Source organism: Alexandromys fortis, unplaced genomic scaffold, assembly GCF_014885135.2.
Source record: "Alexandromys fortis isolate MF-2015 unplaced genomic scaffold, M_Fortis_MF-2015_v1.1 scaffold_77, whole genome shotgun sequence".
NCBI lineage: Eukaryota > Metazoa > Chordata > Mammalia > Rodentia > Cricetidae > Alexandromys > Alexandromys fortis.
In genome coordinates this window covers 6,993,108-7,062,910 of record NW_026067967.1, presented here as the reverse complement: position 1 = coordinate 7,062,910, position 69,803 = coordinate 6,993,108, and the positions used below count along the sequence as shown (strand labels likewise).

At 53.3% G+C, this 69,803-nt stretch overlaps 2 protein-coding genes across 6 annotated transcripts; both read right to left on the bottom strand.

Annotated features, from left to right (window-relative positions):
* Positions 1–14,513: 14,513 nt before the first annotated feature.
* Positions 14,514–32,289, bottom strand: Lrrc32 (leucine rich repeat containing 32). Of its 5 annotated transcripts, none has more exons than XM_050154547.1 (3): positions 32,094–32,289; positions 22,339–22,433; positions 14,514–18,195 (listed from the first exon to the last, which is right to left on the bottom strand). In XM_050154547.1, exons 2-3 carry the CDS (start codon positions 22,423–22,425, stop codon positions 16,291–16,293), a joined length of 1,992 nt encoding a protein of 663 aa, XP_050010504.1. In that variant the 5' UTR covers positions 22,426–22,433; positions 32,094–32,289; the 3' UTR covers positions 14,514–16,290. The 5 variants fall into 5 exon arrangements, with proteins under 5 accessions (XP_050010504.1, XP_050010502.1, XP_050010503.1 ...); XM_050154545.1 differs by lacking the exon at positions 32,094–32,289 and adding an exon at positions 26,398–26,531; XM_050154546.1 differs by lacking the exon at positions 32,094–32,289 and adding an exon at positions 25,815–26,363.
* A 4,819-nt stretch (positions 32,290–37,108) lies between these two features.
* On the bottom strand, positions 37,109–68,198 carry LOC126508948 (guanylate cyclase D-like). The gene is made up of 19 exons (XM_050154466.1): positions 68,192–68,198; positions 65,928–66,683; positions 63,067–63,362; positions 61,679–62,033; positions 59,699–59,783; positions 59,041–59,137; positions 58,825–58,953; positions 57,038–57,118; positions 54,756–54,932; positions 54,073–54,229; positions 53,699–53,848; positions 50,590–50,738; positions 48,550–48,713; positions 47,295–47,487; positions 42,518–42,692; positions 42,235–42,333; positions 41,389–41,483; positions 39,681–39,766; positions 37,109–37,378 (listed from the first exon to the last, which is right to left on the bottom strand). The coding sequence occupies exons 1-19, from the start codon at positions 68,196–68,198 to the stop codon at positions 37,270–37,272; spliced, it is 3,360 nt and encodes a 1,119-aa protein (XP_050010423.1). The 3' UTR covers positions 37,109–37,269.
* Positions 68,199–69,803: the final 1,605 nt, after the last annotated feature.

Sequence of the window (69,803 nt, the reverse complement as noted above, 5' to 3'; positions counted from 1 at the left end):
GCTGGAGCTACCCAGAGAAATCCTGGTGTTATAGTTCAGTGGGCAGAGTGCATGACCAGCATTCACTAAGCTCTGGGTTCAATCCCTGGGACCACATACGTTGGGTGCAGTGCACCACGCCCGTCTGTGCTCTATGTGCTACCATACAGTCCGTGAACCGCGCAAGGGGCTGGAGATTGAATCACACAGAGACACACAGAGACAGGGGTCATCCTTGAAACAATCCTTTATTGTGTCCCAGGGACACAATTAGCTTACATAGGGATCCTTAACTGATAGCCACGCCCCAGCCAAACCCACCAGAAACCACTCTCCTGCCAACAGGAACTCCTGAGGCTCTCGTGCTCAGAGCAGCTGCAAGCATTACAAGTTGTTTACCAGAAATTCAGGATCTAGGGGTTCACAGCTCCCAACGATTAGGAATGGTGATATGTGCCTGCAAACCAAGCATTTGGAAGGTAGAGGCAGGAGGGTCACACGTTAAAGATCAGCCTTGGCTCTATAGTGAGTTAGAGGGTAACCTAAGCTATATGAGACTCTGAAAAACAAGCAAATTTTGCGTCTATATTCAGACGCCTATACCTAATGCTGGGAATGTTACTTGCGAATGATATTGACATGATTACTGACAGATCGAAGGAGTTGGCTCTCTCCTGCCCCCATTTGGGTTCCTGGGATGGCAGGCTCGGCACCAGCTGCGTTCTACCCCCTGAGACATTCCATCAGCCCTAATTTTCTTTTATTCTTATGAAATATATTTTCTTGTTTCTAAATATTCTACTAGTTAGGTTTTTTTAGCGAAGATTTTTTTTTTTTTTTGGTTTTTCGAGACAGGGTTTCTCTGTGGTTTTGGAGCCTGTCCTGGAACTAGCTCTTGTAGACCAGGCTGGTCTCGAACTCACAGAGATCCGCCTGCCTCTGCCTCCTGAGTGCTGGGATTAAAGGCGTGCGCCACCACCGCCTGTCCAGCGAAGATATTTTTACATTTACTCTTTGAACCCATTCCTTCCTTCTTCGACAGATAACAATTTCTTAATGTTTCCAAAATATTTTATCTATCTATCTATCTATCTATCTATCTATCTATCTATCTATCTATCTATCTATCTATCCATCCATCCATCTTACAACCTGATCACTCTTTCGTCTCCTTCCTCTCCTTCCAGTCCTCCCAAACTCCCTTCCACCCCCTTCATCCACTCCTCCTCTGGTTCTATTCAAAGGAGGGCAGGCCTCCCATGGATGTCAACCAAACCTGGCAGATCAACTTGAAGGCTAGATGTGGTGACCCGACATGAAGATATGGGTCCTAAAAGCCAGCAAAAGAGCCAGAGACAGCCCCTGCCCCCACTGTTAGGAGTCCCACTGGAAGACCAAGCCACACAACTGCCACAGCTATGCAGAAGGTCTAGAGTTTTTAATTAAAGAAAAAGTGCACGCGTGTGCATCCTCTTTCCCTTTCTGGTAAGTGATAATGCATCACGCGTATTTTATCCAACTTGATTCTCTCACTTGACGCCATGCCCTGGAGACCGTTCATCAGAACAGTCAGAGAGCCCCTCCTTCCCTCCTGGGCAAACCTCCCCTCTCCGTGGCCCTTCAAGTGTTCACAGTGCGGAGGGCCCAGCCGTGATGGCTTCGCACGCGCGTGCTTTGCTTTGGCCGGCGTATCTTTGGAACCAATTCCTAGAAGTGAGATTGCCAGGACAAAGGGTACACACATGTAATTCTCCTAGAAATCACCAAATTCCCCTCCATATATGGTTCCCGCCATCCCATATTCCCAGAAGACAGGGTGTGTGAGAAGGTCCGTTTTCCCACGGTACTGCCGAGGGGGTCTGCTCTCCGGCCTTTGGCCTGTCGCCAGTCCGATGGATGAAAAATAGCATCCTGGCCCAGCTTTAGTCTAATCACCCAGAAGCTTTAGAGCTTCCTGTATGCTTAGGGCCGGATTCACTTCTGGGTGCCCAGTGTCCAGCGTAGAGAGAGAGCGCAAAACAAAGGAATAAACACACACACACTCAAGTGGGCACGCACATACACATAGACACACAAACACACAAACACACACACAAATGGGTACGCATGCACACACATACACAAACACACACAAGTGTGCGCACGCGCACACACACACAAACACACACAAGTGCGCGCGTGCTCACACACACACACACACCATCCCCTCCCACATGGGCACACCCACGATCAGGTAGGTAAACAGATGAAGAAATGAAGTATTGGCGAGGGTGACTGATGTGACCCAGGTCATACGTCCAGTGGGCCTCAGGGCTGGGACTAGAGCTGCTTTCATTTGTTTCTCTTTGTATGATTTAAAGTATTATTTTTTCTGACTTAAAAATGAAGAGTGGCACCCAACAGAGTCTGGAGAGCACAAGAAACCGTAAACGGGAAAATTCCACCTGGTCACCCATTTTTTTTCCCCAGGCTTGATGTTTCTGCCCATGGCTTTACACAAAAATCCCTTAAAACATGTAATCAATTTATTTGTGTGTGTGCATGTGTGCGTGTGTCGGGGGTGGCTGTGCTAAGTGCTCGTGTGAGGTCGAAGGACACCTTGTGGGAGCTGGTTCTCTCCACCATGTGGGTTCCAAGCATTGAACTCAGGCCATCAGGCCTATTGGCAAGTGTCTGTCAAGCCACCTGCCAGCCCCCTTTGGTTTCTTCCCGAACATTCAGCATGTGTTTCAGTCAATAATGAATTGTCAGAGGCGAGCTACTTGTAAAGAAAAAAAAAAGCTTTATTTCCTCACAGTTTTGGATGCTGGAAGTCCAAGCAGTGAGGGCCTGACCCTGGGGAAAGGGTCTCACACGGAAGGCCAAGGATGGATGTGGTTTGGAAGGGTGAGATCTGGAACAGGAAGCTGGAGGGCTGGTGGGAGGGGCGTTTGATGTGGGAGGGCCCTGCTCATCTGCAATGGTGCTACCCCTGGGCAGGTGGCCCTGGGGGACATAAAAAGGCAGGCGAAGCAAGCCCAGTGGGGCAAGTCGGTGAACATCGTGCCCCCTTGGTTTCTGCCTGAGTTCCTGCCTTAATGACGAACTGCAGCTTGTGGGGGTGAACAAAACCCGCTCCTCCCTAAGTTGCTTTGACGTGGTCTTTATCACAGCCATAGGAACCTGACTAGGACAGATGGGTGGGCCGGCTCAGCCTCCTACATCAATTTCTTTGGAGGAGGCATTCTCAGCAACCTCAGGACATCATGTTAGACTTGGCCTCTTAAATATTCTATCTGCTCTCACCTCACCTAAAGAGCAAGCTTCCAAAGCACGACCTTTGGGAGGGACAGCCTACATCCAAACCACACGCCCCGTTCACGACGGCCCTGCCAACAAACGGCCGGCCGTATGCTGCCTACCCTATTTTGACACGCGTTGGTATATTTCTTCTCTGTTACCGCTAAACTTCCAGATCATTTCCAGATTTTTTGGTGTTATGAAAATACTCTACCACGTTGATCTTTGTTCACATTCTGGGTTTTTACTCCTTAGAATTGATTCCTGGAATCCCAGCCCCGTGATCCAAGTTCTTGGTTTTTCTTGGCCACACTCAGAGGGAGAGTCAGTTAAGCTTTGCCCGTGACTCTGTGGAGTCCCTGCCTTGGTCTGCATCTCAGAATCTTCAGCCTTTAGTCCAGATGCACATCCAAGACTACTCAGAAGATGGATGGACTGTGGCCCACCCTGAACAAGGAAGGGCTTCTGGTAGCATCCACTCGTAATCTCTGCCGTCCCAGGCTATAGACGGATGACCTGGAGCCCATGGGGAGAAGCCACACACAGGCAACGGGGAAACTGACAGAGGGGAGGGGCAGTTTCGGTGCCGAGCAGGTCTGATTTGTAAGCACTCACAGGGCAGAGGAGCAAACGCCGGGGTCAGATCCTCCCACTCTGTGAAGGATTGATTGCACAAGTCCAAGCTGGTAGGACCTGGGGGGGCTGTTGGAAGTAGCCACGAGTGAGCGTCATGGTAGGAACATAACTCTCCACAGATGAGGTGGGGCAGTGGGGCTCTCCAAGCCGCGTCCAGAGACGCGGAGTCTTATCCCACAGACGGTAAAGCAGGGCAGGGCGGTAATGTTCAAACTGAGATCAGTCCTGAGGCTGCTAGGGCTGGGGGCAAGATTGAGGGCGGGAACTGGGCAAATGTAGGGAGAGGCCACCCCATGCAGAGACAGTGTGGACACACCACGATGACAGAATCCACATGAGGGGATGGACATGAGTAATATCAGCGACACAGAATAGAAAAGTTGCACCAACTGTTACAGATGACTGTTGATAGACAAAATCTGCCCTGGAACCTAGGCTGCCTGAATTCCTGTCTGCTGAGTGTGACCTGGAACAGATTCTTGCTCCGTTTCCAATAGTCCAAGAAGGTGGCACGGGCTCATCTCCGAAGACCTTTATGCCATCAAAATCCTGAGCTCCACAGGCAGCCAGGGTTCCTGCAGGGAAGCCGGGGAGGAGCCTGAGCAAAGGGAATGCCAGGGTGGGCTCACGGTCGGTCCCAGCTCCGTTTCTCCACCTCATCCATCTTGCAGGGCTAATAGCAGCAGGGTGGCCTGGGCCCAGGCCAGAGACCAGATGCAGGAGAGAGGGATCAGTCGTCTCAGCTGGCAGGATAGAGAGGAAGAATGCAGAGCGTCCAAAAAGCTGTGAACAACTTGTGGGCTCTGGCTGGGCGCCATCTGCCTGGAGCGAGCCAGGGTGGGGGAGGCAAGCCCATTTCCCCTCTGTGCATCAGGGCTGCAAGCCCGGGATGACTGACAGCATTGGAAAGCAAACCCCGCCTCTCCTGGGCTCACTAGGTGTCACCTGGCTGCAGGGCTAGCCTCACCCCACCCCCACATAAACTACTGCTAGCAACAGCACAGATTGCTGTCTCTCCTGGCCTCAGCTGGTTCCCAGGACGGCTGTTACACTCCATGGCCTTAGAGAGAGATGGCTGCCAGTGGCCGTGGAGACCTGCACTGGAATTCCTTCTCTATGCTCTGAATGGGACAACCCGGGTCCTGTTTCCATCTAATTACAGTCTCTCTGGAAATGCCCCATGCCGACTAGCTTAGAGCAGCACATGGGATCTTGTCTGAGGGCCAGGAGTTGGGGGGGGCATTCAAACAGAGTTGGGGTTCTCTGAAGTAGTAAAGATGTGCCTGTGGCCCCCTCAGTCTCAGTGGGGTTGAATCAGGGGGGACATCCAGGTCACTGGGGCACAGAGGGGAAGAGTGAGGGCCACCCGGAGGGTAAGTGCCAGAGACAGAATTGCGAAGAATATGTATACTGCAAGTCCTGCGGGCTACAAGCTCCCCTCAAGCCCCTGCGTGGTTTCTCCAGGCTTAGTTGGTCTGCCCGGTAGGGCTAGCTCTGTTCCAGCCTGTGGGTGCATGTACTTACCTATCACCCAAGTTGCTTTAGAGCTGACCGATCTCAGCTGGGATACAAAGCTGGGGGTGTGGGTTTTTGATAACTGTGAAGTGCTGTAGAATCACCAGGTTTCCCTTCTGCCGGACACACTGAACACCAGCAAGCTGTGGGGAGCTGGCAGGCTTTGGATCTATTCGGCAACAGAAGAGAACATTAGTTCAGAGAAGGTTGGTAACCTGCCCATGGGTCACACGGGACTAGAACTCAGGCCCGGTTTCCCAGCCTTGTCTCTTGTCCTAGGCTTGAGAAAGGTCCAACCCTAGCCTGAGGTGCAGGGGAGGTACAGCTGCAACTTGCCTGTGTCTGCTTGCACGTCCTCCAGTTTTTCGGGGGCCGTTCTTCAGGGGTTCACTGAGGCGAGGCCACACTTCCCCTCAGGCAGCTTCCTGTTTTTGCCAAACAATGACCTTTTCGGGACCTGGTGCCAGCAGGCTGCAGCTGTTGCCAAGGCCTTGACTTCTTGCAAGAGGGGAAGAAAAGGTCCTGGTCCCCAGGGATGCAGCAGGTCTATGCTCATACACGGCTCTGAATTCCAACATCCTTTCTCTCCTGGGCATGTGCATGCGTGTTGGGCTTGTCTTGGTACCCAGAAGGCCCAACTAGATAAGGTTCATTCAGCAGTTCCACGGACATTTATCCCGGACCCCCGAGGAGCAGGACAAGGTGTGGCTGAAGGGTCAGAGACACGCAGGATGGCCCCCCTTAGACTGACTGGCTAAGTCCTCGGTTACCCTCCTCTCATGGCCTGGGAAGCTCAGAGTTGGTCCCTATCCTTTACTGTGGGCAGTTTTGTTCTGAAGTCTCAGGATGTGCGGGAAAGGGCCCCTGAGGGTGTGGAGAACCTGTAGAGGTGAGAGGGGACCAAGGTTTGGAAATGAAAAGCCTGGAGCTGGGACCTGACTTTGGACTTCACAGTTCCTCCATGATGCTTTTTAAAAAATTATAAATGAGGCCTGGTGTGGTTGCACATGTCTTGGGAGGCAGAGGCAAGCATATCTCTGAGTTGGAGGTTAGCCTGATCTACATAGTGAGTTTCGGGCCACCAGAGCTATGTAGTGAGACCCTGTCTCAAGAAAACAAACAAAAAACATTTTAAACATCTTATTTGTTTACTTATTTTATGGGAGGGCCCTCGGTAGCGTGAGTGTGTAGTTCAGAGGACCCTTTCCTTCTACTGTGTGTGTTCTGGGGATCAGACTGAAATCACTAGGCTAGGCGGTAAGTGCCTTTACCTCCTTAGCTATCGCCTGCACCCCTCCCCATCCTAGCACACTTTACAAAGCAGCTAGTCCAACTGCCAGCCTCCTGGGATTGGAGCTGCTGGGAGGGGTGTCTATGAGCCTATGGGATGGGGGGTCTGCTGTGAATAAAATACACAGAAGAATGGATGAGGGGATGATGGGAGGGAACTGATCGGTCCCTTGTGTGTTAGGCACATAGATATGCTCAATTCCACCCCACAGTGAGGGAGTGCTGTCCCAGAGAGGAGGCCCTTGGCTGAGAAGGCATAGCCAGCGGGGCCCTTATTCAGAATCCGCACTGCAGATGCTGTGCAAGGTGGCTTTTACTCCAGGCCTCCTCTCCAGAAGGACTGTGTCCTGCTGTGTCCTGACGTGACGTGCCTTGTCCTGTCGTGACCTGCCGTGACCTGCCGTGACCTGCTGTGTCCTGCTGTGTCCAGCCTAAGCACTAATCAAGACTCATGCTCACAGCCAGATCTCCCTGCCTGGTTTGCCGTCCCCAGCATCACATGGCCACATGCCTGAGGCGGGGGGGATGACTTGGCAAGACTAGCTTCCCCTAGGACCTCTGGGATTGTTTGGGGGCCTGTGCTGCTGCTGAGTCGATGAGGAGATTTCCAAAGACTGGCATGGGTCCTGCCTCACCCTCTTTCCCAGGACAGACTATTCCTCTGGGCCTGGAGGCCTGGGAGAATCATAGTATTCTTGCTGAGAATCTTGGGGAGCAGCGGCCTGGTCTCAGGTCTGTTTGCCCACCCCTGGGCCTAGACATATGCTGGAGACCGTGGAGATGCAATAGGCAGAGACGCCCTGCTGGGCTTTAGGGCTTCCAGCAGTCCCCCGGGGAGTCCCTCTTGATTCAGTAGCTGGAAGGGGTCAGGAGAGGGATTAGTCCAGTACTGCTAGAGTTTGCCTTCCCACAAAAGTAGGGTGTGGGTCTGGTACAGTGCAACGGGTAGACTGCTTGTCTAAATGTGTTCTCTCTCGAGCACCTTGTGAACTGGACAAGGCGGCTCGTGCCTGTAATCCTAGTATTGAGAAGGTGGAGAAAGGAGGATCAGTGGTTCAAGGTCATCCTTGGCTACATTCAAGACCTCCTGGGCTACATTTGATCCCATCTCAACATACAAACAAACAAACAAGGCCCCTATCCACCTCCAGAAACAGCAGAGTATGAAATAAGAGCTTGGTGTAACTAGTTTCCCATGTATCAGGAGTAACGGGGTGAAGAGAGAGGTCAGGGAATGGAGAAGCCAAAACCAGGGAGTATTTCATCCGTCTCTACTGTGGACAAGGGGGCTGTCTTCATCCATCACCTGAGAAAGCCCCAGAATAGTCCCAGAATCATCAATACACAATGGAAGCCGGGAAGGGACTTGTTGACTTACGTCCCTTCCCGATGAGGGATTATAGACACCTGAGCAGTGTTGCCTATGCAGCCTCATCCCCATGATATCAAAGAGCCCCAAGCAGCCTTGGAAACCTTCAGCACAGGGTGAGGGTAGAGCCTGGACCAGTAAGGAATTGTCCACCCTGGCTGTAATTTACATCCAGCCCAAGCTGAGGTAGCTGTGCAGAAGCATCCTTAGTCGTCAGGCTGAGAGGATGGCCGGAGCTCAGCTGACCGTGAATGCTGGGTATTGAAGACCCGTGCTCGGAGTGGGACGGGCATGAGCTTTGCTGTCAGGTTTCCCGACTTCCAACCTTGATCCACACGAAGCCCATGTCACCCTGGAGCCACAGTATCCTCAACTAAAAAGCTAGGTATGGTGGTGTGTGCTGCAAACCATAGAGCTGGGGAGGCAGAGACAGGCAGACCCCCGAGGCTTGCTGGCTAGCCAGCCTAGACTGATTGGGTGAGCTTCAGGTCCACAAGGGACCTTGTCTCAAAAGCAACAAGGTAGGCATCCTGAGGAATTCAAGTATGACTTCTGAACTCTCCGGGCCTATGGACCCACGGGTACAATATGAGGTTGCACATACATCCTAATTAAATGCTTATGAGAATCAAACGAATGTATCTGGCAGAGTCCGATGTTAAAAGTCATTGCTTTCTCCCACGTTAAAGGACAGACTGAATTCTTCCTCATTTCCTGTCTCAGCCAGGCCCACTCGCACCTCCTCCAAGGCTGGGACCTGTATCACCTGTACGACCCAAAGCCCTGGCTCCCTGCCTGTCATATAACTTCCCCCTGGTCTCAGCCTGGCCAATGCGTCAGCAGCTCAGCCCCTCACTGCCCTGCAGAGGGTGGAAGCCAAGCGTCCTTCCTTCACGGGCCTCCGTGTCCATTGGGTCTGGGACTGTCTGTTAGAAGGGGAGTCTCCGCTCATTCCCCCAAATTCATGTGCTGCAGTCCTAACCCCAGAACCCTGTGGGATTGGGGTCATTGGGGATGGAGCCTGGCTGGGGTGAAGTCATGCTGAATGACGTAGGGTAGGCATCCAATATAGTGCCTGGTGCATTTTTAGAATTTTGGGTAGAAAACATGTATATCAGTAGGCCGTGTGTAGAGTGGGGTTACTTCGCCACAGGTTAGAACATCAGAAATTAAAAGATAGGTCTGGAATTGGTCCTCTCTAATGCTTAGAGGCGCAAAGCCAGGCTAATGCTTCGATCTTGAACTTTCCAGCCTTCAGAACCATGAGCCTTGCAGTTTCTGCTATTTGGTTACAGCAGCCAGCACACCATCTGAGAAGCCAAGAGACAGTTTCTTTTCCTGTTGCAGATATAATGCTGTCTCCTCATTTGCATACGGCCTTCGCACATCTCTTCCGGTATTCAGCCAGCTTTAAGGTGAAGGGTTTGGCGTCAGAGCCGAGCCAGCCCCTGGTAGGCACTCAGGAAAAGGGCCTGAAGCCCTCCAGACACAGGCAGCCCATTCAGGCTGAGACGGGCAGTACTGAGAAAGGGAGGCATGGGAAAGACTGCAGGTAGTGTGAGCAGCCGCAGGCAGCCAGGGTATAGGCTCTATAGTAGCAAGAAGGGTGGCACCAGAAATGTTGAGGCACACTGTTGGGGGAACTTGAGGGTACATTCAGTTGGGCAATTATGTCGCAGTGGGAGCTGTGGATTTGGGGAACCATGCAGGGGAGTGGGGAAAGTATTCTACGGAAAACAGATGGATCATGGTGAGGCCATGCAGGGCGGTTCCAGCAAGCGAGGGCACAGGTTAGACCCCTTATGAGCATGAGTTGGGAGACAAGGATGAAATGTCAGCCAGGGTTAATAGAGTCTAGCACGCACAACACCCTGGGTTTGGTCCCCAGCGTTCCATAAATCTGGAATAGGGGTGCACATAGTAATCCCAGTACCTGGGGGATACCGAAAGGAGGGCCAGACATTCTGTGTCATCTTCAGGCACATAGCAAGTTCAAGGCCAACTTGGGTTACTCTAGACCCTGCCTCTGAGAGAGAGAGAGAGAGAGAGAGAGAGAGAGAGAGAGAGAGACAGACAGACAGACAGACAGACAGACAGACAGACAGACAAAGAGGAGGGAGGGGAGAAAAGGTCAGTTTGATTGTTGACTGGTTTGTAGTCATTTTACTTTTAATTAAACTTTTATTGAATTTATTAATTCATTATTTATTGCGGTGTGTATATGGGTCTGTGTGGCATAGCACACACATGGCGTTGGGAGCAGTGAGACCCCAGATCCTGAATTTCTTGTAATCCCCTGGTCTGAGTGCCTACAGCTGCTCTGAGCACGAGACCTTCAGGAGTTCCTGATGGCAGGAGAGTGGTTTCTGGTGGGTTTGGCTGGGGCGTGGCTATCTCTATATAATCTGCCCCTGAACACAATAAAGGGGGCATTCTTGGGGAATTCAAGGATGACCCGTGTCGCTGTCTCTCTGTCTGTCTGTGTCTGTGTATTTTAACCTCCAGCCCCCTTGCCCGGAGCTCGGTAACTGGGTGCCAGCACACAGAGCGCAGACACGGGGCTTGGTGCGCAGCACACATGAAGGTCAGTTCCTTCTCCTCTCCTTCCAAATGTGAGACACTGGGATTGACCTCAGGTTGCCAGGCTTGTGGCAAAGCACCTTTTCTCACTGAGCCGTGTAGGTTTTTTGTTTTGCTTATTTATTTTTACTGTTTTAACTGTATGTGGGTGGTATTTATAAGTGAGTGTGGGTCACTGGAGTGGCCCTGGCAGGTAGCTGTCCCGGCAACTGAGTTTTGATCATTTTTCTATGTCAACAAATAGAGTCTATGTTTAGATCATGTTGGGCAGATGGCAGATTTTCTCCCATCCACACGGATACTCAGTTCTCCCCTGAAGCACATGCTGCCAGTCATCATTAGGTTTTCACTATCCGAGCCCCCCACCTAGTAGGAGGTGTTGGGGGAGGAGGGATGGACTCACAACAGAACCCTGGGAAGGCATCCCCAGCTTGGAAAAGTGGTCCCGGGCAGGTTGGAAGGTCTCCTGCTGAGAAAAGAAGATTCCCAGATGCTGGAGGACCAGGGAGCCCAAGGATGAGAGCCCAAAGAGCTTTGGCTGTCCTGCAGCCAGGTCAAGCCAGAGCTTGGCTCTCCCTTCGACCTCTCCGCTTCATGCTGAACCCCTGCTGTCCCTGTAGGCAGCTCAGATGCCTTCCAAGCCCACTTAGTCCTCCAGCTGTGAGGCCTGTGATCAGCTGCAAACAAACTCTTGAGCACGGAACCTCCCTCACCCCTGACAGCTTCCTGAGTTGACGGCCCGCGTCTCCTCTCCTCCCACAGCAGAGGTTTTAACTAACTGTCCCCATGTTTCCCACGGACCCAGCACCCAGAACCTCGGGGATGCCCAAGCAGTCGGGCATGACAAATACGCATGCATATGAGCCCCGTTATACAGATGGACAACTGGAGACGCAATAGTGCAATTTGCCCTCACCTCCAGAGCAAAGGTGGCCCTCGGAGCAAGAGTGGCCCCGGTTCTGAGTTTGATTTCACAGGCAGAGCTTCCTCCAGGCCAGCCCAATGGGAGGGGTGGGGTGGGAGCTGGGTCCTGAGAACCAGCTGGCTAGAGAGACTTGAAGTTGGGAGGGCCAAGTTCAGGGAAAGCGCAGCTGTGGAGGGACCAATCTGTTTATTATGCTTGGTCTGTACTCCAAACAGAGCTGATGGATGGAGCCCCTCCAGCTCTATAAACAGCTCAGCCCTCCCTCCTTCCCTCCAGCCCTCTCTGTTCTCAGCACAGCTGTTTCTAGGGAGACAGAGGTGGCTGTGGGGTGGAGAAACGGGATGAGAAGACAGGGCGGACAAAGATAAGAGTATCCTCAAGGCGAGGGGAGCCGGAGGACAACAGAAGCCGGCCAGAGGGCACACTTATGGCGCTATTGCTGCCCCTGAATAGTCTGCGTCCCGCCACCCACTGCCTCTGTCCTCTCTGGATCCCCTGGGCCTGTCTGAAGGCTGGATTTAAATCCAAGAGTTCATAAGTACTGGAGGGCAGAGTCCATTAATTTGGGAAATCTTTTCTGAGCTCACATTCCCGGGGGACACACAGAGGACTCTGGGTAGGAATTTTTTCCCCAGGGCTCTTGATCTGATGATGGGTCAGACAGAAACCCAGTGCTAGAGCTGAGGGGTCCATGGAGATACAGACGGCAGGAGGAAGGAACCCAGGCCGTCTCCTCGGAGGAGGTGGTCCAGTCAGACAGAGGCAGCAGGAGTTTGTGGTTGGGTCAGGATGGGGGGGGAGACCTGCTGGGGGAGGGGAGAGCCTGGGGCTGTGAGGGTCAGATGCTAGGGTCACCAATAGCCAAGGTCATCAGCTCGTTGCTGGGCGTGGTAGTGCACACCTGCCATCCCTGTACGTGGGAGGAGGAGGCAGGATGATGATGGGGAGCTCACAGTCATTCTCAGTGACATAGTCAATCCAAGGTCCACCTGGACCACAGGATACCGTGACTCAAAAACCAAAGAACAAGACGCAGGAGAGATAGCTACAGTGGGTAAAAGCATTTGCTGCCAAGCCCGATGATCTGGGTCCGAGCCTCCACATCTACAGTGGTAGGAGAGAACTGATCTTCACAAGTTGTATTCTGACCGCCATGCACATGGGCTCAGACGCAAATAAACAAGACATAACAAAACCCAATAAGAAAAAACTCACTGGCTTCAGAGAGGGAAGAACCTGGTTTAAGTCTCACCTCTCGAACCTCAAGATACAATAGGAATCTCTTCAAGCCCTGTAGGAAGAAGGTCCATCGACTGCTCAGCCTGGGCTTAGCTGGATGGTCCACAGAGATGGTGACACCTGAGAGGAACTGTCACTACCTCCCAGGGGCGTGGAGGCTGTCTGGAAGACAAGGGGGTTTGCGTGGGCAGCTGACCAGGACCCTGGGTCTGGTGGAGTGAGATGGTGAGGCATCTGGAAGGGTGGGGTACAGGGTCCATGGAGGAGTGGGGCACCCTAAGAGCACACTGAACTGGGTGGGTTGAGCTTGACACCCCAGGTGCCTGTGACATAGCACACGAGGGGCCCCCCTCTCCTAGAACTGGCTGAAAGTTCAGTAAACCGGATGTTCTGATGACCTAGTTGGCAGCTGTGTTCACATTTCCCTGAAAACAGGAATCTCTGTCCCACTGGGGATCTCGGCCAGGTGAGCAGGCTCCCCTGTTTGCCAGGAAAGGGAGTCAGGGCCCTGGTGGGGTCCTGTTGGAGGCAAGGCCCACAGGTACCACAGAACCCAGCCAATACAATGGCCTGGTCCAACTATGCCTTCACGGATCCCATGCAGTGTGCCTTCCCGAGCCCAGGGCTGTCCTATGAAACAGCGGTGTCTTCTCAGGGGTGTGAGAGTGCGGACCGAGGTTGCGCGGGAGAGGCTGGAGGCAGAGAAGTTACTGAAGGAATCTTCAGGAGAAGGCAAGGCTGTCTATCCAGGTCCCAGTGGCCACTTTGGCTGTGGGATTGCTTCCAGATGCTTGGAGGGCGGGGGAAAAAGGCTGGGATGGAAGAGGGGCGGGCTGGGGAGGAAGACACAGAGGCCAGTGCCTGAGTGTTGCTGTACTGAATTGGGCCCGAGAGACCAGCTAATGTGCCACAAGCCAAGTAAAGAGACGGAGGCAGCCATTGTTGTTCACCCTCCAGATTCTGAACCCACTTCTCACTTGACCACCTCCCTACCGCTGCCCGTGGTGAAGCAGATCCTCCCTTCCTCAAAACTTTCTTGGTTCCAAGTTCAATCTGACTCTGCATCTTGATGGCTTGCTGACTAAACTCTCCCTGGGTTCCCCAGTCCCTAGGAGACTGTAACCCTCTAGACCTCAGTTGGGAGGGACAGATGGGACTTCATCTGGAGGTGGCTGGAGAAAGAGGACCTGAGGGAGGAGAGAACTTCATGGATGGGGTGAAGGAGGCCAAGGGTGAGGTGGACGGCTGTGGTGACCGGGGACAAAGACATGACTCTAAAAAGTATGCAGATCTTATATAAGGAGGCCTTGGGAGACCTCAGCTAAGACAGGGTGGGGTGGGCTGAGGAATGGATGGAGGGGATCTGCCATAGAGAGCTGGGAAAGGCGGGATGGGAGAGTGTACAAGGCTCTGCCACTGGCTTTAAGATGGTGAGGGAGAGCCTTTCTCTGTACCCATCCTCCTCCAAATCTTTAAACAAAGGCGGGAGGGGGGGCTGGGGACACAGGCACATGGCTGCAGAGTCATTACTTCCCGAGAGTTGGGGTGGGGCGAAGGTGACGTTGGATGTGGCAGGGTTATGAAGGAGGCTGAGGAGCAGGGTGGAGCCAGCTGAGAGAGTCAGTGTCCCCCGAGGTGCCTCACAAGGAAGTGCACGCCACGGCCTGGGGTATCCGAAGTAAGCAGACTGGCAGGCCACAGTTTCTCCAAAATTATACTTTAATACATTCATGTGAGTTATACAAAGAGCCGGTCCCAGGGCCTGGCAGCGGCCAGCCCTGGGAGGTGACAGCAGCAAGACAAAATGTCTTCAGAGCTCAGGCACCGGGGCCGTGCGTTGGCCTCCAGGCCGAGTGCTGTGTGCAGTAGCACCTAGACCCCACTGGCTGCGCCGGTGGGGATGCTAGCCCTAGACTGCCCATCCATTCTCTGAGCCTTTAACCCTCTCTGGGCCCAGTTTCCTCATCTGTAAAGGGGGGCAGAGAGAATGGTGTTTCTATCTTCCTGTACGTTACCGAGCATGCTTGCAGACTGCGGGCCAAGGCACAGCGAAACTGATGAAGCAGGTTCTAGGATTGGGTCCAAGGCTCCCTTTTCTCCCTGCAGCCCACGAGAATGAGTGGGGAGCCTGAGGGGGTCTTGCTCCTTATTTTCCATGCCTGGTGAGGACAGGCGTGACAGCTGGCACCGTGAGTCAGGAACCACACAGGTGACCCTGCTGGGCACCTAGCTCAGGGCCTTGGGCGTGCGAAGCCAACGCTCTACCACTACCAGCAAGAGTCCAGCTGGCCTTCTCCCGTTCCTCCCACAGTTCCTGCCGCTGGTTTGTGCGACCCTGAGCAAGCCCATAAACTTTGTTTTCCTTTTCTGTTTAGTGGTGGGGGTTACACTCGATAGTGTCAAACCCCAAGGCATGCAGGATGGAGGGAGAGTGGGATTGTGGGGGCAAGATGAGAAAGGGAGACTCATACTGGCGTGCAAATGAGGAGCCCTGAGGCAGAGAAGCAGAAGGTCTGTGGGTGCCTGTCTGAGAAGAAGGAGTCTGCAGCAAGGATGCTCGGATCCTGATTAGGGTAGGGCCACTTCCGGTCCACTTGACCGCCTGCAGGCACTGCGCTGGCAAGGAATAGGTCCTGGAGACGGGAGGACGAAGATTTGATTCGTTTTTTGGCTTTGGCATCTCTCTCAGCCACAGACTCTTAAAGGAACCTTGTTTTCTTCTTGCATATAAGGCAGATAACACAGAAACCTCCAAGAGTTGGCTTGGATTTGCCTCTGCAGCTGCTAAGCTGAGTGCAAAATAGAACCAGATAGCCAAGGCTCTCTCTCCCTCTTGGCTCAGAAGCCAGGGTGGAGCTCGGATGGAAGGAGGCCTGAGCAGGGGGCTGGGAATCCAGGCAGCACTGGGGTCAGTGTCTGTAACAGGAGAGCCCACTGGGGTGAAGGGCTTGTCCAGGGCAGGACACAGACCGACCTGGGTCTGGCTGGAAGTCCACGCTGGTTCAGCTGAAACATCAGAATCAGGCGCAGGAGTCCAGATTCAAGACCTTTGCGGGAGGTTCTGGCTCTCTCTTCCGGTCACAAGTTCTTCATTTGCAGAGACTGAAAGTCATTATCGGCAGACGCGACGGAGCTCTGTGTGGAAGTGGCTCAGACAAACCATCTCTCGGGTTGGGCTCTCCATGACCAGCTGGGGACTGCAGGTCTGGGGGCTCAGGCCCACCACATTGCGTGGTCACTGGCTCTGTGACAGTCTCTCTTGCCAGAGGACAGGGTCTGGCCTGAAGCAGATGCTCAGTGGAAAGCTGTTGGTACGCTCTGTTCTGTAAACTGCCACAGCTGGACCACATACACAGCCTAGGAAGCAACTACCTGTTTATGCGGTGGGATTCAGGATGCTGAGCCCCTGGTCACTGTGTAACCTGAGTCAGACCCCCAGCTTCTCTGCCCCTCTGGCTACCACACCGAGAAAGATCCCTCAGGCTTTGTATTGTTGACTGAACTTCTGCCTGCGGAGGAAGCAGCAGGTGGCCAGCGTGGTGAGGACGATGGCAGAGGCCAGTGTGAAGGTGAGGATGATGATGAGGTTGATGTTCTTGAACCCACCCTTCCCACAATCCTCGGGACTCACACGGCTCAGGGGCACCTCCTCCTGGGAGTCAAAGCGGCAGGTGAGGTCTCGAGTAGCGTCCACGTCTACCCGTCCCTGGTGTAGCTGAGCTGCCAGCCAGCCATTGCCGCAGCAGCTGAGCGGATTTCCCTGCAGGTACAGGCGCCGGAGGCTAGTCTCCAGGCCACCCATGGCATTGCCTGGCAAGAGGCTGAAGCTGTTGTTCCGCAGATCTAGCACCTCCAGGGACACAGCCTGTGTCCAGGCAGGCAGGTGACTGAGGCGGTTCTCGGAAAGGTTAAGGAGCTTGAGGTGGCGGAAACATGGCAGGTCCACCTTCAAGACGTTCAGCCCATTGCCCTGAAGTTCCAGTACCTCCAAGGATGCCTCTAGGCCCACCAAGGCTCCAGTGGCCACATCCAGGCCAGGGTTGTCAGAGAGGTCCAGCTCAGTAAGTGGGGTGTGGAGGAAGCTGCCGGCCCTGAGCATCTCCATTGAGTTCCCTGCCATGTTCAGAACACGGAGAGTGGGGATCCCAGAGAAATCCACACAGCCTGGGGGACCTGGTTCTGCTCGGCCCCCACAGGGACTGACCTGATTTCCCCCTAGGTTGAGTCTCTGCAGGCTGGCTAGGCTGGCAAAGGTATAGGGTGGCAGTTCGTGCAGGGCATTGTCCTGCAGGAGCAATGTCTTCAGGGACCCCAGGGCTTTGGTGCCCAGTTCCAATGCTTCCAGCACATTGTGGCTCAAGTCCAAAAGCACCAGGCAGGGCAGGGAGCCCACATGCCGGGCCTCAAAGGATTGCAGGCAGTTTCGGCTGAGGTTGAGGAAGCGCAGGGAGATCAGATGTTCAAGAAAGCTGGCAGGAACCAGATCGATCTCATTGTAACTCAGATCTAGGTTCAGGAGCTGGGAGAGGGGTTTGGTGCTGGTGTTCCGGCTGGGGTTGGACAGTAGAGAGGCTGACCAGCCCTCAGAGGGTGCATGGAGGTCCTCACTGTCCTGGGGCAACCCGGCAGGGAGCCGGATGAGGTTGTTGGATACATTTAGGTAGCTAAGTCTTGGGAATGAGGCCAGGTCAGGAAAGTGGAGCAGCTTGTTCTCCCGAAGGTCGAGCCAGGCCAGCTGGAACTGGGCCTGGGGTTCCGGGGCCGTCTGGAATGCCTCGATACTGTTGCAGCTCAGGTCAAGTACCTGTAGCTGTTGGAGGCTGAAGTCCGAGATGCAGGTGAGGGAATTCCTGGAGAGATTGAGGTGGGTTAAGTGGGGCACGGCCTTGAAAGCACCGTCCTCGATGTCCATCAGTATGTTGCTGTGGAGGTCCAGCTGCTCCAGGGCTGGCGTGCCCCGGAAGGTGTGGCGTGCCAGGCGAGTGAGGCTGTTCTCTGCCAGGGAGAGAGTGCGCAGGCTCGGGGCCTCACCCAACAGCCGCTCCACCAGACTGTCATACAGACTGTTCCCGGACAGGTCCAGGGAGACTAGAAGGGGCAAGCGGCCCAGACTGCCGCTGTTCAGTGCCACACTCATGGCGAGCTGGTTGTGGGCTAGGTTGAGGTGTTCTAGGTGTGGCAGGGCCTGGAAGACTCCTGGCTGGAGGAAGCTGATCTCGTTGACGCTTAAGTCCAGGTGACGAAGTGCCGTGTAGAAGCCCAAGGGGGAGACCAGGATACTCTGTAGCCTGTTGCCAGACAAGGAGAGAGCTCGGATGTCCAGTGAGAGCACAGAGGGGACCTGAAGGAGGCCAAGGCCCTGGCACAAGGCCTCCTTGTTCACCTAGAGAGAGCAAAGGTAGCAGAGAAGTTGGCATTAATAGGAGCAAGACAGTAGAACAGGACAGACAGTGTTCTCTAGGAAAGATGGCTACTATCTCCAAGCTGGGGGGTGGTGGTAGTTTGAATGTAATTGGTCCCATAAGCATATAGGGAGTGGCACTATCAGGGGGTGTGACTTTGTTGGAGGAAGTGTGCCACTGTGAAGTTGGGCTTTGAGGTCTCATATGCTCAAGTCATGCCCAGTGTCTCAGACTACTTCCTGTTGCCTTTGCGTCAAGAGGTAAGAACTCTCAGCTCCTGCTCCAGCACCACATCTGCCTGCACGCTGCCGTGCTCCCTGCCATGATGATAATGGACTGAACCTCTGAAACTGTGAGCTGCCACCCCAGTTAAATGCTTTCCTTTGTAAGAGTTTCCGTGGTCGTGGTGTCTCTTCACAGCAATAGAAACCCTAACTAAGACAAGGGCCTTCCCACGGACTCCCAGGATGCCAGAGCCTCTTCTTCACCCAGACAATGACACCAGCCTTCTCTCTGGCCCTGACTCTGGCAGTCTAGTGGGTGCTGGGCAGGAGGAAGGTAGTAGACAGAAATAGTAGGCGAATCTAAGAATAGATACGTGCTGATTATTGTCCTGCTATATGGGAAACTAAGCTAAGCTCCGCTCAGAGTGATCCAGAGCCAAGAAGCAACATGGCCACAGCTTCCAGGTCCACAGCTGGGTCGTGGCCACATCCCAGATAAAGTCCCAGCATTGGGCTGGGAAATCCTGCAGGGTGTTCCACCAGCTGCTTTGATTTGGTCCACCCAGCCTCAGATCTCATTCCTCTTATGACCTGGAGTAGGCTCTGGCCACAATACTTTCTACAGCTGCTACCTCTTCCCTATCGGTGGCCCCACTTCTGGTGGCCTGCTCCAGCACAGAACCCTGAAGGTGGCAGGAATGCGAAGACTGAGCATGGGAAAGGAATGCCAGGGCCCAACCAGCACTATCTGATGATAGCTGAGTGGCTGCTACCAAGCCACATCAACCCTCCAGTTCCTTACCCCAAATTAACTGTCGTTCCTAGCACCTACTTTATATATCAGGGTTTTCTGACTGGTCACCCTGTCAACTACAGCCCCAGGTATAGGGGCAATCTGATGGAATTACACATTTTTATCAAAGCCCAGGTAGGAGAGGATAAGGGAGTCTCCGGGATCACCCAGATGGTATGGAAAGAGCTGGGATTTGAACATGGGTCTTTCTGCCACGCTTGTTCTTCCACAAAGCACGTCTTTAAGGGTCATATGTAAATGCATACCTCTATCTAGTCCCAGATTGTCACTCTAGGTCCCCCATTCCTCCCTAGCAAATAGTGGGACTTCTCCAACCAGCCCCTGCCCCCAGCCTGTCTCCACCGACCGCCCCAACCACTGAACTACCCACAGGCTAAATGCCCAGAAACGGCTCAAAACCCACTTTGTCTACGGTATGCGTGGCCTTAGCATGGAGCGGAATCCATCAGGACTCTGCCCAAGTCCAGTCTGCTTGCGGTGATTATACGTAGCCACTCCTCCCACACTCTTCCACACCCATCTCTGGACACGTGTGGATCAGATCTGTATGAGACTTCCTCGCGGAGAACCCAACACCTCCAACTGTGTTCTCCCTATGGCCTGGTACCCCTAAACAAAGGCCAAGTGGGGAGCTGCAGTCAGTAAGCTTGGAGCAGAGAAGGACTCCATTGATGGACATGGATGTCTTGGACCTGGCCCTCAGAAGGGCTCTGGAAATGTCTTTGATGAATGAGTTGCAGACATCTGTGTTTAAGTAAAGGGCTGGGGCCTTGATCCAATCAATGCTGGGGTGGTGGGGGGGAGGAAGAGCTAATCCGGATATTCAGATTAAAGCCACGGAGGACATCAGAGCAAAGGGAACCAGCCCACCTGCTATCCATATGCCAAAGTCAAGGCCTGCCCTGGTAGTGACTTGCCTGGGCCCTACAGGGATCCAGTGGTTGAGGTAGCCAGGAAGAAACACAAGTCTGTGACCCCTGCCTGGTCTAGCTCTGAGGCTCCTCCTGATGACCCCGAGGTGAGGGGCAAGGCAAGGCACTGTCTGGCCATGGGCACTGGTGTGAACACCTTCTGTGTAAAGTACCTTGATTAGCCTTACACTTCCAGGAAAAGCTGCCAAATGAGATTCTAAGAGACTCAACAATACTCCTCGCCCACAGAAATTAGATACCTATTTGCCACCTCGTGTACAGGAGCACCCTGATGTAAGCAGCAGCAGAATGACCCATTGCGATCATGAATTTCTTTTTGTGTAAGCTGAGTTCTCAACACCCAGGTACCCAGGCTGGCTGGACAACACAACCATGCACAATTTCCCCTTCATTTGCAGTGCACACGCCACACTCCCCCATGCCAGCCCACACCCACATACCCTGCCTTCTGGATGACCAAAAGCTCTCCAGGACACCAGCTCCAGAGGAACCAAGGCAGGAGCTGATGTAGCCTGAGACTGTCTATCAGGTACTGCAGAGGCCCAGGGAGCACCTGCGGCAGGAGGATCCTTGAATCCCATCTCAGTATCCTTTCTCCCCTTAACTCCAAGCTCTGATGGGCTGCCAGGAGTCTCTGGTGCAGAGATGATAGGGGACGGGCCTTGGCTATGGTTTAGCATCCCTGCTCACACTGCAGTATCAAACACTGTTCTGCTTTCTTCCTGATGGGGAAAAGGACATGCCTTCCAACTCCTCTTCCCATCCACATGCACAGGAGGAACCTGTGTAAGGAGAAGCACTGGCCATGAACCGTGCAGGCGGAGCTGGATTTGAATTGAGACCCTGTCACTTCTATTCTCAGGGCCACAAGTCTTCTCTGCTGCTGTGTGCATACAGGACTTTTCTGTGATGGTTCAGAAAGTCCTTTCCTGTCTATCATAGCAGGCTTCTCAAGGCATCTCTGCCCCGAGCCCTCTATCTGCTGGGTCAAAACCCTTCACCATCTAGGGCCTCAGTCCTCCAAGTCCCTGGACATAGGGTGATGTCTGAAGCCTTTACTGCTGTTATCCTTGGTTGTAAGACTCGTAAGAGGCTTCCAAAAAAGAAGTGGTAGCCACCGCAGGGCACACAGACCCCAGGAAAGGGCTGCTGGCATTTCTGGCCTCTGTAAGCAGCTGTGATTCTGTGCCCAAGTGCAGCTGGTGGTGGCCTCTCCTATCTCAAGTCTGCTTCACAAATGTCCTAGAGCAGTGGCTCCAGCCTTCCTAATGCTGCGACCTTTAATACAGTCTCTCATGGTGCAATGACCCCCAACCATAAACTCATTTTTGTTGCTATTTCCTAACTATAATTTTGCTACCGTTATGAATCATAATGTAAATATCTGATTTGCAGAGACCCCTTCGGGGGTCATGACCCGCAGGTTGAGGAACATTGACCTAAAGGGTCATTTCCTTGTCCTTCACAGGGTCACAATGTCTTTAGCATCTGTCCGGCTTGGAATAGGAAAAGAACAGAAATAGGTCAAGTCTGCCCTCTGTCCCAGAGGGGCTCTTGGTCTACCGGGTAAGATAACCTTGGGCCATGCACCCAGCACCCCACATCCTCAGTCTGCTCAGCATGGAGGTGGGTGGAAGGACATGAAGCCGGAAGAGGAGCAGCCGAAGGAGTTGGCCAGCAATGCCAGGGGAGGCTTTCTGGGCAAGATGGCATTTGACCTGGCTATACTGAGTGAGGGAATTCTAACCGGCAGGCAGGCCAAGTCCAGGAGCCCAGCTGGGAAGGGGATCTGTGCCCAGGAGAATCAGTACAGGGGAGCCTTTCCCAGTTTGTCTCTTCCCCAGCACCTTTCCCCCAGTAGCTCCCAGAAGATGGGGAACAGAGAGCCGGGGGTGGGTGTCCCTCTGTCCCTAGTCTAATGATCTTGGTTAGGTCACCTAACCTCCCCCAAACCTGTGTTCCTTGTATAAAAAAGGAACAAGAGAGTTGGGTAAGCAGGCTTCTGAACAGTCTAGGATATGTTCAACAAATACCAAGGCAAAACTCGCACCTTTCCTAGGTCCTCCAACCTTTGCTCCTGCGCTGGGCTGTGGGACACCCTTCACCCAGCAAGGATGGGACAGGCACCCTTACTCTGCCTGCATGGTGTCTTACCGTCCTGCAGGGCAATTGGTCCCGGTGCTGAGAGATAGCCAGGCCCAGAGTCAGCATGGCCGGGAGTAGCAGGATCTGATGGCTCATGGCTCTGCCTATGGAGGAGAGGAAAGAGGAATAGTGAGGCCACTGCTCCCTGCACTACCGGCAGCACCCACTTGCCCTCCCTCGAAGATTCTAGACCAGAGCTAAGAGCAAGAGGCATACGGGCTTTGCGACTCAGGGTAGCTGAAAGTAGTGGTGTCCAGAACTTTCGGGGCCGGGGTAGGGAGCCAGGGATTGGGACTTTGAGGCCAAGCTGAGTCTTTACTCAGAGGAAGCAAAACTTTTAAAGCAATGCATGACTTGTCTGCTTTGGGTTTACCTAAGGCCCACCCGAGGCCGTTGAGATAGCTCAGGGCTAAAGGCACTTGCCAGTGAGCCTAAGTGGATTGAGTTTGGTCTTGGGACCCCCACGTGAGAGGAGAAAACTGGCCCCTGGACTTCACTAATCTCTACACATGTACCCGCTCCCTTCAAATCAAGAAAATGTAATTAAAAAAAATTATAAAGGTCAACCTACTAGAAGAAAATTAAGAATGCTAAAATTAGGGGTGTTCAAGATGAAAAGGGACCCTAGGGTAGGGTTGGCTGGAGGAAAACCTCAATTCAGTTTCCCCCCCAGGCCCCAGGCAGGCCCCAAGCCCAGACTCATAGGCTCCAGATGGAAGGCCTCACGCTCCCTCATTTTGACCTTTTTCTTTCGGTTGGAATTCTCAGACTTTGTCATTGTTCGTCATTGTTCGGAGTTGGCCAGGGCACTAACAGGAAGCCCCACCCCAGCGCACTGCCAGCCCTCTACTTTCACTGACCACTGCCGTGTAAGCAGGGTGGGGGCCCACGGGGACCCCAGAGGCCCTCAGCAGGGGTGAATCCCTGAGCCACGTGCTGAGGAGACAGATCAGCCGATTTATCTGATTAATTAACGAATGAATGAATCCAGTTGCGCCCATGCTGGATGTCACCTCACATCTAGCTCTGTGCTGGGAAACAGTCATGAGCGTGTGCTGAAGAGATCACAGCCGGCTCACAAGAAGGGACCACGGGACTCAGAGCTGAACACCTGGCAGCTCCCTCCTCTCCGGTAGGTGCCTGCTGAGTGACCCTATACAGGTCCTATCACATCTCTGACCTTATTCCCGGAGGTAGATGACAACCACGTCAAGTTCTGCTGAGGATAAACGGGACATAGTCTATGGGAGTGTCACAGCTTATCAGACCTCCGCTGTCCAACCTGACAATTACCAACTCTTTCAGTCCCCACAAGGACTTGGTTCCGTTTTTCTTACACTTCTCATCTTATAGAAGAGGGGAAAAACCAAACAAATGACAAAAACCAAACCAAACCAAAACAAAACCAGGGCTCAGAGAGGCTGAGCCATACACACACCTAAGGCATCACAGCTAAGGGGAAGGTTACCTTCCGGGTCTGTGCTACCTCTACACTTGAAGGTCTCCACAGAGGGAGCTCAGTGTAAGAGCTACCTCTCTGAGGGTGGCCTTGGGAGATTGGCAGGCCTTCGTGGTGTTAGGACCCACCAGCCATGAAGGCTGCTCTGCCTTCATCTTGCTGAGACACACAATGGCCCGGCCAGCGTGGCCCTTTTAACTCTCCTTCCTGGCTCCCCCAGGGCCCAACCCTGCCCCACAACACTCTCCTTTCACTGCAGGTTGTGAGTTCACAGGAAATTTTGTTCTTTTGGTTCAAAAGCAGTCCCCACCTGCTTTTGAACATTAGCATACTCAGAACTAAATGAAAACCCCTGGCCTTCATCTCTGGCTTCTTATCATCATACCCCCCCACCCCAACTCTCTGGGTCTTGAATACGTGTATTTCCTTTGGACCTCTGGGTACCTTTCAGTGCCCGAGCCTTGCCTTCTTTTGTTCCCCCTATGGCTGAATACCTACCTCCCCACCTCACAGAGTGTGCCTTGGATGTCATGTTCTCCGGGAAGCCATTCCTGGTTCCCCAGGTCTGTGTTCTTCAGACTCTTACAGTTGTTGAGCTTTGGACAACACAGTGTGGAGCACGGAGCTCACCCCAATATGCTCCCCAGCCCGTGAAAGGAAAGCACCCCAGACGGCACACCAGCATTTGAGTTTCCAATGCAGAAAATGTGGGTGAGAGGAAGTCCCCCAACTCCCTGTGTCCCCTTGCCCCAGTCCTTCCATATCCTACCAGGTTCAAAGTTGCCGACCTTCAGTGCAACAGCCAACTATACTTTCTGAGTTCTCGCTTCCCTCCACTACGGGACAACCAGCTCCATACATGGCGGTCAGCAATGCTTCAAAATCACCCGGCAGATCTCAGGAGTCACTTTGAAATCTCCAGGAGCATCCAGGTTTCACTCTCTCTCCCGTCAGCTCCTCCTACCACCTCCTCACCCCCAACAACTCCTCAGTCACACCCCAGTACCTTCACTGCCTGCCTGGGGCTCTGCCTTGTGCTCCCTCTACCCAGAATGCTCTTGCTAGGGCTCCACTGTGTTGTAGTTCCCCAACGCCCATCTGTTTCGTTCCTCAAGTAGATGCTCACTAAAGTTCTCTCGAGAAACAAGCGGCTGACCGAGGGCAGAAGTTCTGCTGCCAAAAGGATACCAGGACCCAGGAGCTCCCACAGCAGACCTGGGGTTAAGGAGGAGATGCCCAGGGGTTCCATTGCTCCCCCCCACCCCGTCAAATCCTGTTCTGCCCTAGCGTGAGGTTCTGCACGTCTAGAAGGGACAGCCCCCACTGCACCACAGAACTATGGTAGAAAGAAGCCATGGCTGTGCCTTTCCTCTTCAGCCTCTCACAGGGAGGACCAGGGGCATTAGAATCCAGGCTCACAGTCCAGCTCCACCACTAGCTAGTCTGAGTCCCCCAGGGCAAGTTCTTTCACCTCTCCTACCTGGGCAATCAGTCTGCTGTCGGCGGCACACACCAGTTCCCATTGCACCACTGTCCACCCTTAGCCCAGGTGGGAAGTACCAGGACACCACAGTGTCCTTCCCAGATGGTACAGGGACCAATAGGGCTGAGCATCCCGGGCGAGGTACACTAGGAACAGAAGTCTGCAGGCACGTGACTGCATTCTGACGTGGAGAAGTGTTAAAGACTCTCTGTGTACGTGCTTGTGTGTGTCTCTGTGCGTGACAGAGAGAGAAAAGGACAGATAGAGATAATACCCGACTCTGCAAGGAGGTTACACGTTTTCCTAAGCCCTTGACTGATCTCAGGTCTTTTCATCCTCATAACCACCAAGTGAGGGAGTTACTGCAATTCCTATGTACAGATCAGAAGATTGAGGCACAGGAAGGCGAAGTGCCTGATCCCCAGCCCCTAGATGTGGGGCAGGGGACTCACACAGATCTACAGACCCTTCCTGCTGTGTGGTCTCTAGCGGCACGGACCCCACTGGCCCCCGGAGCACAGGAGATTCGGAGAAATGACTTACCCAAAGTCACTTGTACAGTAAATAGAAGAGTGGGGGCCAGAATCCAGCCCCTCTGTCTCCAAAGGAGCTGCCAAGACTTCTCTCCAGCACACTGGGCGGTAGTGCTCTGGTCTGCTCTGACCTACTGGTAGAGGGGGCCTGGGAGGGCAGCTTCGAGACTCACGGGGCAGTGAATCACTAGGGCAGCCCCGTTCTGGAGCCATCCCACAGCTCAGGGGAATCAGACCTTAACCCAAAGGAATGTGGCTTTGATGCGGAATGTCAGGGTGGAGGTGGAGCGGGGATGCCTCCCATCTATCACTCACAAAGTAGGCCTGCTTCTAGTCTCTCCAAAGAGCGCTGGGGTATCCCCTCCAAAGACAGCTGTGGTGCTCTGGAGAGTCCATGTCCGCCTCGGGAAGACTTGAATTCAAACCCTGCTCTGCTAGCTCCACTGTGTGCTCCTAGGCACGTCCAGGACTTCCGACCTTGATTGTCCCAGCTGTCAAATGGGACCACCCATCTGAGCCCTTCCGGGGGAGATCGACTAAGACCTGGGTCCGGCCCAGGTTCCCGAGTCTCTGCCGCTGTCCGCCGCCCCTACCTGGCTCAGCGCCGCCGCCGCCTGGCTCCTTGGCACATCGTTTGCGCAGCCCGCCGGGGTCCAGCCCGCCGAGCCCCGGCCACTGCAGCGCCGCTCTCGCCGGCCGCGAGGGGGCGGCGCCCGCCCTTTAAATCGCCCTCCCCGCCCTGCCACGCCCCCTTGGGGGGACTCCGAGCAGCGGGGTCCTAACGCCGCCTCTCCAGATGTGGGACATCTGGGAACGGAGTCTGCATCCATCCCCTCTGACCTGGAACTGCCCGGCCCACACTAGGGTTGGAAGAACCCCGGCAGGGAGGAGGAAAACGAAGGAACCTAGGCTTCTGGGGCAGCCGCACGTGCAGCCGTGGGCCCGCGAGGCCCGGGGTCAGGGAGTCCGAGGTCCGCGGAGGAAATCCTGGCGCCGCTACACCCGGGCGGCGGCCACCCAGAAGTGACTGACAACCGCTGGCACGGAAGGAAGTGACCCTTCTTTGGCCCTGGGACGGCCCTGAGGGGGGTTCCCCGTACCTCAGCTCTCCGGTCTTTAAGTCATCTCCGAGCCTATCAAAGTTCCCAGCTAACTGATGGAGAAACTGAGGCTGGGAGTTGCGGGGTGGGCGGCAGGGGTGATATGACCGTAAATATATGTGAAAAAAACAATTAGCTAAGGCTAGCCAGGCCCCCATGTATAGTTGGGGGACCCGAGGCTCGGGAAGGTTAAATTGCATATCGAGTCTTAGGACTTCCTCAAAGAGATACTTGGCCCTTCTCAGTCACTGGCGCCACACCCTGCCTGGAACACCCTGGAAAGACAGGTGTTCTTGAGAGGAGAATGTTGCCACTATCCTCCAGGCCTGGCTCCTCAGTCACAATGTTCTCCCTGATGGTCACAGCGCTGGGAGAACGTCCACCCCATCCTAACAGCGTGAAAAGGAGTAGCGGCAAGTCTCATGGTGCCCAGAGTCCTGACTCAGCCTGAGGTCAAGCAAAGCTTCGCGAAGGAGGCAGCCCCTGTCGCTATGAGAAGTGGGGTCGGCTGGGGCTGCAGGTGAAGGATGCAGTAAGGTCAGGCAGAGTAGGCAAGCTTCCGGTTCCCCCTCTCACCGCCCAGCCACCTCGGGGTTCCCAGAGTCCGGCTCATCCCTCCGCACTTCTCTGTACTATCTAGTCAGACTGAACTCAGTCTCTCTCTGTAACGCGGGGATGTCAAGAGCTGCATTTTGGTTGTGGTGCCGGGATGGGAAGAAAGGAACTGTAGGCTGGGGCCAGCACCCAGGGGGCTTTAGAGAATGCCCCTCCTCTGCAGCGTCCATCAGGCGGACACCAGGTTCGTGTCTCTGGGGTCTCGGTTAGAGGAAGGGGCTTCGTGGCTACTCTGCAGAGTGAGCAGAACAGGGATGGACAAAGAGATTCAGGCAGGCTGGGGCTCTCCCTGCCTGCTCACCTCTTAGGGCCTGAGGCTGTCTTGCTTGCCCTAGAGCTTCGCTTAAGGTGGGGGCAGGGCGGGACTGGCCTCACGGCTACAGGATGAGCGGCTGCTTCCCTTGTGCCCCCAGAGTCTGCGGTTGTGGTTAGGAAGCACATAAAGTTCTGCCTTATCGTACTCAGTGCCCGGATGGGGCTCCCCAAGAGGTAAGAGATACAGGGGCAGCCAAGCATGGCCACCGCTATAGAGGTCTCTTGGGCTTGAGGACCAAGCCGGAACTCTTCAGCCCCATCTTGAGCTGTCATGCTGTGTGACTCGGGGAAGGCAGCTTGCTGTGGAGCGAGACAATGGTTGTGCTGCCTGGGAGACGTCATAAAACATAAAACATAAGACGGCCTTGGTTAGAAACCCAGTGAGGAGCCTGACCCCCTTCCCTGTTGGGAAATAAAATTTCTCAGCTGCCTCTCTTGTGGACAGATGTGAGGCTGAGGAGGGAGAATAAGGAGGTGGATTGATCCAGAGGTGTAAAGGGTCTCATCCAGGAGGCAGAGCTGGAGTCTGCAGGGGAGAGAGGCCAGAATCTAAGCAGGGTCTGATTTACAAGATCACCGTGGGGGTGCTTTATTCTAAGGCCCATGGAGAACAGTTTCCTTCCAGAAAAAAACCCAGAAGCCGGGTGTTCTCAGTATGGTCATCAGGTGGCAGGTCAGACACCAGCTTAGCTGTTTTAATGGAAATGCTTCCATCTTGACATTTCTTATCCTGGGCCCTTATTGCTCACACTCTGAGAGTGTGTCTCTCAGGCACTGAGTCTTGCTCAAGGCTCCTTGGGAGGGTTTTGCTCAGGCAGGCTGACACTTGAGGACACATAGTGATCCAGAAAGCCAGTGGATGATGTCTATAGCTTGTGGGACTTGGAACAGAGGGCTAGACCTCTCTGGCTTCCTGTTTAACAACTGATTAGAGTGAGAAGGAGCATGAGAACACGGCTCCCTAATTTAGCTTCCATCGCTCTAGGCTGAGCACCCGCTCTGGGCCAGTCATCCTTATTTGGTGTCCCAGAGTAACAATGGCTACAAATGGCTACAGTGTCTTTATTCCCACTCACTGGCAAGTGAGGCTCGGAGAGACCTAGTAACTGTCTCAAGCCATAAACTTGGGGGTCAGCAACTAATCCCGGACTTCCTTTCTACACCAGAATCTCGGGCTCAGCGTTGGCTGTCTTCATTCTGTGCCCCTGCCCAGCACCCATATGGGCTCCTGGGAGTCAGGGAGTTCCCCATCAGCTGATATCAGGGCCTTGACTGCTGGAGCAGAACCCTGGCTTCCCCAGTTCTTCCCCTATTTATCTTCCCTTAAACACAGAGGGCACTGACCACACCCGCTGAGGAGCGTGGCTCTGAGCATGGCTCTTGGAGGGACAATAAGAAAGTCCAGTCATTGCAGCTAGATGTCAGATGTCTCAGAGAAGGGAGTTTGAAGCCGAAAGCCAATGCTGAGGAGCCAGGGAAGCAAGCCCACACAGGGACCAGGTGTGTCGTAGGCACTGGGGAGTTGAAATGAGGTCAGGGTAGGTGCCTTTCTGGAGTTCTCTTCTTGACTGGTCATCACGCTTCTTTTCAGGACTGGCTTAGGGGTTCTGGCCATAACCATCCAATGGGCAGGGCAGGGCATCTTGAAGCCTGCAGGCCGTTGAGCCTGGCTGACCCCAGAGGGCTGGATTTCTGTGCTTAGTGGAATATGTGGTAGTCAGACATCCATGCAGGGGTCGGAGGAGTGTTGAGGCTTGGTTTCCCTCCGCTCTTCCACAGGGGCTCCAGGTTCTGAGTCCCTGCAGTGAGCACCTTGACTAAGCCCCCTGCAGGCTCCCCAGGCCCCCAGGGAGTGGCGAGGTGCCAAGTGAAAACTTTTAAGACAAACATGAAACTCCAAGCGCATCTGTGCTGAGCCAAGGACCGTGAAACCACAATACTGCGGCTGGGGACTGCTGGGAACTGGGGGGGACCCAGCTCACAGGCTTCCCGGTTAACCATTTGAAGGTCAGGTCCCTGGGTGTTTCTCGATCATGAGGGTGTTATAGCATGGGAACTGGGCTCCACATGGAGGAGAGGGGAATGGGACATACCCAGCTCAGCATCCTTATTGTAGACTCAAGATCAGCTTCTGTAGGATGGAGCCCAGTTTCAGGGGTGGTGGGGGCCTGATGACATTAGGGAAAGAGATGGCATAGGATTGGGTCGGTCTGGCTGGTAGTATCATCTTCTTCATGGGACAGCCTGAGTTCTGCGGGTGATGGGAGGAAGGGATTCCCAGCAGGGAGGAAGGACCTGGGAGGCCTGATATGGGGAAAGCTATAACAGGGAGACATTGCCCTTCAGGCTCCATGCATCCAGCAACTGGGAGAGCGGCTGTGGCAAAGTTCTCACAGTGGGCACCTTGTCCTGGCAGCTTCTTGAGGCTCTTTCCCAAGATGGAGACTAGATGCCAGGCTCCTGTTTGCCGTAGTCTTCAGGCTCCATCTTCCTCAGAGCCTAGAAGTCTCACACTCGGCAGAGCCTCTTGGAAACTGGCTCCCATGAGCCAGGCTGGTCACCACAGATAGGTTCGTCTTCCCACACTTCAGAGAATGCCACCTGCCTCCTCTCCCAGGTCAGTAAGTGGGAACACAGCCCGTGGTCACACGGGGAAGAGTCCAATGGTCTCAACCCAGCCTGCTCTCTTTGATCTACTTCATACTGGACATGGGGCTTCCAGACTCACACTGCAGCCTCTTCAGAGAAGGTAGATTCCTGCTCCCCACTTCATGAGAGTTCTTGATACTCGTTAAAGTAGATTGCTTCTCCCCCCACCCCCACCGGGAGTCTGGTTCTGCAGGCTGGAGTGAACCCTAGAATCTGCACCTCCACTTAAGCCTGGTGGTGTTGAGGTTGCTGGTCTATGGACTGCCCTCTGAGAGGCACCCAGACTAAGATGGCTTTAGCTGTGTGATGGGGGACAGTGGGCAATGGGGCAAAGGGACAATGGGGAGACGCTGCAAGTGCCCCACCCCTTATTCCTACAGCCAGGCAGCCTTCACCTGTGAGGCAGAGGTGACGCAAGGAAGGGACGGAGCATACAGCCTGCTTACAAGATCACTGGTCTTCCTTGCTAGGGGTGGTTCCAAGCTGGGAAGGGAAGGTTGGGCTAGGTAGTTTTTGATTATAGCCCAGACAGGTTTATAAATCATCATTACCATCATCACCATCATCACCACCATCATCACCACCATCATCACCACCATTACCATCATCACCACCACCATCATCATCACCACCAACATCATCACCACCAACATCATCATCATCACCATCTTCATCACCATCATCTCCATTTTGAAGGTGACATGTGCTGGTGGTAAGTGACCAGCTCAAGATCACAGAACCAGGAGTTAACAAGCAGATCCAGCCTCCTGTGCTGTGCCATGAATCCGCCCAACCCCACGACAGTCCTTAAAATGTCACATAGGCATGCAGCATCACCAGCCCCTCAAGCTCATAGGAATGCCCTGAAAAGCCTTCTCGGGGCTCAGTGGAAAAAGTGCTTTCTGATCCAGTGTGAAGAATGAGTTTGGATCCCCAGAACCGAAGTTGGGTGTGGTGGCAACACTTCTAATTTTAGGGCTGGGCTGGGCTGGCATTGGGAGTTAGGGGATGGAGGAAGCTAAGAGACAGGTTAATCCCTGGAGCTCACTGGCTAGCTAGTCTAGCTGAATCAGTGAGCTCCATGCTTAGCAAGAGACCTTGTCTCTAAAATGAATAAATAAAGAAGGTGGAGAGTGACTGAGGAACCAACCCAACCTTGACCTTTGGCCTTCACACACACAGGCAAGCATGTGTGTGCACCCAGACAAACATGTACACACATCTACATCACACAGAAGAGAGATAAGTCACATAATCACCACACATGGATACACACCCTGCACAAATCCAACACAAATGCACACGACTTGGGCAGGACACACCACAAACATACAAGGAACACACATAATGCATGCTCACACAGGAGATATGGAATGCAAAACGTGGCTCACATCTTATGTGTACAGAGGGATAAAATGCTCCAACTCCCCCAACCGCTGGACTGTACACCAGGGACATGGAGAAAAGCCTCTCGTCTATGTGCACAGACACACACATACGCAGACACACAGGCACACTTCTACATGCAGTGTGCACAGTTCATAGGAACTGGGCTGCATTTTCAGGCCCACAAGATTTTCTCAGTGTTAGACCATACATGAACCAGATACCTTTTACTGGGGCTGATTCCTGGGGTACAAGAAGGAACGGGGTAGACAGACGAGTTTTGACATCAAACTGCCGCAGTCTTGGGGATCCCGTGACTAATCCAGGCAGATACAAGGAGGCTGGACTGTGTCCGTGGACACTGGACCTCCCGAAGCCATTCTCTTCCAGATCTGAAAGTCTAGATGTGGTTATTAGGCCTGAAGGACTTCTGCTCTCCTCCTCTTCCAGGCTAAGTGACTCCTGTCTTCCTGCTATGTCACTCCTCTGTGTGGCAGGCAGGCAGGTAGGACACCAGGGCTTGATGTTTCAACTCCATTTTCCAGAACAAACTTGACCTTGTCCAAGTGGGTCTCAGGTCTGCCCAGCCTTCTTGGCAGTCTGTCTGTGCTGCCTGCTGCCAGACACAGATCCTGCAGGAGGAACTTTCTAGACAGTTCTCCTCCCTGTGTATTTTTCCACCAGTAAGGACAGAGCCCTCATTCCCAGCCCCTTCCTAGCCAGACCTAGAAAAGAGTCCACTGCTCCCCTGTCTCCCACTGCCGCCTCTGGCTGTTCAAAGCCTTCAGACCAGCGCCACCCTGGATGAACTCTGTCCCCAGCTCCTCACCCACGGGTCTGCACCCTTGCCTCTGTCTTCTCTTACTCCCCACCTCCTCTCTGAACCTGGAACCTTTCCCCAGAATGGCTTTCTAGTCCAGGGTCCCTGTGGCAGTCATGGACGAGGCCACCCGCCGCGTGAAGATTCATGATGGCACTGGGGGTGGGGCTCACACCACCCTTTCCATTTTCCTGTCTCTGCTCACACCACCCTCCAAATCACACACCCACACATGTCCTCTGTCCCTCTCTCCTTCCTGCTCTCTCTAACCCGCCTGGTTATCTCCACCAAAAGCCCTCCCTGTCACCCCTCTTTCCTCTCCAGCTCCCCCTTCTCAGCTTCCCTCCCCACCGCCTGTCTCTCTCTCTCTCTCTCTCATGGAAAATTCCAGAGGCAAGAAACGTCCCAGTGGGCTCCATGCTGACCGAGCAAAAGTGGCCCAAAGAGTCAGGAAAGGGCACCGTGAGAGGAAGACGAGAGGGCCACACCATGGAAGCTGCTACTGCACACAAGAACAGAAGCCTGAAGCATCCTGGGTCTCTGGCCTTCCCTTTACTCTCCCCCAGCCCTACACTCACACCACTGGCTTGTCCCTGTCCTCAGTGCCCTTCCTAGCTCCTCTTTCCACCATGCAGACATCTGGGCATGGGGTAGGACTAACTAGTTCCCCCTTTATCTTTATCCCAGAGTGCTATTCTCACTGCTGGGACCCCATTCTCTCTGTGTGTGGAGGGAGAGCTGTTGACGTCACTTTACAACTCTGTAGCCTGTGAGGTTGCCAGGTGGCTCTGGAGCTGAGGTTCAGATCTTTCATGGGGTTGCTGGGTGACCTTGAACCCAGCCTGATTGCTAGGATGAGAGGTTCACACTACCACATCCATCTTTGTGTAGGGGATCTGAGGATCAGAACTCAGGTCTTTGTGCTTGCATGAGAAGCATATTACTGACTTAGCCATTCATCTAAAAAGGTGGCCCCTGCTTACCCCGTGGGACTGTGGAGAAGATGGAGCTCCACACACCCCATTCCCGTTAGTTCCCTTTTTTGGTGACACGAAAGATGTTCTACCGACCATCCTTGAGAGCCTCGCAGTGTGCCCAGTCCAGGAGAATGTCTTAAGGGGTCCAGGTCTGAGGGTTGCAGTAATGACAAGAGGGCCAAGGGAGGCTACTGCCCTTACAACAGCTGGATTAAGACAATGGCAAAATCTAGATGGGAGGATTGCTGGGTATCATGTGCTCAGGGGTGGGTTCCGTTCCCCAGCACTGCCAAAAAACAAAAGAGTGGAGTGCTCTCTGGTGGGTTAGCTGGATTGGTGACTGGTATGTGGCAGAGAGAAGGGGGCCCAGGGTGAGGACAGGGACACCACTGGTCTGGCTCTACCAAGCACAGTCGGGAGACTGGGACTTCCCGAGGAGATGTCTGTAGTCTGGGGCCCCCGAAGGAAGGTCAGAGTCCCCGGTGGTAGAGTACCTAGTCACTGACCATGAATGGGACGATCAGGCCCGCCTCCGGAGAGAGGATACAATAAGCCACGTGAGCCAGGGAGCGTGCTCAAAATGAGCAGTCCCGCAAGCGTAAGGAATGGCAGCCTATAAACCCGTTGACACGCGCCTCCCAGGGCCTCCAGGCCGTCTGTGCGGTGACAGGACATTGCAACCGCTCACTGCCCTTCAGTGGTCAGGAGAATCCCCAGGCAGGTTGCTCCGGCTGAGTGAGCACCCCCTCTTCAGGTCCGTGTGTTCCTGGAATGCCTTGCCTGCCCCCTAGTGGATGTCTTAAGACCCATCCTGCTGAGACTGGAACCTTGAAGCGGACGTGTGTGAGGGTCTGGGAGCAGGGACTTGCAGACCTTAGACCCTTCAGTAGGAAGCCAGGATTGGCTTGGGGACCTTGGCTTCTTCTCCCCAGGACCTCAGGCCTTGACAGAGACTATGTGTGCCCCAAACCTCTGTCCTCCGCTGCCGCATTTAACAGCCCCCCCCCTCCCCAGAATGTAGCCTCTCCCTTTGGAGCAATGCTCCACACACGAGTATCCTGGCACTGATGCTCACCTGACCACTGTAGCTGCCTCTACCTCTGGTGCCTCCCTAAGCTCCTTCTCTATTGACCAGACACCAGAGTCACAAAAGCAAAATGTAGACCCCGCCATGCTCAGGAAGCCTGGACTCCATAGTAGAGGCGTACACAGTGAGAACCGTACAGCCAGAATGGCTGGGAATGAGGAGCCAGGAGAGGCAGGGAGGAAAGTCTTCAGGGAAGGCTTCCTGTCGGAAGTATCAGCGAGCAAAGACTGGGAGAAGAGGAGGGATCTGTCAGGAGGGGTGGAAGCCAGAGTCTGGGAAGAAACACCCAGGCTGGCGCAGTGCTGGAGGCACGGAGGGACTGAGCAGAGGCTGGGCTGAGACCTGCGGACGCACTGCAGAGCCGAAACCACTGGATCCCGAGTGAGGGTTAGTCCAAGCATCCCGGGGAAGGGTTGTCGTAAGAAGCCTACGAACCTCTTAGCTTTGCCCCTTGTCCGCTCAGTAGCTCCGTCCCTTCTAACTGCTTCTACATAGGCATTGAGCTAAAGGATGAGCTGAATATGGCTGCTGCCCCAGTGATGGTGGTCATAGCATCTGCTAATTCCTTCACAGGACGGGTGAGAGGGGTCTGTAGCAAGAGGAGGAGGAAGGGGCTTTTCAGGTAAGTTTTGACGGGTGTGTAGGGGTTTACTGGGCCTTGGAAAGGGCCAAGGTCATTTTGGTAGGCAGCAGCAGGAGTAAAGATGTGGTATCTTTGAGGGGTCAGGAGAAGAGTGGAGAATGTGCCAAGCAAACGAAATGGGGGTTCGGGGAGCCTGTGATGGGGCAGGCGGGTACAGAGTCTGGGGGTTCCGGGAGCCTGTGGTGGGGNGTCTGGGGGTTCCGGGAGCCTGTGGTGGGGGCAGGTACCGAGTCTGGGGGTTCTGGGAGCCTGTGGTGGGAGCAGGTGGGTACAGAGTCTGGGGGTTCCGGGAGCCTGTGGTGGGGGCAGGTACCGAGTCTGGGGGTTCTGGGAGCCTGTGGTGGGAGCAGGTGGGTACAGAGTCTGGGGGTTCCGGGAGCCTGTGGTGGGGGCAGGTACCGAGTCTGGGGGTTCTGGGAGCCTGTGGTGGGAGCAGGTGGGTACAGAGTCTGGGGGTTCCGGGAGCCTGTGGTGGGGGCAGGTACCGAGTCTGGGGGTTCTGGGAGCCTGTGGTGGGAGCAGGTGGGTACAGAGTCTGGGGGTTCCGGGAGCCTGTGGTGGGGGCAGGTACCGAGTCTGGGGGTTCTGGGAGCCTGTGGTGGGAGCAGGTGGGTACAGAGTCTGGGGGTTCCGGGAGCCTGTGGTGGGGGCAGGTACCGAGTCTGGGGGTTCTGGGAGCCTGTAGTGGGGGGAGGTACAGAGTTTGCCAAGCTAAAGCCTTTGCAGTTTTCCAAGTCCTCCACCCAAAACTGTGCTCAGCTGCAGATTGTAGGACTCAGTGATTCCAATCACCTGGCACTACCAGGCCCCCTCTGCCAAAGTGTGGCTCTATCTCCTAGTGAGGGCCAGGATGGGGACATCTCCTGGGTGACCAGTTGGCTGACTGCTTTTGCGTACTACTCAAGTGCCAAAGTCCAGGATGGCCGGTGGTACAGGATGTCTTCGTGATCCTTGCTTAACAAGATTAAGACCCAAAGCTGTGCGGGTAGGGCGGTCTGGTAGAGAGAATCTGGACACAGTGACCCTATACAGGTTTTCTCAGAACCCTCACAGTCCTACAGTCCCCCTCCCAAGAGATCTTTGGAAGGAAAGTTTGTTTAGTGGTTTAACCTGACCCCCATCCCAGGGCTCTCCCCTCGGTGGGGAAATGAGTTACATGTGTGTGCCTGATTTCGCTGGCTCTGAAATCACCCGCAGGGATTCAGGGAGCATTCTTTGATGGGTCGCAGTTTGATGAGTCAGGCTTTCTTCTGAAAGAGGGAGCTCTCATTTTCCTGACGGCCGAGGAATTCGCAGTCCTACACCCTGAGGTTCCGGGAGCACCCACTGGGTCTCGGCACATTGCTCCCAGCTGCTGAAGTTGTGGGCTGGTTCTGATGAGGCAGCAGAGGGGAGTAGGTGGGGCTGGGCCCTTCCCGTGGAACCACGGATATAATCTAAGCGGTCTGAGAGTCCTCTGGATGCTCTTGAGAGGATGAGACACAGGTTCTGCAAGCTGTGACGGGGGTGGGGGCGCTGTTCCAGCCTGGGGAGCCTTCCCCCCCCCCCTCTTACTTTCCCAGAAAAACTGTGCCTTTCTCTGGCCTTGGCTGCTTAGCCACGAGGTGGGGACCGCCATAGGAATCAGGGACTTGGAAACAATGACTTCTCTGCATCAGAATGGCTTGTCCAACAAGTGAATAACTGCAGGGCCAAAGGGAGTATTTCTATTTTATTGTTTCCCTGGCAGGAGTAAGGCCACCCCGGGAATCACTAGGGAAGACACCAGCTCCTGTCACTCGTGGGTGGATGATCTCCAGGGAGCTGATTAGGCATTCCTTGCAGGGGGTAGTGGTGGGCATCTTGGCTGCCAGGTCTGCTCACCGACTTTCTATCAGGGACCTGGCCCAGCCTCCCCTGGCCTCCAGGGCTCAGCCATACTCTGGCGCGCTTTGGCAAAGCCGGTCCGGATTTCTTGGTTTATGCGGTCATGCCATGGGTCTCTGAGGAGGACGGAAAGAGGAGGCTCATAAACAACTGGGGACAATGGTGAGAGGTGGCTGAGACTTTTAAAGGTGGCAGGCACGCCTTCCACTCTGTGTCTACTGACACCCAGCAGCCTGTCCTGGGCACACTGGGCACTCGGGCTTGATCATCCCCACCTTTGCGATGTAGGAGAAATGCTCAAACATGGCATGTCTTCTCCACGGCCACCAGTGGCTGCCTCTCTGTGTCCTACTCTGGGAGACCCTGGGGCTGCGGGGTTCCCTGGACACCCCACATCCAGCTCACTTTCTCATGCTCTGCCCATAGTGCCTGGAACTGGCCAGCCCAGGCATTGCTTTGGTCAAGAGAATGAAGCAGACATCCGAGGGACAGCCCAGACTTCACAGCAATCCATAGGGGATATCTGTTAACCCTCGGGGTAAAACCCAAGGCTTTAGACATGTTAGGTAAGCAATCTCCCAGGTGTTAGGGAGACTTTTGATGGTATTTAGCAAGGGCAGAAGGAAGAGAAAGGGAGCTTTGTGGGGTGTCTCCCTGAAGTGTGATGGGAGGGGACTCCATAAATCCGGCTACCTTGGTCGGTGGCTATGCCATCGCATGGTCGGCTGGGCTTCTGTCCCTGACCTCTGCCTGACTTTTGATGGAAACAGTGTGTGCAAGCAGATGCTTTGTGTGTGTGGGAGTGCCTGTGTGAGCATGTACGTGCTTGAGTGCACTTGTGTGCGTGCATGCTTGTGTGCGTGCATGCTTGTGTGCGTGTTATTGTGTGTGTGTGCGCGCGCACACACAAGTGCAGAGCCTTGCCAGCTCACTTGCAGGCTCTGAGCACACCACTCCAAGCCCCCTGACTCCCCACCCTGCCTGCCTGAGGCTCCGGGCCAGGCGATGCTCCTTGCAGCTAATCTCTGGTTTCCTCCCTCCCCGAGCCAGGAGATGAAAACATTTCTGGCACTTTCTAAAGTTTCTGTCTAGGAATGGAAAAGCCATCAGCCACCGGAGCTCTGGCTGATAAATGGGAGCCAGGCCTACAGGGTCCCCAGTCCGGGACAGGGTAGCCGGGGGCAGAGAGAGCTTCCCTGAAGTGTGGACGTGGACAGAGCCTGGCTTGGGGGAGGGGACTGGGGTGTCATCAGGGTATGACCAGGTCACGTGCATAGGGGGGCTTATGAGCGGAGGCCTGAGTGCAGAAAGGGGCTTTTGGTGTAACTCAACAGAGTCCCAGTCAGTGCTAAAAAGAGATGAAACACTTAACGACCAAAACAAATGAACAAACAAAGGGCATCTTAAGCCATAGCAGGGCTAAGGCCCTGGGGCGGGGAGACTTGAGGTGTGCTTTAGGAGACAGCCTAGGAGCCCCTGAGCAGGTGTCCAAGTGCTGGGTAGGGCAGACCTGGACGTGGCTAAGCCAACCAGAGCAGTGGTTCCCAACCTTCCTAATGCCTAGACCTTTAACACAGTTCCTCATGCCGTGGTGACCCTTCCCCAAACATAAAATTATTCCGTTGGTACTTCATAGCTGTAATTTTGCTATTGCCATGAATCTGAACACAAACATCTGACACGCAAGCCCCAAACGGGTTGCAACCCACAGGTTGAGAACCACTGGGTTAGAGGCACTGGTGGAGGGAGAATTTTAACCCAAGCCTGGGTCATCCGGGAGGGGCCCGGTGCATTCCCAGCTCAACCTCTCCTGGTGGATTGAGCCCCTTGGCCATCATGGTTCCAGGATACCTGTGCCTGCTCCCTTTGCCTGTGGAGGTTCTTATGTGGGTAGGGGAATGAGGGACAGCCTGTTGGAGGAAAACTGGTACTGTTCCACATGGCCCTCAGTGAGGGAATGATGCCCCCAAGGATGCAGGGCAGAGAGCATGCTCTCAGAGGCCCGAGCTCTGAGGTCTCTCCCTATGCAGCCTTTTGGTGTCCTTTTAATATGAGTCTCATGACTGTGGAAGAGGGCACCCAGGACACAGCTGGTTAGCTCAGAATAGAAAGACCCTTCGGGCTGGCAGTGCACGGCAAGCCCCTGTGTGCTGTCCCCACAGATGGCCTGTTTATGCAGATTTTGTGGGGATTCAGGATGCTCTCTCATGCAGGCCAACTGGGTGTCTTGGGACCCCCAAGTGCTCCCCAAATAGACTGGCTGAGCTAGGCTGTGGAGCAGAGCTAGCTACCACCCAGCAATGCAGACAGTGCTTAGCACTGGGCAAATTATGTATTTTTCCGGTCTCATTAGGTCTTTGAAAATCTAAAATAATGGGTCATCCCTAGTGGGGACATGTTCTGGCTTTGGGGACTCACCCAGGTCTGATAGGCAGAGGTGTAGGGAGGGGCCTGCAGAATCCCACCTTCCCTGTCAGCCAATAGGTCTCCTCTGAGCCCTTCCCCTAGAACAGAGAAGAGGTGAAAGGTCAAGGCCCAGAGGAAACTCTTCAGGTGAGGCTAAGCCTGCCTCTGCCTCTTGACAGGTGTGTGACTTTGGTTAACTTACCTCACCTCTCTGTGCTTCCTCTCCCCTAAAGCCACTGTGAGGATTTAATGATATACTTACCAGTCAGAGAGATGGAGGCAGACCTGGAATGCTAAAACCTGAGGCAGGCATCATGTAGACTTCCTTCCAGTCTTCCCTTGGAAGACCCTGCAGCCTCCCCTGGGACTATGTGGGAAGGAGCTATAGGACTCTGGGGTGTGCTATCCCACCCCTCTGAGTTTCTCAGGGTACACCATGTCCCCGAGTCGAACAGTCCACACCCTCCCCCACAGCCTGCTCCAGCCCTGTCAAGGCCAGGATGACACAGGCAGACACTGGCCCTCAGGAGCTGGGGAAGGCCTCCTCCTGCTGAGACATCATCCACAGTGTCAGGAGGTGAGTCACAGAGCCCGCCTGATTCTGAGGTCCAGTCATAGCCCAGGGACCTTTAAACTAGGTGGTCCCTATCTCCTAGTCAGGCATACCCCTAGCAGAGGAACTGGGGGAGGGGACAGGATGGGGCAATTGAGAAGAAACTGAGGGAGAAAGGGAGGGAGGCAGGGAAGGAGGGATGTTGTCAGAGGCTCTTTGTTCCCAGCGGCCAGACTCCTGAAATAATCACACAGAAACTATATTATTTAAATCACTGTTTGGCCAATCGCTTAAGCAAGCGTATCTTTAGCTAACTCTTCTGGCACTCCATGGCTTCTCCCTGACTCCACCTACTCTCTCTCTTTCAGCCTGGCTTTACTCTGCTAAACCACTGGCTGAAAACAGCCTTCTTTATTAACCAATGTCAATAAAACACATTCACAGCAAACATCACCTACCACATCAGAGGAAGGGAGGAGGAAAGAAGGAAGGAAGGAAGGAAGGAAGGAAGGAAGGAAGGAAGGAAGGAAGGAAAGAAGGAAGGAAGGAAGGGAGGGAGGGAGGGTGGGAGGGAGGTGGGAGGGAGGTGGGAGGAAGAAAGAAGGAAGAAATGAGGGAAGGAGGGAAATCCAGGGTTCACAGCTTTTCTCTGCCTTGAAGGAGGGCACTCGCTGGCAAGCTCAGCCAGGGTCACGCTGTGGAAAGCCGGTTATGGGTGCACAGGGAAGTTATGACAGCCATGGGATAAAGTGGGGATGTTCTTGGGCCGGGGTAGGTTTTAGTGAAAAGTGCAGTCTGAACTGGGTTCTGAGGGTGCACAGAAGCCCAAGAGTGTTACAGAGACAGCACAGGCTGCGGGCCTTCGCCAGATGGGTCTTTGCTTTGCTAATCGCATTTCCTCAACTGTGTAACATGAGGCTGATTTGTTCTTTGCACAATTGCTCCGAGGGCCTCGTGGGCTGCGTGTGTTGGGCACCAGGGCGCTGCACAGGTGGTTCACTAGAGCCCCAAGTTCTCTGCCCTGCCCCTGACTCTCGCAAAGAAACAAATGGCTCCCAGGAAGAAGTTTTTCTTGATTCACAATTTGGGGAGCAGAGAGAATCACCTCCTATGCCCCAGCTCACACAAACTGGCCTGCTGAAACTGATTCCCAGGGCAGTCCCTCACCTTCAGCTCAGTCTGGCCTCTGACATCGATTGTGTAGCCTTCGTCAAGGCTGAGCAGGGTCTGGACGGTGCTTCTGCTCACATGGATTCTGTACGCTGAGGAGAAAGGCAGAAATGAAGCCACAGCTCCCTGCCAGTGTCTACTTCTCTAAGAGCCTGTGACTCTGGCCCTAGTCAGCCTCACAAGGCCCAAACCTCTTGTTCTGGAGACAGGTGGTCACTGAAGGAGCCCCCAAGAACAAACAAGCCACATAAATGAAGTGTAAGAGGGGAGATCCCTGTAACACGATGTTTACCTGTGGGGCTACCACACCCAGTTACACAGTGTGTGCCCCGAGCTACCTTAGGATCAGACAGCGCCTTCTGTGCACCCAAGGCAGAGGCCCTAAGACCTGGCAGTTTGGGGTGGCTTTTTCCAGGTCCTTCAAAAGTAAGGGCCTAAAATGTTAGAGATGTCTCCATGGCAGTGTTGGAGCTGACCTAGCATAACAGGAGTTAGCATGCAGCCAAATAAAATCCCAAACTGGAAGGGGTGGGGTCACCTCACTGTAAAAGGAGAGCACCAAGGCCTTCCAGGCAGAGCTTGCTAAGGACATTGGGCAAGTCAGCTGCAGAGCCAGGAGGAAGACCTAGGTTTCTTGCCTTTTGAATCATTGTCTTCTCTGCTAATTCTCCCCTGAGATCATCATAAAAACGCCATGGACAGTTAAAGAACACACACCCCTCCCTTCTGTCCCCTTTGCTGTCACCAGTTGGGGGACACGGTGACTAAGTCCTGTTTCCCGTAGCCAGTCTGGGTTTGCTGAGAAAGACTCCCCCAGGCCGGATAGGAGTTGGAGACACTCACGCAGCCCTGTGGATTCCATCCGGGAGGCAGTGTTGACAGTGTCCCCAAAGAGGCAGTACCGAGGCATGGTGAGACCCACAACACCTGCCACACAGGGCCCTGAAATCCAAATATGCAGAAAACCTTAAACCAAGTAAGGCGTGAATCTGAGGGCCCAGAGCCTTTGGTATAAGGCAGCCAAGGGTCACAGAGCTTTTCTTGCAGAGAGTCTGGATGCCAGAGGCTCAGGAGCAGCACCTGGGGCTGACCCACCACCCTGGCCATAGCCCCCAGCCCTCTCTACCTGAGTGCAGACCGGCCCTGACGCAGATGGGCACATCGGGTGCATGCCTCATCCGGAAGTTTCCTGCATAGCTAAGTATGTCCAGGGCCATGTTGGCAATCTCAGCCGCATGCCGACTCCCATTGCGCCGAGGAAGCCCAGATGCCACCATGTAGGCATCCCCGATGGTCTCTACCTGCAGATGGCAATCTAGTGTTGGAACAGCCTTTCCTGCACCCAAACCTACGTGCCACCAATCAGGGGGCCCCCAGATCCCTCACCTCTAGATCTCATATACTCTGCAGCCTTTCCAGCCTTCGGGCCCAGGCACTCAGCACTGAGCCATTTAGGCAGCTGATGTCTATAAGGTAGGTGACTGTCTGTCTCTGATAGCAGACCCGGGGAGCAATATGCATTAGGTCACAGCCAGCCAGGGCTTCATCTGAAGGTGCTACCTATCAGGGGCAATCTGGTGTCCTGACTCTAGTGGCTTCCATGGATACTGGAAAGAAAGTGGGTTCTAGGGCAGCCTGTAACAGCCTATGTTCCTCGAAATCGTGAGGCTGAGGCAGGAGGATTGCTGCAAGTTTGAGGCCAGCAATCCTTGGGCTGTATAGTAAGACCTTGACTCCAAAGGAGAAGGGCTTGGGGGAGATTTGAAATGACTCAGTGGGTACGGGTGCATGTAGCTAAGCTTGATGACCTGAATTTGATCCCCAGAATCCTCAAAGTGGAAGGAAAGAACTGATCCTCACAAGTTGTTCTCATTCTCCACATACAGGCACACAATCACATTCTCTCTTTCTCTTTCTCTTACACACACACGCACACACACACTCATACATACATGCACACAAACACATACACACAAGCACATTCTCTCTCTTTCTCTCTTACACACACATATACACTCACACATACATGCATACAAACACACACACAACTAAAAAGGAGGAGATAAAGGAAAGAAAGTTCTGGAACTAGACAGACCATTGGTTCCACCCCAGCTTTGCCGCTTGTGCAGGCAGAGGGCTTCCCTTGTAGCTACAGCTTCCCTTGTAGCTACAGCTTCCCTTGCAGCTCAGCGTTCTCTCTGTGAGTGGAATGCGTTCACAGAGCCAGCTGTAACACTGCCCCATAGAACCCCTGCCAACCTCAGGACCTGAGGTCAGTGTGATGCCCCCTCCACTGCACCCCTCTACTGTCAGAGCTCAGGGTCAGCCACACACTGGCCCTTCAGAGCTGGTGTGCCCAGAGATGCCTGGTGATGAACAGCCACCTGTAAGTGAGGTTGTGGCTGCTTGTCATATATACGCTTCGTTCAGAAGGGGCAGGGTCACAGCAGAGGAGAAGCGAGATCGAGGGAGGCCTTCTAGTGGAGTCTAACTGTGCCACTGACTCGCTGTGTAACCTCAGCAAGGGATCTTGTCCTCTCTGAGCCTCGTGTGTGTCGAGGGCTAAATCAGAGGCATGCTGTGAAGACCTTCAGGTCAAGCTCTCCCTCCTAAGGTCCTTGCTCAGCATGCATGCTTCTTCCTTCCAGGTTTTCAGTGGAGGCTAGGAGTGGGGAAGAGCTGCAGGCAGCCGGTGCTGGCCTTATGTTGTCACTTGGTGAGAGACGGCACTTTCTCTGCTAATCAGCAGAACATCCTGAGCCACAGGCTCTTCAACCCTGCCTCTCGAACAGGAACTTCAGGCTGGGAGGGCAGGCAAGCTTCAGGGCTGTTTAACAGCTTAGATGGCCAGGGCCTCACACCTCCACACTCCAGGCCAAGCTAGGTAGTCACACCCTTATCTGTCCCATGCCTTGTCCTGGGCCCTGAGCCCCAACACTCAGTTCCACACTACAGTCAGAGCAGATGACTTACTCAGCCATGCTGATGCTGGGGTGGTCCTCTCAGCCCCGCCCCACTCCTCCCCTCCACCCCCACCGCTACCACTCTCCCCGCTTCACCCCCACCCCATCCCCACACATGTGTTTGTTTGAATGGCTGCTTTTCAGACCAGAAAAGATCCAAAGCTGTAACTAGATCCTGCTGCGGACGGGAGGGAAACCGAGGCAGATGGCGGGAGTGATGAGAGACACGTCACACATCACAGGGACTGGGCCTGCTGCTCCCCACATCTGGAGGGGTGTGCAGGCCTTGTTTGATTTCATTTCCCTCTGCCGGGAAGATGCAGGCCTCTTGGCCAGAGTTCAGAGCGAAGAAGCCAAGGCGTGATTCAGAGCAGGGAGGGGCACAAGTGTAAGGAAAGATTAGCAGAGGCGGGGAGAGACAGGCCAAGGTGACTCAGGGCAGATCAAAGGAAGGGGGCTCCGGGGAGACACCTGTGGGACTCACAGGAGGCTGAGGTGTGGGCTGCCAGACACCACTTGGAGCCATGGAATCCCCCTCCCGCCCCTGGCAGCGGCGGGGGGGGGGGTCTGAGTACTCCAGGGGCAGGAGCAGAGGCCTCTGTGGGTCCCCACCGTATGTCTGCAGGGGCTAGTGTCTACCCTGAGGACACTCGGGTTCCTCCTGGCTGTTTCTGTCTGTGCGGCTGCAGGCAGGCCTCCTTCCTCTCTGGGGCTCAGGATTGAGCCACCAAGTTCTGCCAGGGGGAATTTTGAGAGCACCAAGCAGAACACCTCACAGCGTCTAGCAGGCAAGGGAGCCAATGGGAGCCTGGAAGTCTGGCTAAGTCTGGAGCAGGCAAAGAGGAAGAGGTGGATGAACCAGGAAGGGGAAGGAGCTGGTGAGACTCGAACCCTCAGAGAAATACGAAGGTCCACAGAGAAGGAGGAGTGGCAAGTGACTCAGGAGAGGTGGGTCGACTCCATTGTGAGCCACTGTGACCTGCCATGTTATCCTAAAAGAGTCTTCGTCATGAAGAGGGTGAACGTCCTACAAGGGGCTGAGGACCCAACTGCAAGTTCAAGCCTCGGGTTCACATAAACCAGTGGGCTTACACCATCTCATCTGTAAGTTAGGGGGCCAGCACCTTCCTCACAGATCAAAGCCCTTAACACAGCATCCTGTATACAGTAGGTGCTCCATAAATGCTGGGACAGACACTACAAGTAATGCAGTCAACAGTAGGCTTGCCTGACCCATCCCCTGACTCCTTCCAGAAGCTGCCCCTGCCTTACTCCCCCTCCCCCTGCCACTCCCAGGGCTATGGCTCAAAGACCACACAGGGGGATGAAAGCCAACAGGGCTGGAGTAGAATGACACCTGAACCCCCTTCCCCACTTTCTCCGTCCCATTTGGAGTTGCCCTGGGCACCAGCTCCTAGACCAACAGTAAGAGACTGGGTTGCAGGAGGCAGGAGGTGGGAGGCTGGGGTGCAGGAGGTTGGGGTGAGGGAGGCAGGGGGTGGGAGGCTGGGGTGCAGGAGGTTGGGGTGAAGGAGGCAGGGTATGGAAGGCTGGGGTGAAGGAGGCAGGGGTGTGGGAGGCTGGGGTGAAGGAGGCAGGGTATGGAAGGCTGGGGTGAAGGAGGCAGGGGTGTGGGAGGCTGTGCTACAGGAGGCAGGGGGTGGGAGGCTGGAGTGCAGGAGGTTGGGGTGAAGGAGGCAGGGGTGTGGGAGGCAGGGCTGCAGGAGGCAGGCCGCAGGAAGCAGGGCTGCAGGAGGGTCTCTGCAGCACAGTGGAGCTGCAGAGGAATCAGTGAGCCCCTTGCTCTCCCAATCGCAGCCGACACATGCATCTATGCAAACTGCCAGGATAAAGGTTGTCTGATCCACAGACAAGGAAGCAGGCCCAGAGAGGGGAAGATATTTGGCCAAAGCAACACGTTTGGCTACTCTGGAACGAAACCCAGGATCTAGAGACACACAAGAATCAGGTCACAGAAGGTCTTGGTGCCTCTGCCAAGACCCTGAAGCCTGTCCCCTCTCTGCGGCTGCTGCTGACCCATGTTGTGTCCCGCCACAGTGACCCATCTGGGCCCCATGGCCTGCTGAAGTGGCATTACCCAAGCTGGACGGTGCTGGGGAGAAGTCTCCTCTTCCGGAACCCTCCCTACTATCCTCACACCTGTTCCTCACTCCCTCAGCTTTCGGCCATTGTCACGGTCACGAGGGTTATTGCCATCTAACACCTACAGGACTGAGAGTCCCTGCAGGGTGGGACCAGGACTGGCTTGTCTCTACATCCATGCTCCAGACACAAAGGGGCCTGCCCATGAAGACGATAGAGGACACACAGACAGACCAAAGACGTGTGAGCATCGTGAACAAATACACCCCGACAACACTCTCCATCCCTGCAAGGTGACTGCAAGGGCTCCCATCCCTGCAAGGTGGCTGCAAGGGCTCCCATCCCTGTAGTGTGGCTACAATGACTTCCATCCACATCTGGTGTTGCTCTTCCCCCCTCTTCCAGCTGGCCGTATCTTCTCCCTTGGCCAACAGAGTCTGTCAAGGAAAGCAGTGTGCCAAGCCCAGGCAAGAACTCAAGAAGCCAGCGTGCCTCTGCCCTCTCTTAGAACCCAGCCACACGTGTAAACTATCTCAGAGAGTGATAGGCCAGAGCTGAATCCCTCAAGTCAAGGTTCCAGAGACAAAGAACCAAGCTAAGATCACAAAGCTCCCACCTTGCCCGCAGCCAGCTAGCCAGAGGTGTGTGTGTGAGCCCATTCTGAGGCTTGTAACCCATGCTTTCCCCGTATGCTCCTGGACTTTGAGATCATTCCTTATACAGCAACAGTTGTGTAACGTTGCAGTTAATTGATGCAGACGCACACATACGTGGATGGAAACATTTGCAGCGCACGGCTGCAGAGGGAGGGAGAGGAGAGTCTCCTACTGTCCTCACCTTATACACATCGTGGCTGTCCAGAACAGCGTCAAACAGTGTGTAGAGGTCATTGAGGAAACCTACCACCTCAATGGGCTCACTCAGGGCTGAGATGGTGGTGAAGCCCACGATGTCGCTGAAGTAGATGGTGACCTGGTCGAAGTACTCCGGCTCCACGGTCCTCCCCATCTTTAGAGCATTGGCGACGGACCTGAAGGGACAGGAGGGGCCGGGTGAGGACCCCGTTTGGAAGCTGGAGATATGAGAGGGAGGAAGTCCCTGGTTGGCCGGTGTACCAGTTGTGCAGATCTGTCCTGACTTTCTTGGAAGTTAGCTGGGAGCAGTGTGGACACTCCTTGCTCCCAGGGCATGGGCAGTAGGAACCCAACACCGGTATAAATAACTCAGTGCCCAATGCATGAGGAAAGGCTAGAAGGCTAAGTCAGATAAATGAGAAGCAGTGAGGTGGCAGCAGAGGGGGTGGAAGGATCAGTCGGTAAGGGTACTGTATAACAGTGAGGACCTGATTTTGATTCGTAGAACACATGTAAAAGTCCAGGGTGGTTGGGCATGCTTGCAATCCCAGTCTGAGGAGGCAGAGCCTGGAAGAGCTCTGGGGTTGCCCATCAGCCCAGCCAAACCACAGACCGTGAAGAGAAACTCTACCTCAAAAAACCAATGTGGAAGGTATTCTAAGAAATAACACTTGAGCTGAACTCTGTGCTCATACACATGCGCACACATGTGTGCTCAAGCATCAAAACATGTGCAGGGGCACGGAGCTCCTTGTGCTCACAGACATGCACGAGGGGAACCTAGAACATCAAGCACACAGGGTTGTTCCTTCAAGGAAAAGAATACAAAACCCGCTTTCCACCCAGAAGGCTGGTGCCGCCATAATTTTCTTCGTAGCCTGGTGACCTTTGTGCAATCTGTGTGGCCAGAGCCGGCACCTGGCCCCCTCGGACCCTTTTCCTAACGTCTCTCTCCGTCACGCTACAGAACCCATTTTTATGGAAGATGTCACATGCTCTTTACAAAGAGTTTCAACCTGGTCGGGTCTGATCTGTATTTAGTTGGTTTTGTTCCTCAAAGAGATTCGGGCAAGCTTTGTTGTGCATGCGGGACTGAGTTCATCATCGCGAGAACAGTTTTTCGCCAGATCGTGCTGTGCTTCAAAATGCCTGAATGAACGACTCGGGTCAGACTCCCGAAGTATGAGCTGCCCTCTTGCCCCCCATGGCTGGTCCCATGCTACCCGCAGGCAACTCACAGAGGGAGCATCTGTGAGAGCAGCCTTTCTGTCTTCCGCCTCTCCAGTTCCAGCTCCTCAGTCCGCTCCTGGACCAGGCCCTCCAGACTTTGGGAATACTTCTCCAGCATCCGCAGCATGGAGTCAGCCACACTCATCTTCTTGCCTTGGTTAATGCTTTTGAACTAGAGAAAGAACAAGATCTCAGTTTCACTCATACAGATCAACACCTCCTGCCCACAGCTTGGGAGTAGCCAGGCGGAGCCCCCGGCTGGGGAAATGGGTTGAAGTGAAGGCAGATGTGTGGATCAGGAAGACCACAGGAGTTCAGAGGGAGGTGGGGGGAATCTCTGGGTTGGATGGGGTCAGTAGGAATCAGAGTTTAACAGAGGAATTTGTGTTCGGACAAGCATCATCACCGACAAACATAAAACTGGATTACATGTGGTCTCAGAGTAACATTGTAGGCAGGACACTGTTCTTCTCTGAGGCAGATGGATGGATGGACAGAGTCATTATGGGTTGGTGAAAGCATGAATGAGGGCCTGATGAAGGGATGGATGAATGAATGAGTTGTGGGCAAATGAATGGATGGACAGACGGACAGATGGACCAACAGATGGATGGATGGATAGATGGATGGATGGATGGATGGGTGGGAGGATAGAAGGATGGACAAATGGATAAGTAGAATATATAAAATTCCATTTTTCTTCTCCCTCTCTAAGTATCCAAAAGCATTAGGACCAAAGGAAACTAAAGATTAAGGGGAAAAAAGACTAAAATTCAGGAGCGGGGTTTCTATGTAGAAATTGATCAGTGTTTGGAAGCGAGTTTCTTAGCAACGAAACCAAAATGGAAACACAGATCACACGATCCATGCAGAGAGCAGAGGGTTAAACCCATTGTTGTAAAGAAAAACAGCTACTGCCACTGCCAAGCTTGGGTCTTCATATCAGGTCGCTGTGGCCATAAGTGACACCTCTTTCCAGCCCCCATAGAAGGAGGCCAAGGGAACAGGTGAGGTTAGTTACCCCCAAACAACGGGTGAGAGTTGGCGTAGCTGTTCAGGCCTTCTGACCCTGCCCTCTCTGAGGTGGGATGCAATCCCACCTTCATGCTAAGCACAGTGTGTGCCCGTAGCTTTCTTTGCCATGGGCCGCAGACAGGGGTCTTTCTCAGTCACAGATATGGAATAGCAATGCCAGTGTCTCCTCCCCTGGCTTTCTAGCCAGGATGACCTCTAACCTCCTCAGGGAGATATCACCCTGGCGTTTCAGCCATCTCTGATCGTCCTAACTCATCATCGTGGCCCTTGGAGTTTGCTAACTCTGAAATCCAGAGGGTCATCTGTGAAGCGGGTGCTACCCCATGATGCCACAGTATGTGTGGGGTATGTGCCAGTGTCCCAAGGAGCTGTAGATCGTCTGGGTCTGCCATGCTGCCTCTGTCTCTCCTCACCTGCCTGTCTGAGATGCTGAACTTGACCTTGGTAATTTGGTGTTGTGGCTGGGGACGATGAGACCGGAACAGGACGTAGAGCTGGGTTTGATGGGTTGGCCCTGGGGGAGAGCTATCCTGCTCAGTCAGCCCTCCGACTGCAGTCCCAAAGCAGGCTAGGGGGACCCCAGAGCTCATCGAGTCCCCTCACTGACTCAGGGACCAGGACTGTCTCCGTTGTCACTAAAGTCTGTGCTCAGGTGCTGGGAGGCCTGGTCCTGGGTGCGGCTCCTCAGCAGCTCTTCAGGGACACAGCCAGTCACCTGGTGAGGTCCCTTGGGAACTTGCCTCTGCCTCCTGTATCTTCTACAGAACCAGGACCGTGGCAGTGTGCTTCGGAAGGTTGCCGTAAAGACGGAGTGACTGAGAAAAGGCTGGACCCGCAGGACGGCACACGTGGCCCTCTCTTACGGCTGTCCTCCTCAGAGTGGTACTGCTGACATGTGTCCCCTGACAACCCATCCTTTCCAGGCCCTGGAGAAGCATGTGGCCTGCCCTGGGCCGAGCCAAGCCTGTGGACAGGGGTGCTTGTAAGGCCCCGCGCCTCTGGGGAGCACCGACCTGCGTGTAGATCTGGTCCACGCTGGGCCTGTCGTCTGGATCTTCCTCCCAGCACTGCTGCATCAGCTGGACGCACTCCCGGGGTCCCTGGTCGGGGGACACCAGTGGCCGGCACAGAGGAGGGGGAGACGCCACCTTCCGGATGATCTCTGCAGCAAATCCCATGGATACCTTGGGTCAAATGCCCTGTGGGATTATGGGATGGGTCTTGTGGTAGGGCAGGGAAGGGAGAATTGGGCCCTCAGGGATTCTCCCAGGACTTTCCATGTCTCCTGCACAGCTGGTCAGGGCACCTAGCCTTGCTATTCTCCTGGGTCTGCCTCAGGCTGTGGCCAGAGGAAAGATCTCAGCCTTTGCCTAGGAGAGCTGGGATTCAGTTCCAAATCTGCTACCATTCTCTATAGGGTGGCAAAGAAGATGGCAATCCCTTTACCTTCAGTCTCCTCATCTGTGAAACGGGGTCAGGGGGCCCCCTTTGAGGGGCGTTGAGGTAAGAGGTGCAGAAGGCAGTGCCTGGCATGTGGCAGGCTCTCCCAAGGCTGCTATTCTGGAGATTCCCAGCCTTGTGGTTGAAACCTGACAGCCTAGCCCTCCATACCGGTCTCAACACCCAGAGACCATAGCACACCTCACGAGACTGACATCCAAGACATCCCTACTCCACCGGGTGAGGCCACAGGGACCAGCGCTCGAGTTCTCTGGCTCTGCCACCCTGTGCCTGCATCCCACACCCCACCCCAGACAACTGCTTCTGGCAAAGCCAAGAGTTCATAAGACTGAGAAGAAGAGGGGCTGGGCTCTGTGCTCAGACTCTGAGCCCGCAGATCAACGCAGGACATCGGTCATCTGGACAGGTTGGGCCATAGCAGGGTAACCTCCGAGGAGGCCTGGGGCCCTCCTCTTTTCCTCTACGGTCCCCATCTCCCCACCCTAGATTGGCCGCCTTGTTGGGGATAGTGAGAGGTTACCATCTCTCTATGGTTTGGGGTAGGGGTTTGTTTGTTTGAGATAGGGTCTCCCCCAGGGTGGCTTCAAACTTATTACATAGCCAAAGATGATCTTAAATTTCTGATCCTCATGCATGCCAAGTGTTGATCCCAGTTCTACAGACATGTGCCACCACACCTGGCTATGCTATGCTAAGGTTCAAACCAAGGGCTTTGCTCATGCTAGGCTATAGCTCTCCTGGGTGCTCATCCCGATCGACATCCCTCGCCCTTGGTTGTTGTGCTCCTGAAGCAGGTTTGAAGCAGGGCAGCCCACGGCTTGTCTGAAACTCACAGTTCAGCTCAGGCTGTACTCAAATTCGCTATCCTCCTGCCTCCACTGCCCAAATGCTGAAGTTACAGGTATGTGCTACCACACACTGGCTATTAATGTCCAGTATTACAAACAGGAAAACTGAGGCTCAGAGCATAAGGGAACATCTCTACAGGCCAGCAAAAAGCAGACATGACAGTAGGCTGGCTTTCCACTCAGTTCATCTAGAGGGTCCCAGCCTCAGGCAGCAGACCCCAAGGGCCTCAGACCACAGGCGCAGGGAGGCTGTGTGCTTACAGCACGCAGATGGAAGTGATGCAGAGCACGCTCACACGCACAGCTGTGTTTTTAAAAGCACGCCGCCAATTGCATTGTGATGAATGAGATGTAAATCCATTTCAAAGCTTTGCAGATTTCTGAGCAGCGTCTGTCATCGGGGGTTTCTGCAGCCAGCAGATAGTAAAAGCTGAGGACAGTGTGGAGGCTCTGGCATTCCATGTAGGGTGTGTGTGTGGGAGTGTTGGGGGTGCGTGTGCGCAGATGGCACACGTGTAGGGGCCAGAGATCAATGCCAAGTGTCTCCCTTAATCAACCTCCATCTTACTTTTAAAGACAGGCTCTCTCGCTAAAGCTGGAGCTTGCCAGTTTGGCTGTCCGGCCAGCAATCCCTGGGGTCCCCCTGTCTCTTCCTTTCTGGTGTTGCACCACCACATGCAACTATTTACGTGGGTGCTGGGATCCAAACTTGGGTCTGCATGCTTGCACGGCAAACACTTTGCCGCTTTGCCGACTGAGCCTGGGTTTCAGCATCCTAGAGGATGGTGAGTACATAGCCCTGGGGTGGTCCCCGGGTCCTCTTGCTGTGCCAGGTCTACTGTTCACACCCACTGCTCTTGACACTGACCTCAACAGTGCTGGCTTCTGTGTAGGAGGCTGCTCACCTGGTCCCCAAGCACACCATGCCTGGATGGGGAGAGCGCCACCCAGATCCCACTTCCCTCCTTGAGAAGCCCCTGCCCTGCTTTGAGTAATACTTAAATCTTCTCTGAAAAAGTCATCCCTTACAACCAGGGCATGAGACGGAGTGCTAGAGAGAGTGCCTGGGAAACCACAAAGGGCCCTATGCACACAGGCATCCTCCAAAATGTGGGACACAGGAGAGAATGTGGGACCCCCCCATTAGCCCATCCCCAAAGCACCCAGGCAGATTTGACTGAGCACCTATCACGTTCCAGGCCCTGGATCTGTGTGCAAAGCTGCACACAGAGTGGTTTTATGAGGTAGGCCCACTGGTCCCCATTTTATGGGCAAGGAAACTGAGACTGACCCAAAAAGGATTTATTCAAAATTGCAGGGTGCATGGTTGAGGAACCGGCTCTAGACCTAGTTCATAAAGCTAAGCTCTGGATTCTGCTCTTTCCAAGGGCGGAGAAAGCACAATCCAGGAAGAAGCAGGCTTGGGCTGATCCCCATCTGAAGGTCTCTGACCCTTGCACCCAAAGGTTGATGCCCTACCTGGAGGGCCTCACCTGGAAGCAAGGCTTACAGAGCCTATCTGGGTGGTCTTCCAGATGTGAGGCACAGAGACCAAACGGCTCCCTGCATCTGTTACCTTGCCCCTCCCTGACTCTCTAAACTCAGGCCTGAAATGGGCAGTGTCCACTGGGCAGGACTTTGGTGGAAGAAGGCAAAAATCAGGCCCCTATGGATTAAAAGACCATCCATCAAGAGCTTGGCTGTGCCTCTGCCCCACCTTTCTGGCTGAGATACCCCGAAAATCTGCAGGACAGTTCTTTGGAACTGGACAGTGGGATGGGGTGGAAGGACAATTGCAGGGGAGGACACGTACCTTCTGCTGAGAGTCCCCAGGAGCAATAGGGTGGGCCTCGGGTAAGCACCTCTTGCAGGATTATGCCCAGGCTGAAGACATCGCCTTTGAAGCTGGCCTTCCCGGATCCCCCAGACCCCCGCAGCAGCTCGGGAGCTGTCCATAGAAGCTCTGCAATCATAAGAAAGGGTCTCCTGCTGCCAACTCTGCACCCGAGAGGACCTAGGAGCATCTGTTCTCCTGCAATCCCAGGTCAAGGGCCTTAGGTTCTTCCGAAACAGAAAACCCACCAATTCCAGGTCCCAACACAAAAACTATGGGCACCTCCCCCTCCCCTTGCTTCACAAATGCCAATACAGCACACCCTACAGGTGGCCCCCTACCACCCAGCCAACCTTCTGGGTCTGGCTGTGGCCTGGGAGAACAGTGGAATTCCAAGAACTCTTCGTAACCATGGTCAGTGATCTTGAGCACAAAACGGCTGTCCACCACACAGTTCCTGGACTTGAGGCGCCCGTGGGGGAACCGCCGATGGTGCAGATACCTCACACCCTGGGAGGAGGCATGTGAGGTCATTGAGGAGTGAGAAGGACCATAGACCATCCATGGGACCCAAAGGCCTCTGGCCTCAACTTGTGTTTGATATTGTCAGATTTCAAAAGCTGATGTGGGATTCCCCTCTGTATGCTGTGAATATGTTTATCACCATTGGTTGAGGAAAGAAGCTACTTTGACCTATGGCAGAGCAGAATGTAGCTATGTGGAAAATCCAAACAGAGAGGGAGAAAAAAAGGCAGAGTCAGACAGACACCATGTAGCTGTCCAAGAAGCAAGAGGTGAGGCAGCCTTGTGGTAAAATATAAAATAATAGAAATGGGTTAAGATGTAAGAACCAGTTAAGAATAAGCCAGAGCTGTTGGCTAGACAGTGTTGTAGTTAATATAGTTTTTGTGTGATTATTGGGATCTGGGGGGCTGGGAAGTGAAAGTGAGGTCTCCATTTACACAAAGCTGTAGGAAATCTGAGCGTGTTCCATCTCCCCACCCCCTTGACTCTTAGCTCCTGGGGGGCCTCTCACTCTGATCAGATCCAACAGCAGAGAGGCCTTGAAGGTCCAGTCGAGCTTCAGGGCCTCATTCCGAAGCAGGTCCTCTAGGCTGCCGCGGGGACAGTGCTCCAGCACCATGGCACTAAACTCGGGGCCTACGAAAAGGCCCAGGAAGGCAGTGATGTTCTCATGCCGCATCTCCCGCATCTACAGAGGCAAACGGCAACTTAGAGGCCCCTGGGCATCAAGGCCCTGGGACAGGTGCGTGGATGGTGTGAGCTGATGGGTGGGTGGATGGGCAGATGAACAAGAGGATAAGTGGATAGATAAGGGGGAGTGGGTGGGTACAGGTGGTGGATGGCCAGTAGATGGGTGGATAATTGAATGGATGGACTGCCGGGCAAGATGAATATAGACAGACAGGGACTGGATGAGTGAAGAGGTGGGTGGATGAGCAGACAGACACATTGATGGATAGATGGGCAGATGGTAGAAGAATGAATGAATGAGTGAATGAATGAAAGCATCATTGATAGATGAGTGGAGAAGATGTAGGTACCTCCAGAGTCAGATCTAGGTCTGTTTCTCCACCTGACTGATACCATTGATCTGAACCCTATCAATCCTCTCTGCAGCACCCTACAGGATTGCAGGAGGATGGGGAGCAGAAGGCTTCTGCCTGCAGCGAAGGAAGGCAGCTCCCTAACGGAGGGCCCAACCTGGACAGATCAAACCCTTGACTGGCAAGGCCTTCTTCACAAAGATGGCTCAGAGGTCAACTAAATGGGGAGGAGTGGCTGCATGTTCTCCCTCCTCTGAGAGCCCCAAGAACAGCCTCAAAGCCGTTCCCACTCCTGCCATGGAGAGGTGACCTCTGTCCCTCCCTAAGTGTTCTCTGTTACTACTGTGAACTACTGAACACCGCAGGGGCAGTCTTATATGTTTTGGAGTCCAGGTCTTAGGAAATGACAGCTCCTGTTTTCCATCTCTTGCAGTACCCTAAGACCTTCCCTGAATCCTGAGAGACCAGTAGACAGCTTTGAGAGTATAAGAAAGAAGTCAGATCACACTCTGACTTGCCTTGCCCATGAATGGAGATCTTTGGGCCCTCTGAACCAAGAAACCACAGGTTTTCTAAAAAGGTTCCAGTAATAAATATTTTAGGCTTTTCACATCTCTGTCCCAAATACTCACTCCTGCCAGGGAGACAGGATCACAGTTAGAGACAAAACATAAAGGAAAGAGCATGGCTGTGTCCCTACTTCTTTATAAAGATAAGCAGTGGGTCGGATTTGGTCTACGGCCACTGCTCGCCCAGTTCTGACTGCTAAACCACATAGGCTGATCTCCACCCGTCATAAAACTGAACAGAATCACCCGACTGAGCCCTAACCAAATTCCTTAAGAAAGTGTAAGACATAAAAGCACCGCTGTTTTTGACCACTGCGTCTTGGAGTACATTGTTATACTCCAATAGATAGCCAGAATGGCACACAGTAAAGGCTCAGAGAAGTTCTGGGGCTATCCTCAGGCAACCCCCAAACTTGGTTGACCTTTCTCAGAGATGCTACTGGTTAGGGAAATGCCTAACTGCCCCTGTCATGTAATCTCTCGGAATTTCATTTCAGATAGCCAGTGCTGGGTATAATAAAAAATAACAAAAGCCACAATCTGATGAAATTTCCCATTTATCAAAGGCATGCCAGTTGCCAGGGACAGTTCTGGGTTGTTCTGTATACACCCTGCCCTTCTCATGGCTCTCCTGGGCTGGGTAGTGTTGGCTCTGTCTTATGGGGAGGGGACACCAGGTGGTCCATGGAGGCAGGACACCAGGATATCTTCCTGAGTTCTGCTTCCCTCCCCTGTGCCTCTCTGATGGTCATATTCTTGACAGAAGGTGCTTATATGGTCTGTGATGGTGACTGAAGTTTCCTCAGGAAACAGAACCTCTTCTAAGCCCCAAACTCTGCCCGGCTTATGAGTAAACAACAGATACAGGGATGGATTCAGGGATGGATACAGGGATGCAGGCACAGACTGAGGACCCTTGGTGGTACCCAGATTCCATTGCTGGGGGAGGAAGAGTTTGCCAGAGAGCTATAAGGCTCATGCTGGGATGTCGACATGGTTTGAGGGATGCTGGTGTGTGATGGTGACCACGATGATGACATGTCACTGGGCAGTGCTAACAATAAAAGCAATGACTCTCAGGCCAGAAGCCTGCCCAGGAAGTAGGGACCAGTCCAGACCAGTGGGGGTGTCCTGAGCACATGCCTCTCTGGCCCCCTGCACCCCTCTGTCTATGGTCCTACCTTCCTCAGGAGTCTGAGGCTGCTCGGCCGCAGCTCAGGAGCCGTGCCTGCTTCAAACTTCTTCAGCCACACCCAGTCTCCCTGTTTAAGCAAAACAAGAGGGTTTTGTTTTGTTTTGTTTTGTTTTTATAACTCCAGCACTAGCACTCAGGATGCAGAGGCAGGCAGATCTCTGTGATTTCAAGGCCAGCCTGGTCCACAGAGCGAGTTCCAGGACTGGAGAGAAACAGAGGTGAAGGAGTAGATGGGTGTGGGGAGAAGGGGGAGACTGGGAGGAGAGCAGAGAGGGGTAACTGTGGTCGGGATGATAAAGAAAACATAAATAAATAGGCATGAACATAAGAACAAGAGCCTGCCTGCTTCAGTTCACCAGCTTGGCCACCTCAGGCCACTCCATCATCTCTTGCACTTAGCGGCTACCTTCTTCTGCGTTCTGAGCTGGGCATACCCTGTCGATGGGAGCAGTAAGCAGACTTGATGGAGGTGGGTCATTTGTCTATCTGTTGCTTTCATTGGTTAATTAATAAAGACACTGCTTGGCCTTTGATAGGACAGAAAATTAGGTAGGCGGAGTAGACAGAACAGAATGCTGGGAAGAAGGGAAGTGAGGCAGAGTCGCCATAGCTCTCCTCTCCGAGATGGATGCAGGTTAAGAATATTCCTGGTAAGACACCACCTCGTGGTGCTACACTCATTAGAAATGGGTTAATCACGATGTGAGAGTTAGCCAGTAAGAGGCTAGAGCTAATGGGCCAATGAGTGTTTAAAAGAATACAGTTTCCGTATAACTATTTCGGGGCATAAGCTAGCCGTGCAGGAGCTGGGCAGCGGGAAGCAGCCTGCCGCTCCTCACTACACAAACTTTATTGAGATGGGGGGGGGGCGAGGCTCTGACTGGTGGACCCTTCCTCACTCTACCTCCTGGGAACCCTGAGACCTAGGTAGATAACGTCTAGTCTGAGCCTCAGCTTCAGGCTCTGCAAGGAGAGGCAGCCAACCAATGAGGACTAATGAGGTAAGCCAACGAGCAGGTCCTGGCTGGAGGCCAGCTTTACCATGCAGGGCTCAGGCACCTGTGATACTCAAGCTGTGTCTAGGGATTCCAGAAGGGTGTGAGAGGACGAGGCCCGGCTCCCAGCGTGGTCCCAGCCACCCACCAGCTCTGGTCCCTAGCGGGGGTCCCTAGCGGGTCACCTCTGCGCAGCCTCACCTGCAGCCTGCTGGCTGTTGTGCTCTGTGTGTCATTAAAGCCCCCCTTTAGAACAAAAAGGTGGGGTTGCTGAGGGGCAGGGAGAAGGTGGAAAATAAGCCACAAGAGCCTTGTACCGTTTCCTATGGAAACAATTAGCCAAGTTCAGTAAGCACAGCAGCCATAGGCAAAGAACCATATATTAGTATATATTAGTAAATACTTGTACTTGAGACTAACGGCCTCTGGAAAAATGGCTATGTTCTCAGCAACTGTGATATGGCTTTTCTGACCTTTGACTCTGTAGATTCCCTGTGAGCTGGAGGTGCCTGTGACTGGGTATTGCCTTCACCTGGGTTTTAGGGTCTGGGGAATCTCACTGCTTGAGCAGGTGGTCGTTCTGGGCCAAGACTGAACAAAGCCAAACAGCTGAGACCGACTGATTCCCAAGGTCAGCTCCTGCACCACGCTGGTGGGAGGGAGGTGTCCTGTTTCCTAGTTCTGGGGCTGCTGTCTGTGTGCTAGGGGAACCAGGAAAGTCGCAACAGAAGCCAAAGACAGTCTTGCAGGGCTGGCGTGGGGCAGCGACAACCCTCACCTGGTACAGGGCCACGTTGGGATGTTCCAGGATGGCCGGTAGGCTCCTTGCTGACCCCTGAATCACCGACCTTGGGCTCCCACCTTCCACCATACTTCTTGGTTCGCTGCCACCGTCACCACGCAGCCTCTGGGACAGGAGCAGGGGTGATCAAGACGTCAGACCCAACCTGCCCCTCTGCCTACCTGCCCACCCAGCCCAGGTCTGCCCACCCACCCGCCGACTGGGGGTCCGCTGGAGGAAGGTGAGGTCCTGGGCTGTCAGCAGGATTCGATGGGGGCCCCGCACCAGCTGCAGCTGCTGGAGGCCTAACCTAGAAGTGAGAGACAGCAGGGCCCCGGTCAGACTCTTGGTCCTGCCTCTGGCTCAGCACCTGCCTCCTAGCTTTCCACATCTCCTCCTGTGTCAGCTTCAGGGATGGTGAGCACTGAATACTGTCTACTCAGAGACCATTGGCCTTGGGATCAGGTCTGCAACTTCCCTGATGGGCCTACTGATGCATACCCCCGTTTCCTTGTTAGAGGTGAGAGCCGATATAGCTGGGGCTTTGGAGCTTCTGAATTCAGGCACACAGAGGGAAGAAGCGTTTGTAACGCTGAGGGAATCCCTGGGCTGGATCTGGCTAGTCCCGCACTGCACAAACAGGAGCCTGAAGCTCAGAGGCAGAACCTCATCCAGAACCACAGGCTTCTGCCGCAAGTCTCAAGCAGAGCTCTCAGGAGGCAGCCAGGGCTCCTGGCTCTTCTTGGGTGCAGGCAAGACAGGGAAAGGAGGCAGTAGGCCCTGAGGTCAGGAAGTAGAGGTGGGGAAAGCTAATGGACAGGGCCCCATTGGACGGGATGCAGAAAGCCTGAGCCGGGTCCATCAGCTTCACCTGATGAGGTAAGCAAGGACTCCACCAATCAGTGCCAAGACACAGGCCAGTGTCAGAGTCAGGAGGCCGTCTGGGGGCTGCACACCTTTGGGGGGGCAAGAGGAGGGAAAGAGGCAGGTGTCATTAAAGCAGTGACCATCCCCTCACAGCCCGACTACTGCCTCCTCCAGTCCCTGCCCTGTGAGGTCTCCAGCCACTCCCGCCAGTCACAGGCTGAAGCCCCTGGAGGGCGTTGTTTTCAAGACCATCCACGGGAGGGCGCTCTTTGTTCTGCTCTCTCTCCTCCTGAGAGTGAGCAGCGGTGGAACAGGAGGCGGGATTTGCTATCTGTAGAAGAAAAGAGGGGCAGGTGGGCAGGTGAGGGTTTCAGCTCCCTTTCCTCCCCAAGGAGGCTTCTTGGTATTCACATTCCATCTGCAAGGAGGATAATCCCGTGATGTGGGATGCCCCGCTGTATGTTTTATTACCATCGGTAAACAAATGCCAGTAAGAAGCCTGAGCCATTGGTCAAACAATCATAATTAATATTAAGCCTCCGAATGATTATTTTATAAGCAGCTGCAGGGACCAGCAGGCGGGAGAGAAACCCAGTCCAGCTGGAGCAGGCAGGTTAGAGAAAAGTCTCCATCTACAATCCTGCCTGGTTGGGCGCCCTGCTGTGTGCGTGAAACTCAGGGGAGGAGCTGATGTGTAAGGACCATGGAGTCAGGGACGTGGCTCGTGGCTCGGGGCTTGAGTGCTCGCTTGTGAGAGGAACACACGCATCACAGAGCAGATGTGATCAAACAAGCTGAGGTGGTCCTGGAGTCAGAAATTCAAGCATTCCTGCCAAGGGAGGCCTGATGGGGTGGCCTGTGTCTGGGAGGGTGCAAGAGTTGCTGGGTCTACAGATTTGGGCTGGAAGAACAGGGTTGGCGAAGCCTGGGACAAAAGGAGGCACAGACAGGAACATACCCAAGCCTGGTCCACCTGTCACTGCTGCCGCAGTGAGCATGTGTGCTTTAGGGGATGTGCTTGCATGTATGTGACTGCGTACACATGTGTGCTCTTCCCTGCGTTCATAGTTACGTGTGTCATAAAGGATGATGGCCAGGATGGATGAATGACAGAAATCAGTCTGTGTGGGTGTCTTGCCCCACAGCCCCCAGTGGGCATAAGGAAAATGAATCCTGTACTTGGAGCCAACAGACTTGGGTCCAGCATGAGCTCAGCCACTGACTTCTTGTGTGACTCTGGCAAGTCACCAAGACTTTCTGAACTTCAGTTCTTTAATGGTGTCTATGGGAGGTAATGGCCTCCTCACAATGCTGTGGGACTTTTAGGAGATCTGTGAGCTGGGGGCATCCTAGCCCTTCCCAAGTGAGGGCATCCCAAGGAAGGGCATCCTAGCCCTTCCCAAGGGAGGCCTTGCTGGTCTCCTGGTGTTTCTTAGCTACTGGCCACACCTCCTTTTAAAGGTCATAGCTCTTTATATTTTCTCTTGCCCCCCCCTTTACAGAACTATCCACGTAGAGAGATTTAGTAAAGGTGGATTTGTAAACAGATGGAGAGAAAAAATAGAGTGATGAACGAGTGTGTGGTTGGGCTAGATAGGTGAATAGAGTTGGTGGTACCTTGATGGAAGGTAGTTAGGCCAGTGAGATAGATGGGTGGGTATGTGGATGGATGGATGATGGATGGGTGGATGGATGGATGGATGGGTGGGTGGATGAGTAGACAGATGGATAGAAGGATAGGTAGACCAGTGAGAAGATGGATGGATGGATGAACAGATGGATGGATGAAGGATGAGTAGACAGATGGATGGAAGGATAGGTAGGCCAGTGAGAAGATGATGGATAGATAGATGGGTTGGTGTGTAGATGGATGGTTGGATGGATAAAGGATGGGTAGACAGATGGATGGAAGGATAGGTATATGGATGGATGGGCAGATGAATGGCTAGACAGATGAGAGATTAGTGGGTGAGCAGTGAATTACCTCTTATGCATAGTGTGTTGGGGTCAAACCAGCAGCTAGCATCACGGGCTGGAGAGCTCCCTCCAGGGAAGTGTATAGCCTTTCCCAGGGCCTGCACCTGCCATGTGTTTGTGTCCAGGATGTGGGTAGGAACCAACTGACTTCCTTCACCGTCTGTGTCCAGGATGACATACTGGGCCAGCCTTCTGCCTTTCCCATCCATCTGGATTCTCTGGCTAAAACCAGCCACATCAAGAGTTCTTGTGTGGTCCCCTAAGTGAGCCCCTGAGAGCCCGGCTCCATGGTTCACAGAGCGGTTCAGGGCATAGGCCAATAGGATGACAGCATCGTAGATCGTTCCAAAGAGTGGGGACACCTATGGAAGAGAAAGTCTTCATCCTATCACCCTGGACATCTCACGGGCCTGCAGGAGTGTTTAGACTGTAGTCCTCTCCCCTAAACAGTCTCTTTGGACACACATTGCCCCAGCCCCACTGAACAACCTCCCTGCCTCCATGACTGCCAACACTACGCTTCTTCCTCTCTCTCAGAAGTCTTGTAGGCATCTCAAACCTTCCAAAAGCAAAACTCTTGGCTTTAGCAGTTTCTACCTCGTTGCTCTTTGTTTGGGTCCTTGTCTGAATGTTTCCCGATCCCTCAGGGCTCCACTCAAGAGTCCTCTCCTCATGGAGGTCTTTCTGGTCCATCCTGTGCCCAATGTCCATTCCTCTATTCCAACCTCTCTCCATCCTTCGGTCTTGGTCTACCTTCTTGGCAGAACGATCACTGTTTGGATTTGTTTATCTTGTTTCCTGGTTTTGGTTTACATCCCCCAGGAGAATGAACCTTGTCTTTTTTATTACCAGCCCCCTGTCACCTGACATGGTGGCACATGAAAGACTCAGTTCTCATCTTTAGAAGATGAACAACCTCCATCAGCTCCTGCATCCCCGTCACCACCTCAAGTCAGTCTATTTTCCTTCATTCAAAGCAGGCACTGGGGTTCGGCTGACTCCTATAAGCCAAAACCATGCCAGTAGTCACCGCCCCTCCCCACCACTAGTCCTTTTCAGATTCACAGTGGTGACCTCCAGAAACCCACTCCCGACACCTCCTTCTAGTCTCCACAGCCCGCTAGAGAGATGTGATGGAAGAGAAGTGGGGTGCCCCAAGAGAAAGCGCAACTGAGTCCACCGTGCCTGGAAGTTACGTAGCAGGCGGGAAGATGGGGGCGGGCACAAGCCAGCACCTGCGGGCTAGGCAGGCACAGGTCACGTGGCCACAGTGGGGTGGGGCTGGCTAGCCCAGTGGGTCCCTAGCCCAGGCAGAGGTCTGTATAGTGGATGCAGTGTGCCCATATTCTGACTCAGGGTCCCACCTTCCAGGCTGCAGCGAACCGACACACCCACCTGCTCTGTCTCCAGTGGGGAAGGAGCCCCTCCACTCATCTTGGTAGCGGTGAAAGCATGATTCCCAGGACCGGACTCCAGGCTGATAGTGAGTACCGCGTCGTAGGCTTCCTGCAAGGGTCCACGGTCGCCCAGGGCCGGGTAGGAGCGGTTGCGGTAGGGCAGGGCAAAGAGCAGAGCGTCGTAGGGTAGGAAGACGAGCCTCCCATCCGCCAGGCCCTCCTCCCACGCGCGGCGCAGCAGCGTACTCTGCTCCAGGCCCCCCAGCAGCGCCGAGTGCATGCACAGCACCACAACTGGGGGTGGACAGGGCAGGGTCACCTTCACACTTCAGCACTTGCCGGAAACCCAAATCCTGAGGCCCTCAGAGCTCCCCAAATCTGTGGTTGCTCTTCTACTCCCAGCCCCTAAGCATTCCGGGTATGAGTCGAGAGGTGACCTCAGTCTGACTCCATAGTGACTATGGCTGAGGTCACTATAATCCTAAAATCAAAGAGGCTGCAAAGAAATCACTGCGTGAACTAAAGAGGACACAAACAAGCAGCAAATGGAAGAAGTCGGTATTTATATGGAAGGGGATTCCATACAAAGAAACACTGGAAGAAGAGGATAGTAGGTAAAGATGCTTGCCACATATGTGGCAGATCTGACAGCCTGTGCTCAGTCCCCAGAACATGTCTGTGTTCCATAGCATGGGCATCCACATGCTCACATCATCATACATACACACGTCATCATACATACGCATATCATCACCATCATCACTGATTTCAAAAGAGATACTGGAAAGGTCAGGTTCAAATAGTGAAGGTGAATAGTTCAATAACTCAAACAAAAACTTAGTGGAAAGTTTCAGCGCAAAGTGAATCAAGCGTTAGACAAAGACTATCGGGTCTTGAAGTCAAAGTACATGAATTCCAATATTCAGGCAGTGGTGAAGACAAGAAAGTGTGAACAGAGCACATGAGGTCAGTTCAGTGCCACTAAAGGGTTAAGACCTACGAGCCATGGACATAGAAGAAGGAGTATTCCAAGGTAAATGCATGGGATATACATTTAATAAGAGTATCAGAGAATTTCCAAAGCATAGGGGACTATCCAGATAAAGAGGCATTTAGCATGTCAGACAGACGAGACAGCCCCGTGTCATAGCACAGCTGAAACACTGACGATACAGGGCCAAGGGTCTGTTGAGAGCTGCAATAGAGAAGTGCCAAGTCCCATCCAGAGCAGGTCTAGCATGGTAATAGCAGATGGCTCAACAGGAATCCTAAGAGTCGTGGGGTACTTCAGTCCCCGAAAGATGATTAACTGAGAACACAGATTACTATGCCCAGCAAAGCTATTCCTCACAGTATCCTTCTATATAAAACAAAAGCAAAGACATTCATGACCACTGAGCTAGCATGACGCAAATGAGAAAGATAAACACATCCATGAGGAGACAAAAAAGGATAAACTGCACAAGAAAGATGTAACTCATTTAGTACTGGGAAAGTACCAAATGTTACAAAAATAACAAAGTAACAGAAATGAATGCATGCATTTCAATAAAAATCCTGAATGCTAACAGTTTCAATTCCTTAATTAAAGACATAGATTATTGGATTAAATATCAAAGAATTAAAAAAAAAAAAACAAAAACAGCACCCATCTATGTGTTGTCTATAAGAAAGACAGCTTTTGTTTGAAGGATAATAAAAGATATTCCAAGTTAATGGAAAGCATGCAAGTGTTGCAGTTCTAACATCTGGCTAAATAAACTTTAGATTTAAAAAAGTCAGAAAAGACAAAGTCAGTATGTTTGGTTAAAGGAATGGCCTGTTAGGATGGTACTATGAACATATATGCACTGAACACTGAGGTACCCAGTTTCATGAAACAAACAATACCGATGTAAAGGTGCCAGTTGATCTCAGCACGGTAAGAGTGGACGACTCACTGGCTGCGTTTTTGGACACAGAGCAACTCTGAACAAATTAAAAAAAAAAACCCTGAGATAATTTTATCTATTGTATCTGATGTCAGTGTACTGAAAGCATAAATCAATAGCGAGAGAACCTGTGCAAACTGGAGACTGGATGGCGCAGTCCTGAATAATGAATGAGCTGTCAAAGAATGGGAAGGTGAACTTTTAAATTTCTAGAATCAAATGAAAATGAAAACACAGCAGATCAGAACCTGTGGGATATAATGAAAGTATCTCTGAGAGCTACACACACACACACACACACACACACTCATACACATACCTACACACATAACACATACATACACACACATGCACACATATACACACACTCATACAAACACATACAGATACACACTCACATACACACACATGCACACACATACACACTCACATACACATGCACACACATACACTCATGCAAACACAAGCAGATACACACTCATACACACACATGCACACACATACACACACTCATGCAATCACATACAGATACACACACATACACACGCATGCACACACACCACACACTGTTCTATTTTATTTTATTCTCAATTCTATTCTTTTTCTTCTCTCTTCCTCCCTTCCTCCCTTTCTTCCTCTCTTTTTCTTTAATGCTAGCCATGATTAGATCTTTGTTACACTCCTGAAACTTTCAAAGACAACCACCAAGAATGCCCTGGACTTCATAACCCACATTTGGACCAAGCTTATGATCCTGACGCTCTGCCAGAATACTATGACAAACTCCTCACTCTCTGGACTGCCAGAGGAAGCCTTCAGCAAGGATAGAGACTTGACAAGAGCTCAGTCCAGCTGGTATAGACAGGGTTTCCTTGTGGCCATGTGACGTCCATGCTGCCTACAGCAGGGTGGACCCAGGCATACTTACTTTTCAGACCACGCACACTGTGGAGTTGTTTGCAAACCTTCGTGGCCTCCTTCTCTCCAGGTCCCAAAGAGGTCACCAGTCCAATGGAGAGCCCGCGGGCCCTGAAAGCTGTGGCCAGCTGCTGGGCTGTGGCTAACCAGATGTCCTGGTGAGAGGACACGATGGCCAAGCGGGCCCAGCCGAAGTACCTCATGACAGACAGTAGCACATGGACAGCAGAAGGCAGGGTGGGCACCAACTCACCTCCTCCCTCTGGAGCTCCACAGGCCCAGGAGAAGAGGGACTTGCCCCAGCCTTGGGCCAGCAGAGCTGCCGCTGGGCAGTATCCAGGATTGACAGGGCCCACAAAAGCAGCTACTGTGTCCTTGTGGGCCACGAATGTGGCCAGGGCATGGGGGGTATCGCAGCCTGTGGGGATGACCTTGAAATCCAGATGTGAGCCCAGCAGCAGGGAGGCATCCTGGTTGACTCGATCTACAGCCAATTGGGCAGCCATTCTGGGGAGTGCCTGAGCAAAGATGGGGTCACAGTCCCAGGGACCTAGGACCCCAAGGATGAAGGTCTCTCTTGCCCATGCTGGCGGGGAAAGGGAGTCAGCCCACAGGACACCCCAAAATACCACAGTGAGAACTGATATGGAAGAGGCTTTCCTCAGATGACAGACATTAAGCCCCCACCGGCTCTGGCAGGGAAGGTGGGTCTTCCTGTGCGGTGCTATCCAGTCCTGGCATTCAAGGTTCAGGTCCTGCTGAAGTCCTGGGGGAAAGCATGGATAAGCCTTGCTGTCTAGCCCTTTTGCCGTTTCTCATATTGGTATATAAGACGCTTGGAGCCATGATCTGAAGGACTCCTTAGGACTGGCTCAGAACTGTGATATACAAGCTGAGTCCCAGACTGGACTTCAAACAGGATATTGCTTACAGAAATAACACCAAGACCCAATCCCTTGCCTCCAAGGCTGACTTCTTCCTCTGAGAATATAAACAGCAAAACTCCTCAGAAGTCTCAGTATGGTGGGACTCAATGTCCCACCTCTATTACCCTGTGATTGCTGCTGCTTCTTTCGCTTGTCCTTAGGAGGACCAAGTCCTCCCTGCCATATTGCTGTTCACCGCACTAGCTCCACTCAAAGGTCTTGGCTGCCGAGTGCAAGGTCCAGGGAACAAAGCCCACGTGTCAAGTGCTGTAGCTCACGTGCTGGGTGTGTCCAAGAGAATCAGAGTTACAGTGTTCACGCTACACCTGTGTGTTCCTTCCCTGGCATCCTTCACACTCCTGCCTGGATTAAACGGCCTCTCTAGCCCACTGTATAGAAGAAGAAGCTAGGGGAACTGACGTGAAGTTAGTAGGAAGATGAGCTATGACCCAAGTCTATCCAGCTTGGAGGCTCCACCCAGAACTCGACCTTCTCAACCAGGATGCTTGGACTTCCCTCTGAGTACATTTTTCTCTGTCCTACAGAATATCAGCAAAATTCCCTGTTGGCCAGACTCAGCATCTCAAGAGTTCTGTAGGCTGCAGGGACCCTAAGAGCCGAAGAGTCTAACAGGCCCACTTCTGAATAAGGCAAGGGCTGGCTTTCACCCGAGCTCTACTGCTGATTCAGGACACAGAGTCCATATCCCTGAGTTTCTGCTGGTAGGACACAGTCCCTAAATAATACTACAGCCAATGGCCTGTCGTAGGACAATGACCTGTACAGCAGGCCAATAGGACATGGCAGGGCAGCCTTTCACTACAGCTTTGGTCCTGATTTGTAGCACATGATCCAGACCTTTCTGGGCCCTGGTTTTCTCAACTGTGCAAAGAGAGCTCAGTGCGCATCTTAAGTCTCTAAACATCCTTCAGCACTGATATTCCATGAGCTGGTAGAACACTGAGAGACAGGGATCTCTGTCTCTGAGCTTACCCATGTTCTCTTCTAAATATCCCCCCAGGGCGTAAGCTCCTTTGGTCCCTCTGTAATGGCCACAGAAAGGGCCACCCTGAAGTGGGGAGGGGATTTCCATTTTTTTTTTTTTTAGAATTGGGGATGACCTTAGGATTAGCTACTGCTTGGTTTATGAGGCCAAGAACACGGAGTTAAAGAACACGGACTTCTCATCAGAGTCCTGGAACTCAGAGATGGAAAAGTCTTTGTCTGCATGAAGACACCAAACCAGAGTGATAGTAGCCCACAGGACAAGGATGGAGAATTCCTATCAGCCCAGGGTCACCCCCTTTACCCCACTCCTCTCTTCGGGGCATGCTCCCAGCATACTCACCTGCCATGGTGGCCTTTAGAGTGGACACTGCGTCTTTGTCAGTCTGAGGTTCTCACACCCGGTCCTCAGAGGTCAAGCTGTCTGAGAGCTCTCTGACCCGGGTCTTCCTGAGGTGTCCTGGCTGCTGCTCCTGTTGTGTGCCAGCTTCCTGAGACTCCTGCCTGGGGAGTGCCTCAGACATGGTTCATTCCCTCCTGTCCCCCTTAGGAGCCCAGAGAAACCATTTGGAAAATTGGATCTGTTCAGACCCCTGGGCTCTAGGGAGCCACATCAGAAAGGAACGGAAAGTTGAGGATAGGAGGAGGGGAGAGAAGGTGTGTGCTTCAGCACTGTGGACAGCTCCCGCCCGCTGGGGCACCCGGGAGGCGTCCCTCATGTGCCGAGCACAGTTCATTCTACTCACAGAGGTTCTATTATTACTTTCACTTTAGAAAACAAAGTCTGGTCCAGAGTGTTTGGCAGTTTGGTAGGGTACAGAACCAGTCAGTGGCATGACTGACTGGTTCTCCTTACATCGCACCATGTTGGTCGTGAATGAGCAGGCTTTTCTACCCTCCTCTTGGTTCAGATAAGACCTCAGGTCCAGTGGGCTTTCCCGCATCCCTTCTCCACCGGTTCCCTCTTACCTGGGCAGCCAGCTCTTCTTGAGGGCCCTGTGTCTGCTAAGGGCTGGCATTATGCCCCGCCTCACCACTTAGACAGCTTTGTCAAGTGGAAAATGTGTCTCATTTTCTTTGTCACGTTATTCGTTCAGCTGGAAATCACTAAGCACTCATTCCCCAGTTCTGTCTGGAGTGAGTCGAAGCCACTTTCCCCCGCTTCCCTCTGTTATACCCCTAATTCCCACCCTTTTCCCCAAACTCATCTTCCTCCTACATATTTCCCTAGATAACTGGGCCCCATCATCATTTGAAAAGAACAAAGATTTTTGCTCTTCACAGACTTCTTCAAGGATTGGGACATTATAAAGTAGGTAATGTCATTTACTGCTGAAAGGAGACGGAGGTTGTAAAATGAGCATCAACTACCACATACATAATTTGGCACAAGACTTTTATATCACTACACAGTCTTTAGCATGATTTTAACAGTCAAGAAAGAGCAGATATGTCATAAATTAATTCAGGCTGTATATTTTTATATAGCCTGGGAGGGCTTCAGGGCCTCTGTCAATGTGCCAGGCGTGGGCCCCATTGGCTCTCATATCCGTTCTCTGAATCCTCAGCAGGCTGCTGGCTAAGCTCAGAGGGAGGAGCAAGGGAGGGAAGCCAGGACTCTGCATTCACTGCAGGGACAACCCAGAAACTTCCAGCATGCTTTGTCATGGCTGCTGGCTGGTTTCAGCCAATGGGAGACACTCACAGACATCAGGAGGACAGAGAAAGGGAGAAGCTGGGAAATACTCCTCCTCACTCTGTAGGTGTATTTTGAGCTATTTACACTTCTTTGTATTTCTGTGTGTATTTGAAAGTGTTCATCAGTTAAAGTAATAATATCAACAAACTGTGTAGGGCTATGAATTCCACTCCTCAGCACTAATAGGTTAGGTTTTATTTTCTTTTTCTTACTTACATGGCACTTAAAAAAATTCTGAACTATATTTTTCTGTTTT

Coding starts and splice junctions, on each gene's coding strand:
- LOC126508948 (XM_050154466.1), bottom strand. Junction 42,693..47,294: donor ACAGCCACGATGTGTATAAG/GTGAGGACAGTA, acceptor TGCCATCTGCAG/GTAGAGACCATCGGGGATGC. Junction 37,379..39,680: donor CCTCTGCCTATCAGACCTGG/GTGAGTCCCCAA, acceptor CGTCCTCCTCAG/AGACCCATGGCATGACCGCA.
- Lrrc32 (XM_050154543.1), bottom strand. CDS start 25,311: ATGGGAACTGGTGTGTGCCGCCGACAGCAGACTGATTGCCCAG. Junction 22,434..25,268: donor ACAGCAGACTGATTGCCCAG/GTAGGAGAGGTG, acceptor TCTCCTCCATAG/GCAGAGCCATGAGCCATCAG. Junction 18,196..22,338: donor ACCAATTGCCCTGCAGGACG/GTAAGACACCAT, acceptor TGCTCTCTCTAG/GTGAACAAGGAGGCCTTGTG.